Raw genomic sequence first — 51,030 nt, forward strand, 5'->3', positions numbered from 1 at the left:
GTATTTTGCAAATGTAATTAAGGTCTCCATCAGTTGACCTTAAAATAGGAAAATTATCCTTGGTGGGCCACGCCTAATCAAGTGAGCCCTTAAAAGAGATACATTTTCCCTCTGGCAAAACAGATTCAAAGTATGAGAGATTCAACACAAGGGAGAGTGTCTTTTGGCTTTGAAGTTGAAGGCAGCACATGGAAGAAATACAGGTGACATCTAGGGACTAAGGGTGGCCCCCCTGGCTGATAGCCTGCAAGGAAACAGAGAACTCAGTCCTACAACCACAAGGAACTGCATTCTACTAATAGCCTGAGTGAGCTCAGAAGTGACTCTTCCCCAGAGACCCCAAAGAACTCAGTCTTGATCTTACCTTTGTAATACAGTATTCTGAGCATAAAAGCTAATTACATTTTTACCTATGAATTTGTGAACCAATAAATGGGTATTGTTTAGGCTGCCAAGTTTGTGGTCATTTGCTATGCAGCTATAGAAAACAAATATACTTCCTGATGGACCCTAAGATTCCTAAAATAGGGGCTTCTCTTTGATTGCCTTAACCCTCTGATCCCCAATAGGAACTGGGACACAAGACTGTCCTTAGTGCTGAGTCGAGTCCCACTATCCAGAAGACAGGGAGAATGCAGCTTTTCATCATTCTACCCCCAGGCCCCCCATCCTTCCCTTGGGGCTCCAAGGAAGCCGTTCTGCTTGGCTTTCCACAAACACCCTGTGCCCCAGTGGGGCAACTTGACCAACTTTCAATTCCCAAGCCTCAGGGACCTTTGACCAGCCCAATTGATCTGGAGTCCTGGGCAGGCAGCTGGACCAACAGACAGACGCCATGAGGGCTCTACTGCTCCTGGGGTCCCTGCTGGTGAGCCTGGAGTCGGCGCTTTTGGTGAGGGCTGTGGGAACTAGGATTGGGCCAGGATGGCCTTGGGGGTTCCATTGGCCTCTGCCTATAATCTGTTCACTCAGGTGACTGGGAGGCCTGTGTGGGAAGGTGTATCCTGGCCAGAAGGCCCAGACAGAGGAAACACACAAACCAGAGCTGGCAGATATGAGAACTTAACCTGTCTTTTTGGGGGAGAGAGGGCCCTAAGGAGACAATGGGAGGGGTAAGGAGAGGTTCAGATCTTGTGAGGAAGCCTCTGCATTTCTGAGCTGTGATAGGAAGGCAGGGACTGGTGCAGGATTAGGGGCAGGTTATGACTTTCTAGGCAAATCACCTGCCTTCTTACCTCTGTAGGCTCCACCACCTTGGAAAGCCCCCAGGGAGCATAAGCACAGCGGAGAGGAGCTCACAGTGGGTAAGTGGTCTGACTCCTCTCCTAAGACACCCTTGGGGGGATGAGTATAGTGGAAAATGTGCAGTCTCAGGGTGGCCTCAGGCCCTTGGAATGAGGGGACAAAGTGATTCTGAGGACAGAGTGATTTCGCTGACATTCAGACTTGAGTTCCTACAATGCTAGGTATTGGGCCATGGGTGCTGGGGGCTCAGAGTGATACTGAGCTGCATGCTCCTTGAGGCCAGGGCTTGGGGTATATCTGAGTGCCCCATCTAGAGCCTACCTCAAGCAGGTGCTTGGAGTAGCTGCTGTTGATGCCATCATGCCTGGGTTCTTCCTCTGTATCCCACCCTTCTTTTCCTTTTCACAACGTATCTCAGGGGCATTAGTCATAGCATATAGGGCCCTGAATGGGCAAAGGGTGATCCAGACAGGGCTCCAAATCTCAAATACCTCTGCACCTGCTTCATCACTGATGAGCTGGGTGATTCTGAGTGAGTGACTTGACTTCTGTGTGCTTTAGTTTCCCCATTTGTAAAACCAGTCTGGTAATAGTAAACCTCTCATGGTTGTTTAGAAAGAAAAATGAGTTGTTGAGCCCTGTAAGGCACTGAGTCCAAAGCTTGGTGTTTGACAAATACTTTAAAAATCTTAGATTTTGAAAAAAAAAAAAATCCTAGATTTTGGATCTGGGCATGGTGGCATATGCATGTCCCAGCATTTGGGAGGCTGAGGCAGGAGGATCGCCATGAGTTCGAGGCCATCCAGGACTACATAGTGAATTCAAGGGCAGCCTGATTTACATAGTGAGACCTTGTTTCAACCAACCAACCAACAAACTAACAACCCTCCCAAAAAAACCGTTTGATGGGCGGGGATTTAGCTCAGTGGTTTCCTGCCTGCTGTTCAAGCACAAGGACCCGAGTTTGATCCCCAGTACCAAAACAAAAAAAACCCCAAAATACCTATTTAATTTTGGGCTGGTCATACAGCTCAGTGGGAGAACACTTGCCTTGCATGAGCAAAGCTGCTGGTCTGATTCATAGCACTGCAAAACAAGCAGACAAATAGCTCGTATTATAAAGCTCCCAAGGGCCGGGGGTTTGGCTCAGTGGTTCTGCTGCCTGCCTTGCAAGTGCAGGGTCCTGAGTTCGATCCCTGGTACCAAAACAAAAAAAAACCCATAAAGCTCCTGCTTACACGAGGGGCACCTGTCACTTCTCCTTTCCTCAAACCTTACCATAGCCCCACATCGCCTTCATTCTATCAGGCATTACAGACATACCCAGAGTGGCCAACGTTCTGGGGCTTATGAACTAGATGGACCCCGCTCTGATGACACTGGCCTAGTGGGGTCAACCCTCAGTCCACAGCATGTTGAGGCCCAGACCAATGTGAACCTGGACTTCTGCAGCGTCTTTTCCTCACCCCTCACCAAGGCAAACTACTCTCCTTCTTGCCTGACCCAACAGTAGTGCCGTCATTCATTATTTTCCTTTTGGTTTGCACCCAGCTATTGCCCTGTCTTTTCCTAATTGCCTACCAGTATCCACTTCCTCTCTGTCCATCCCATTTACATAACAGAGGTCTGGCTCAGATTCCTCTGTCCCTCTGTATTGTCCCGACCTCATTTTGGCCCTCAGCAGGTGCTACTTACTATGCCTTTAAAAACAGAATAGCAACAGATGTTTATTGAACACATACTACTGTGTCAGACACACAAGGTTTTATAGGTATTATCTCTCAGCTCCACAACATTCCTCTGAAGTAGACACAAGCAATTCTTACTATTCACAGTGGTTATGTTCTTTCTTTCTTTTTTTTTTTGTACTGGAAATCAAACTCAGGACCTTGGGCTTGCCAGGCAGGTGCAGTGCCACTGAGCAAAATCCCCGGCCCTCACAGTAGTTATGTTTAATAAAGTCACCATGAACATCAAATTCACAAATACTGTTAGGTTCCCATGAGCCTCTGATTATAACATTTTAGTCAACCATCAACATGTAACCTTGTTTTTTGTGTGATTCTGTTTAACATTGACCTCACAGCCAACAGCACTATAGCCCATGGCTGAACAAAGCTTCTCTAACACACATTTTCTCCTTAAGTCACATGGCAGCCTTCTTGCATCAGGAACACAGCACTTTGGGATAGGCACAGGGGCCATTTTGAATGGCAAAATTACCACAAAAAGCACAAAATGTGAAGAAAAACACTGCACTAAATAGATTATGACAAAGGACATTTGTTTACAGCATGAGAGCTGAAAGAGGAAAGCAGAATGTCACCTTGTTGGAACTTAGCTGGGAATGTACACATTTATCACCGCTTTGTGTGTGCCCACAAATCATCATGAAAGCATTGCAAGTACTTGGTTGGTTTTTTTTTTTCACCGCTGGGACCAAACCCAGAGCTTTGCATATGTTAAGCAAGCATTCTACCACTGAGCTACACCCTCAGCCCAAATTCCAAGTATTGACTTGGGGGTTATAATAAATTGTAGCAGATTTGTCAATACAGAATTGGTGAATAATAAGGATTGGCTGTATTATTATTGTCATTTTACAGATGAGGGAACCAAGGCTCAGAATGTTTATGTGACTTCAAAGTTCCACAAACATTTATTAAGTGTCAACTCTGTGGCAAGCATTCTTCTAGGCCTTAGGGCTTCAGACTTGCCCAAAGTCATGCAGCTAGCAAGTGGTAGAGTCAGTAGTCTACCCCAGCCATCTAACTCCAGAACCCAACTACTTTTTTTTTGAGGGGGGAGGTAGATAAGATTTGATATATAGCTCAGGCTGGTAGTGATCCTCCTGCCTCAGCTTCCCAAGTGCTGAGATTACAGGTATGCACCACCCTGCCCACCTTAGAACCCATCTTCTTCAGCAGGATGCTTCTTGAGTGCACAACCGTTTTTTTTTGGTACTGGGGATCGAACTTGGGACCCTGCGCTTTCAAAGCAGGCAGCAGCACCACTAAGCTAAATCCCTGGCCCTGCACAACCTTTTAGAGGGTCTATCCTTTTTCCAATCACTGTGAGGCACAGACTGGGCAATTGGGCTCAGGGAAAGTCCTCAAGGAGTGTGTTATTCCTCAGGTCTTACTGTCACTGGGGAGCCCTGCCATTTCCCCTTCCAGTACCACCGGCAGCTGTACCACAAATGTATCCACAAGGGCTGGCCAGGCCCCCGGCCCTGGTAAGAGAGGGTTGAAGCAGGCCCTGGGAGCAATGGATTGTGCACTCCTTCTGTCCAAGGCACCCTGCTAAGAGAAAGGGGGCTATGATAGGGGAGGGTGGGCTAGCCCCTGGGCAGAGCAGGGAAGCCTCCTCTGTTTCTACAGGTGTGCTACCACCCCCAACTTTGATCAGGACCAGGAATGGGGATACTGCCTGGAGCCCAAGAAAGTAAAAGGTATGTTCCACGGCATCTGGGTGGCCCAGGGCCCTCTCTTCCTCCCAGTTCTTTTCCTGGGTATCATTAGACCTCGCATACCTGGGATTCTGGGCTCAGGCCCTTCCCTCCCTTAACAATACCCTTTAGAAGCCCATAAGGAGAATTCTGAAGATAGCCTGGTTTTGCAGATGAGTAAACTAAGACATGGCAACTTGGACTCAAAGTCCCATGGCAAGGAGGTTCAGGTAGGGCTTGGCCCTAAGCTGTGTGATTCATGCTTCCTCTTGGCTTCCATCTCTAGACCACTGCAGCAAACACAACCCCTGCCAGAAGGGAGGGATCTGTGTGAATACACTGAGCAGCCCCCACTGCCTCTGTCCAGAACACCTCACTGGGAAGTACTGCCAGAGAGGTAAGGAGGGGACTTGCCAGGGGAGGGGACACTGGGGAACAGAGGCAGCCCTGAAGAGGTTCCTGTGGGTGGGACTCTGCATGGTCCCAGCCACTGTGAAGACCACATCCCCTTTATTCCCAGAGAAGTGCTTTGAGCCCCAGCTTCTCCGATTCTTCCATGAGAACGAAATATGGCTTAAAACTGGATCAGCAGGTGTGGCCAAATGCCACTGCAAGGGTCCTGATGCTCACTGCAGGCCAATGGCCAGCCAGGGTAAGGGGACCAATTGGGAACTGGCTGGGAGGAGAGCTGAAAGTCAAGAGAAGCCAGCAGGAAACTGGGTGGTATGCCAAGGGGTGGCTGCATTTGCCCCATCCCCAGCCTGCCGCACCAATCTGTGTCTCAATGGGGGCCGCTGCCTAGAGGTGGAGGGTCACCGACTGTGCCATTGCCCGATGGGCCACACTGGTCCCTTCTGTGACTTGGGTGAGTGATGGTCTCAGCAGGAGAGCCCAGCCCACGTGGGAAGGGCTTGCCCAGAAGGACAAGGGACAGTGGAGAAGTGGGTTTGAGGTGGGGACAGAGCCCCCTTTCTCCCTAGACACTGAGACGAGCTGCTATGATGGCCGCGGGCTCAGCTACCGCGGCATGGCCAGGACCACTGTCTCGGGCGCAGCGTGTCAGCGGTGGGCCTCGGAGGCCACCTACCGGAACATGACTGCAGAGCAAGCGCTGAGCCGGGGAGTAGGCCACCATGCCTTCTGCCGGTGCACAGGGTGGGGCGGAGCAGGGCATTTCCCTTCCCCAAGGACTTCGGGTTTTCCCCAAGCCCTAACAGCGCCCCCTCTTGAGGTTACAGGAATCCAGATAATGACACCCGCCCTTGGTGCTTCATCTGGAACGGCAACAGGCTCAGCTGGGAGTATTGCGACCTGCCACAGTGTCAGACCCCACCCCCGGCATTGTCTACACCCCAGGTTCACCTCGGGCGTCAAGACCTTCCCAGGCCCGGGCCTTCAGTATTGCAGAAACTTCCGCCCACGTCCCTGGCCCCAGGTATTTGGAGGGAAGGGGAAGTCCTAGCAGTGAGGGAGCAAGGCCAGCTAGACTGCGGGTATGGGTCTCCCTGACCTTCTCCCACAGCCTCGGGGGACGAACTATCCAGGACCAGCTCGGTTCTCTGCGGACAGCGGCTCCGGAAGCGGCTGTCTTCTCTGAGTCGTATCGTCGGCGGACTAGTGGCGCTGCCTGGGGCGCACCCCTACATCGCCGCGCTGTACTGGGGTCACAATTTCTGCTCCGGCAGCCTCATCGCCCCCTGCTGGGTGCTGACTGCGGCTCACTGCCTTCAGAACAGGCGCATACCCACCCACCCAGCTCCCCTCCGGAAACCTAACCAGCCCATTTATCCCTGAGCCTAGCTTCTGCCCCGCATCTAAGCCTGAGCCTGCACCCTCGCCCTCCCCCTCTCCCGCCCCTCCGGAGCCTCCAGGAGCTCCCCCAAACGCCAGGGGCTGGATCTGAGCGCTGCCTCTCCTATCCGGCCCGCAGGCCAGCGCCCGAGGAGCTGACGGTGGTGCTCGGCCAGGACCGCCATAACCAGAGCTGTGAGCACTGCCAAACGCTGGCCGTGCGCTCCTACCGCCTCCATGAGGCCTTCTCATCCATCAGCTACCAACACGACCTGGGTGAGGGCAAGCGCCTCTGCGGGGAGGGGAGAAAAGGGGGGCGGGGCCCCAGCGTCCCCGCCTAACACTCCTCCCCGCCTGGGTTAGCTCTGCTGCGCCTGCAGGAGAGCGCGGATGGCAGCTGCGCGCGACTGTCGCCTTACGTGCAACCCGTGTGCCTGCCCAGCGGAGCCAGCCCACCCTCCGAATCCGAGGCTGCGCTCTGCGAGGTGGCCGGCTGGGGCCATCAGTTCGAGGGTAGGCAACAGCTGGTGGAGGTGTGGGGACGGGAGACGTCAGGACACAAAAGTAGTCCAGAGAAGCCCGCAATTTTGGTATCGGCCAGGGTGCCTACAGGAGCGGTGGCAAGAAAGGCCCTTGTTCTGTAGTCCGCCCTTCCCAGTCTTCGATACACTGTTGAGGTGCCCAGATCTCCTGGGGTTACAAGGAGAACCGCACTTTCTCCTGGTTCCCTCTGGGGGGCTGGGCTGCAGGGACGACTAGGACGCTGTCCCCACGCTCAAGCAGCGAGTATGGTGAGGTACTTTGTGAGCCAGGTTCTGCGATGCTGCTTGGGAGGTGCGGATGGGCTTCCTGCTTCGGCCCCGCCCATTCAAATCCAGACTCCGCTGTGGGCCTATTTTCTTGCCTATGAAATGGAGTTAACCGGAGTCTCCCTCCCTCTCCTGCCCGCTGTGATGGAGAAACGCCATGGCTGAGAGTAGGAGCTTCCGTGCTGTCTGGACTGGTGTGAAGAAAGTGCTCTGGGTTCGCAGGGGCGGAGGAATATTCCACCTTCCTACAGGAGGCACAGGTGCCCTTCATCTCCTTGGAGCGCTGCTCCACCACGGAAGTGCACGGAGACGCCATCCTTCCTGGTATGCTCTGCGCTGGCTTCCTTGAGGGCGGCACGGACGCGTGCCAGGTGAGCCCTGGGGCCTGGTTAGTGCCTCCCCCAAGCTCGCCAGGAGCAGGGCGAGGGCGCTGAGGTGCGTGTTCCTGACCCAGGGTGACTCCGGGGGCCCTCTGGTGTGCGAGGATGAGACGGCAGAGCACCGGCTCACCCTTCGAGGCATCATCAGCTGGGGCTCTGGCTGTGGCGACCGAAACAAGCCGGGCGTCTACACTGATGTGGCCAGCTACCTGACTTGGATCCAGAAGCACACAGCTTCCTGATTGCCCAGGGACTCATCTTTCCCTCCTGGGCGATTCCAGAGTGGGAAGATGTGGGGCATTATCATGGATAGTAAAGATGGTGTCACTTTCCTTTCACCAGCCAGGCTATGGGGTGTAGGAACTCAATAAAGGGCTTTCCAAATGCTTCTCAGGAAATGCCAAGAGAGAAAACTGGTTCGCAGCCAGCACACTACCCTCACAGAACAGGATGTGTGAGATCTTAACATGAGAGCTTTAGATTGCAGTATAGGTGATGTTTACTGGGCCTTACTGCACACCAAGCCTGTGCAAGGTGACTCTGAAAATTATTCCTCAAAGGGAACTAAACATTCTAAGTTCATCCTTTTTTTTTTTGAGGCAGGGTCTCACTATGTAGTCAGGCTGGCCTTGAACTTTTGGCAGTCCTCCTGCCTCAGCCTCCTGTGTGCTAAGAGATTATAATCCTGGGATTATAGGGGTGCACCACCATGCCCAGCCTCTAAATTTATTCTAAGAGCAGTGGCCCTCAGCCTTGACTACTTTGGAATCACCTGGGTAACACCGCCCCTCCCATCAAATCCTAGGCCTCCCGAGTGCTAGGGAAGCCCTCTGCCACTGAGTCACACCCCTCAGCTCTGCAGAGGCTCTGAGTCTATTGAGATGCACTTGAGAGCAATTAAATCAGTATCTCTAGGGATGAGGCATAATAGTGGTATGTTTTTAAAGCTTTCCAAGTGATTCCACAGGCAGCTGAGACTGAGCACCATAGTCAAAAATGCTTAACATTAAACAGCACCCTGAGTGCTGGCCACATTAAATACTCCCATCTCCACCCAAACCTGCACTGGTTCTCAAAGTCCCTTGACCAGCAACAGCAATGCCAAAAAACTTGTTAGACATGCAAATTCTTAGGCTCCATTGTAGACTACTGAAGCAGAAACTCTGGGTTGGATCTAGCAATCCATCTACGAGACTTCCAGGGCATTCTGATGCTTTCTAAGGCTTGAGAGCCACTACTGGGGGGTTGAATGGTTTCCTTTACAGGCTGAGAGGTCCAGCTGTCCAGACAAGGCATCATTTTTGTTGTGGTTCTTAAACTTTTCTTCAATACTGGAGATTGAACTCAGGGTCTTCGAACTGAGCTACATCCCCAGCCCTTTTTGTTTATTATTTTGAAACAGGAGCTCATTAAATTGCCCAAGCTGGGCTCCAACTTGTGATCCTCAGCCTCCTACAGCCCTGGGATTGCACGTATACATCGCTGCACCCGCCTTAACCCCTTCTGTGGTTTTGTCTTGTTTTGGAGATAGGATCTCACGATGTAGTTCAGACTGGCCTTGAACTCACTGTATAGCCCAGGCTAGCCTCAAACTCATGGAGATTCTCCTGCCTCAGCCTCCTGAATGCTGGGACTACAGGCGGGTGCCACCATGACCAGCAACCCAATTTTTTTCAATGAGTGATTTAAACTGGTTTTCTAGGGTTCTTTTGGTTTTTTTGGTACCGGGAATTAAACTCGGGTCCTTGTGCTTGCGCAGCAGGTGGCGAAACCACTGAGCTAAATCTCTGGCCCTAGGGTTCTTTTGAATAGTCCTTGATTTCTTCCTATACACTAACTTTAGAACTCCCCACGCATAGAACGCACCCCCACACACACATCCTCCAGCCTAGGTAACAGTTCTGTGACAACACCCTGGCCTAGTCACAACCCGGCTCCCCCTACGTCACAGGGTCCCAGCCGTTCCTAGTTGGCCCAGCGGCGGACTTCCCTCTAGCGGTAGGCGGAGGGGCGCACTCAGCGCGGGATGGGCGAGTGGAAGGGCTTCATCAGTGCGGTGCTGCGGGACCAGAGCATCGAGGACGTGGCTGTCGTGGGCCACTCGAACAATTGCTGCGTGTGGGCGTCGCGGCCGGGGGGCCTGCTGGCTGCCATCTCCCCGCAGGAGGTGGGCGTGCTCACGGGGGCCGACCGGCACACCTTCCTGCAGACTGGCCTGTGCTTGGCGGGCTGCCCCTGCTGTGTCATCCGTGACAACCTGCTGGCCGAGGGCGATGGCGTGTTGGACGCGCACACCAAGGGGCTGGACAGGCGCGCCTTCTGCGTGGGCCACACGCCGCGCTTGCTCCTCGTGTTCATGGGTCGGCAGGGCGTGCACGGGGGCATGCTCAACAAGAAGATGCACGAGCTGACCCGCAGGCTGTGCCTGCAGGGCTTGTAGCATGACAGCCAGGCTACCCATGGTAGCAGCCAGACCAGAATAAACTGTGAACTGGGAGTCGTCCTCTGGTTGCTGGTGTGGAGTTGGCAAAGCATTGGGGTGAGCTTGAAGGGCTGGGGGTCTGTTGTTGGAGTGACTGAGGGTGAATGGTGCTGCTGAACCCCATGCTTTGATTTTATCTTTCCTCCCATAGACGCAGAGCAAAAAGACTTCCAAATGCATGAGAATTTAAAATGCCTTTCTTTTTTTCATTGTGCAAGGTTGGGAAAGGGTTGTAGTGGTGGCACTGAGCCCTGAGTAAGGATGAGAATGGCATCATGGAAGAAGAAAGGTGGCAGGTAGGGGTATAACTCAGTCAGTGACTGGCACCCATATCTATGCACAGGCAGACAGCTACACAGTCACCTAGTCAGAGCCACTTTGTCCATCATAGTCTCATGTACACAAAGACATAAATGCAAGCCTTTGTACACATGTGCAAAGGACCTGAAATTGCACCCAAAACACCCTGCAACCTGTACACAGCCTCCCACAAATCTGTACACATGCATAGTCTGATACACATGTGTATATAGATACTGGGTGTGCGGCTACACTGGTAGACACATACACTCACCCCTAAACATGCACACATGCATACTGCCTCTGAGTCACATAAGCCCATACCTCTATGGATCTGCATAAGGATAGGCACCCACGGGTGACACAGATGCCTGGATATCCAGGTGGCATGCACTCACATGTACACACACACACACACACACACACACACCTCCCCCTGGGCTCTGTCCACAGCCCTTTCCATCTCCAGGCAGTTGTCTGGGCCCACAGCCTAGAGGCGGGTGGCATTGTGATGAGCAGGTAGTGCAAGGTGAGGGGAAGGTGTGGCAGGGGGCAGCTCCTCCAGGAAGACCCTTGCAGGCAACTGGGGTGAGCGGGGCTCAGGCCTGGCATAGCATAAGGTGGCACGGGTGATGAGGCGGTCCAGGGGCTTCAGAGAATGCATCCAGTGGGGCAGAAAGTCCCATGTCTGCAGCCACTCGGGCAGGCATCTAGGACTTCGACTCTGTAGGACATTGACTAGCAGCACAAAAGCCAGCAGGGCTCCAAAGGGTGCACCCACACCTACCATGACTTGCCAGCCTGCCATGGAGATGCCAAACACCAGCGAGGGTAGCAGCAGAAAGCACACAAGGAGGTAGAGGACAGCAAACCAGCGGTACTTGGACGTGCGTTTGCCCAGCGCCTTGGCCATGCGGATGGGCAGTCGCATGCAGGGCAGTGGGTACCACAGCAGGATGCCAGAGATGTTGAAGAAGAAGTGGCAGAGGGCAATCTGCAGGGGAGGGGGCGGAGGGGCTGAAGTGGGCAGAGGCTGCCATGTCAGGTCAGTGGGAAAAGTAATAGGTGCCTGACCTTGCCTAGGCAGCTGGGAAGTCACTACTTAGGGCTGATGAGTCCCCAGATCACCCCAGCATAGCTGTACTGGTTAAAATATTGAGATATCTCTGGGTCAGTTGGTAAATAACCACTGCCCTGAACTCTTCACATTTCTGTACTAACCCTTTGTCAGGAGTTCTCCAGCAGATACTGCCAAAATTCAGCAGCTAAGAGTAATGCTAGTTTCTTACCTGCTCTGGGACTCTTAACTGGTCAGTACTGTATCTTGTCAGTGGATGCTTTGTTTCTAGAACAATTCCCCCTTTGCCATCTGCCCCTCCTCCCCAACTCTACTCATTTTTGATCCTAAGATTGGTCCAGGCTCCCAGCCTCATCCAACTTGCTACTTATTCTTTACTGGCATGGATATTGAGCAGTGTATGCATAGGAGACACCAGGGTCTTGGTGTTGGAATCAAGTCAACTTTGCCCATAATAGTTTCTACTGAGCCCATAGTAGGTGGCCTTAGTAGGCAGTCAAAACTATTTGTTACATATTGTCACACACTTGGTCAGGCCCTGCACCCCAGCCCCAGTGCCCAGTCCTAGCCCCATCCTGCTGAGGCAGGACTCTTCCCTGACGCACCTGGAAGGAGCTGGACAGCTTCTCCTTGGGGCTGGCCAGTGCAGCCAGGATGGCCGTGGTGGTGGTGCCAATATTGGAGCCCAGTGTGAGGGGGTAGGCTCTCTCGATGCTGATCATACCTAGGCCTGCAGGGGAGAGGACACGGTCCTCTCCAGGTTCCTCCTTCAGTGCTTGAGCTCTTCCCCTGCCCCCCAACCCCACCTCTGTTCGGCACTCACCAATCAGTGGGGTGATGGCCGATGTGAACACAGAACTGCTCTGGACAATGAAGGTCATTCCGGCACCCACTACCATGGCAAAGTAGCCTGTGACCCAGGTGAAGGGAGCAGGGAGGTCTGCAAAGAAACCCAAGTCCCAGCAGGCTGGGTCAGTGGGAGGGCATTGGGAGAACAGGCACCTTCTTGGGAGGAGGTCTTTTTTTTTTTTTTAAATAAAGAATAGATATTTATTTAGGTCACAGTTCTGTAGGCTGAGAAGCCCAGGAGCATGGCACAGGTGTCTGGTAAGTCCTTCTTAGTGTATCATTGGGGAGGAGGTCTTTGGATACCAGGGTCCTGCTAGGACCTAGCCAGTCCCTTGCTCAACTGTGGTGGCTTCCATTTGTCCTTCTTTGATCTTGGATTAAAGATCTTTCTTCCTTGGTGTCATCATGCTACCTACTATGACTTTGCCTTGCCTGTACCCTTTACCCAGAATATCCTACTCAGCATCTAAGACAGTTTTCCCTCAGCATCCTCAGGAGATGCCTGAGTACACCAAAGTCTGTGGATATAGTATTTGGATTCAACATGAGCACATCCACCTGTATTCTTTAACTCATCTCTAGATTTCTTCTAATGCCCAAAACAATACAAAATCCATGTAAATAGTTGTTATACTGCATTGTTTAGGGAATAATGACAAGAAAAATGTTTGCATAGATTCAGGAAAGATGTAATTTTTTTCCAAGTATTTTTGAGCCCTGTGATCTGACTCTATCCCTGTCACCTCCCTGACCTTACTCTGCCTCCTTTAGCTGTCTGTGCTCCCACCACACTGTGGTCACCCTTCTGTGCCACAAACCTGCCAAACTGTTTCTTGCATGCTAGTCTTTTTTTTTGGTACCAGGGATCGAATTTGGGTCCTTCTGCTTGCGAAGCAGGCGACGGCACCACTGAGCTAAACCCCCAGCCCTTGCATGCTAGTCTTTGCACTTGCTGTTCCCTCAGTGCCAAATACTCTTTACCTACAGCTTTTCTTTGTTTGCAGTGCTGGGAATGGAACTCAGAGTTTTGTGTGTACTAGGCAAACACTCTGCCAATGTGTTATACTCCAGTCTTCATCCACATCTTGACTCCTCATCCCCGCTATACCGTACTCGGAATCAAACTCAGGACCTTGCGCTTGCCAGGGAGGCACCACACCACTGAGCTATGTCTCTGGCCCTTGACTCCTTATTTAGATCTCTGCTCAAATGCTTCCTCCTCAGAGAGGCCTGATTGCCTGCTGAAGATGCCCTATTGCAGTGATGACCTTTTAGAGTTTTAAATGATACAAATATCCCGCTGAAGCACACGTGCCATAGTTTCACCACCACTGGCCCATTTCATACGCTATTGCATTGCCAGTTTTGCTCTGCTCTTGGCAGTTATTTTGCTCTTTCTCCAAATTTATCTTCATTCATTGGTTTTTCATTGTCTCCCCCTGCTGGGTTGTGAACCTCCTTAGACTAGGATCATCTCTATTTGCCTCATTCCATATCTCTTGGCACACAGTAGGCTCTTAATCTCTACTTGTTGATTTAACCAATGGTCTCTGAGACTCTCCACCTTCTAGAATGGAACCATAGCCAGAGACAGCCCCAATTCCCTAGTTGTCAGCACCCAAGGAGCCTGTGAATTGCCTAGTCCAATCCCTTTTGTGTTCAGTGGGGAAACAGATTCATAGATGGTAGAGGTTTACCCAGATCTTGTCAGTAGCAGGACCTAGCAGGACCAAAAGGGCCTTTCTTGGGGCCTATCTAACTCAGTAGCTTTCCCACCTACTCCTCAGGGCTTACCAGTGTTGATGACCTTCTGGATGACCTTGGCCACCTGGCCCTTGAGCAGTGAGTTAAGCATCTTGACGAGGAGGATGAGGCAGGTGCACAGGAGCATCAGGGAGCCAGCTAGCAGGATGAGTCCCACAGCGAGGTCAGGCAGCACCGTGTCCACGAAGATGTGGTTGCCTATGGGCAGCATATTAAGCTGTTGAGAGCTGACCCCCATGCCCGGCTCCCCCTTGGCCACCTCTGGGACTGTGAGCCTAAGGCCCACCTGGCTCCTTCAGCTTCCACACCAGTGGGGATCACCTCTCATGTTGCAGTTACTTACATTTCTCCATGGTGACATTTCCATGGGTCTGGCTGGCATTGGCCTCTGCTCTGGACATGGTAGAAGCCTAGATTAAGAGCAAGGTGACTTAGGGCCAGGGATTTAGCTCAGTGGTTTCGCGGCCTGCTGCGCAAGCACAAGGACCCAAGTTCGATCCCCGGTACCAAAAAAAAAAAAAAGAACAAGGTGACTTAGATAATATAGGAAAATTCAGCCTGGGATTGGGGCTAGGATGGGTATTAGGAGAGATGAGGCAGACAGAGATGGGTCTCTTGACTCTGTGACCATGGATAGGTCACTTACCCTTTCTGGTCCTATTTCCTCTGGTGGAAAACATAAAGAAATATTTGCCACACAAGAATCAGGCTGTGAGAGGCCCTCTGCATTTCCACCCCATCACTCCATGGAGTGGGTTCCACTGGAACCAGCAGGACACCCCTGATTCCCAAAACTAGTTGCTTCTTTGTTTTCTTTCACCTCTCAGTGACAGGGAATGCCACCGACTATAATCCTACTTTTCTGAAAACTCCCCCTTCCCTTCCTGGTCTTTTACTACTGATCCCTTTATTGGTGCTCCTCCTTCTTCCCCCACATTCTGGCCCCCTCCATTCCCCTAAGGCTTTGGGAGCCTAAACTTCTTTCTCTAGTGCTCAGTTTCTTACCCTGAGGGGATACGGTGGGAGGGGACAGCTGGAGGAGCAAAGTGTCCAGCCCCCGCCATCTCTTCCCTCCCCACCAACTGTCCTTGAAATGAGGGCTTTCTCAGATCCCCAGATTCTAAACTAGGTTCCCAGGCTGCATGTGGATGGGCTGGAGAGAGTGTGTACTGGGTCTGTAGGGGCAGGAACAACTTAGGTCTAAGCCACTGTCACTATTCAGGGACATTCCAGCATGGCCCAATTGCCCAATTTTATAAAAGAAACCATTCTGAAGTTGTAGATAAAATCTTACAATCTCCTTAAATGTTGGCAGCCACTCTGAGACATACATTATAATTCTAGGTGGCAGAATTCTAGGGCCAGTAGAAGCAGCCTTGTCTGGCTTGTGATCACTAATGTGTAGCCTTGTTGGGTTAAGCAGTTATTATTTAAAATGCAACGAAGAGCTCCTTACCTTTCCCCTCTGAGAGTCCAGCAACCACCCAAGAGTGACAGGAGAAAATAGGGTAGGTTTAGGTGGGGAGAAGCCATCTTACAAAGGAGGCTCAGAAACAAGCAGTAACTTCCAGAGCCACATATCAGCAAGAGCTACCGGACTTCTGGGCAGAATGCAAGAGCTACCACTTTCCCCGTTGGCCTCATCTGCCTCTTCTGGAACTTATATAGGCCCATTGCCCCAGGGACTCTGCATCCAGAGCCCCATCCTCCTGGATCCTCTGGTATCCCTCCACCCTCACCCCTGTGCTGAGGGTAGGAAAGGGGATATTTATAGCCTCTTAAGATTTTCTTCCAAACTGTGCCATTTAAAAAAATATATATACATGATGGGACTGGAGGTGTAGCTCAGTGGTAGAGCACTGGCCTAGTCTGCACAAGGCCCTGGTTCCATCCCAGCACAGGGCAGGGGGAGAAAGTGTGAGGGAGGAGGCAGGGAGGAGTATGATGGAGATAAGAATTGCTTACGGCAAAGTTAGAGTTTATTTTAGTGGGATGCGCCCCGTGGGGTAGGGAAATGTGCTTATTTATGTTCCCAGTTCCTCCTGTCTGTCAAGCCTGGGGCCTGAACTGCAGGCTGAGACACGGGGAGAAAACTATCTCTGATGGAATAGATTGGAAGACCAGGCTGGGAAAGTGATGGTAACTACCTACTGTGCAGGTAAGGGAGAGAGCCAGGTGTTTGCTGTCAGGCAGATCTGAGTTCAAATCCTATTTTTTATACCAACTACCCTGAGTTAGTCATGCTACCTTTCTGAGTCAGATTTCTTTAAAGCAGGATAACAGAAAAGCTGTTATAAAAGTTACAAGAGAAAATGTACGTAAAGACCTCCCTGCAGGCCTTGATTCATGACAAGCCTTAGTCAACTGTGTCTCCAAATAAGGAAGTTTCCTTCCCTGGGCCCATCAGAATCATGTGGTGTGTGACTGACTTCTTCAGTCAGAACCCCAATGGCTCTTGCAGACATGCCTGAGGATCCTGGCCTTCCTGGGGAGGAGCATGGTGGACTTTCTTGGGGTGGGGATGTCCCCAGCCTGGAGCCCTAGGAAGCAGATGATCTCCTGTGGGTGCCTAATCAAGCTGTGCCCCACTGATCATTCTGGGCTGGGCCCAGAGGTCTCTTGGGGGAGGGGCTTGTGATCCTGAAGACTGGAGGAGGATAAGGAGCTTTGCTGGGCTCCTGCCCTAGGGCTGGAAGTATCAGAGGCAGGGCCAAGCCAAGGGCTAAAACCTCTGGTGTGTGTGTGTGTGTCTGTGTGTGTGTGTGTCTCTGTGTGTGTGTGTGTGGTGATGATACAAGCCAAGCCCTCATGCATGCTAAACCCACTCTGTACCACTGAGCTATATCCCCACCCCCACCTTCCAGGTTCTGGAACCTTGACCTTTCTCCCTGTGACCCTGGCTGAGTCCACAGAGGGTGTCAGAGACTTTAAAGTACAAGGGCAGCAGTCGGGGCAAAGGGAGGTGACCAACAGATTGCAAAACCAGGCTGGAGGAGAAACTAAGGCAGGGCAGCTTATCTTGGGACTTTCTTGCAGGGGAAGGCACAAGGCAGAAACTGCAACCTAGATAACACAGCCTGGAGGCCCAGCATCTGGGGCCTTCTCCCAGGATGTGCCTATCCTGCCTGTGCCTAGGGTCTGAGTAGAGGAGCTGGAAGGTACTGAGGAGGGGAGTTTGAAGGAAAAACAGAATGAATGGGCCTCCTATGACCCTGGGCTCCCACCCCAGCTGAGCCATTCCCAGCTGTGTGACACTTAACCATAAGCTTATCCTGAGCCTCACTTGCCTTCTCCGTGGCATGGAGTCTGTGAGGTTGTGTGCCATTCCCCAGGCCCTAGTTGGCAGAGTCTTGAAAGAGGGAGTTGGGATTTAAGTGCCTGTAGAGACAACCCAAATTAAGGAGATACTTCTGGGAACTGAGGGAAGTGATTAAGCTCACAGAGGACTATCAGGCTCTAAGAATCCTTTCCCAGGGGAGAAACACATAGGATGTGGGCCTGCGCAATAGTTTCCCCTCCAGAGGAAGGGAGCTCAGGGCCTTTGTTCTTTCATAAGCAGCAGGATAGCTCTGTGCTACCAGCCCCATCTGGTGGCTAAGAGGAGAATTTATCATCATAAAGGGCATGGTGCCAGATGCCTGTAATCTCAGCACTAGGGAGGCTGAGGCAAGAGGGTTGCCATGAGTTTGGGCCAACTCAGCCTAGATAGTAAGTTCAAGGCCAGCCAGACCTACATAGAGAAATCCTGTCTCAAAGAAAAAGAGATTTTTCCTCAGAGTAACCCTCCCATCACTTCTGGAGTGGCATTCAGGCCAGATGAGCAGAATGGGAAGTGGACATAAATGGTGGGATGTCAAGATATCTTGGAGAGACAGAAAGATGAGAAGTCGGTATTCCACCAGGATTTGAGCCCTACCTCAATTATGGACTAAGATAAACCACTGTACCTCCTCAAGGCTGTTTCCTTATCTGCAAAGTAGGAAGTTGATAAACCCTGCTTCCCAGGTTGCAAGTCCTCAAAAGATACTTATTTACCAAGCAAGTATGGTTGACAATCTACAATGTGACCCCCACAAAAAGATAATTCTTGGACAGTCCCAGGCCTGCAGAACATCCAGAAGTGTTTAAGACACCAAAAGTATGTCTCTTTTTTCTTTTCCCACCTGGAAAGCCTATGACTCATTCTTTCCTTGGTGACGCAGGGTCCCTGGAGACATCTGGGCAAAGTTGGATCCAGAGTGGTAAAAGCTGGAGGCAATAAGAAGATGGAAGGAAGTACAGCATAGGGAGACTTTGCCATCAAAGGAAAAACTGCAGTGCAGTCTTTGGTGCAGGAGGAGCCACGAATGCACATCATAAGAGCATGCTGCATGAATCACATTCCTATGGGCAAAAGTCCCCGAAGGAGGGTGAGTGCAGGGAACTCATCCCATTCCCAGCTAGTTTCCAAGCTGCTGTTAAGGAAGAGTTCCTAATAGAGTGGGCCCTTGAAATCAGAGCTCTGGCAAGTGGCAACTGGGGCAGTAGAAAAGAGCCTGAAGGCAGCCCCAGCCAGGTGAAGGCGGGCAGTTACTTCACATAGCTGAATTTCAGTTTCTGCTTTTGTAAAAAGGGATCCTTGTGTCCACCTCACCAACACTGCATGAGCCTTGCATTAGATGGCATGGCACATGGTGCAAGTGGAAACCTGTTTACTGGTGCAGCAGCAGCAGCAGATGGACAACGGGCAACTCAGAGAAAGCGAGGAACTGAAGAAGCTTTCCTTTTGTGTGTGAAAATCGGAGTGTGTGACCTCTCTCTTCCAGATTTTGCTCTACAGATGAGATCAGATGCATTCAGGGTGGTATGGCTATAGACTAGACTTTGCTCTACAGTGGAGAAGCTGTGGTAATTCAGAGCTCTCAGAGTGCCTTCGTGAGAAGACAAGCTGATGTGTTAGAGAGGTCATGAAGCCAGCATAAAAGCTATCCACATGGGGTTTTTTTTATGTCAAGCTGCCTTGAACTCTCAGAAAGGCTGAGCTTAGCTGTGTGCCACTTTGGATGCAAGGAACATGGTAGGGTGAGTTGACTGAGTGTTTTCTGTTCGTGCTGGGATAAAGGTCCAGTAATATTAAGCAGCAAGTGGAGAGAATGAGGGGGAAGGGCTTAAGCTGGGACTGTGCTTTAATTTTCTCAGAGCTTGTTCTAAATGGAATTAGTTCTTATATTAATAAAGGAGAAGAAAATGTGGTGGATTATGGTCTTGAAGCATTTTCCTTTTTATGGATGAGTAAGAAAGTATGCTAATTGCTTGTTTCCTTGTTACACTGGCATAATAGCTGGTCTATGAGTGTCCAACCAATCTTAATAGTTCTTCTGGGTAGTAGAAGCAGAGAAACAGCAAGAAAGACAAGGGACTCACACTTGTATAGTCTAGGAGCAGGCATCCCAATAACAGCGTAAGTGGCTGCTATTGTCTCAAGGAAGTCTCCAAGCAGCAGCTCATATGTCTTGCCCTGAGCTAGGTTCCTATTCATCCTAGTTTCCCCAAGAGTCTAAAGAACTTTCTTCTCACCCTCTCTCTCACATTACCTAGGTCCCCAAACATCTGAGTCACTAACCCCACTGATATCCTCAGGCTCTGAAGCAGTAGACAAGGTCTGGCAAGTTTCCTAGCCTTTCTGAGCCTCTACTTGTGAAATCAGAGGACTGACTACATTGATGTATCTCAAACTTGAGCACGAGCAAACCCAGAGGGTTTACTGATGCATAATTCAGTAGTTCTAGGGAAGGAAGTATATTTAATTTGTATTTCCAATACCTTCCCAGGTGGGTGATGTCAGTGCTCCACGGGCCATACTTTGAGAACTACTGGGCTAGATCAATTACACATTAATTCTAATTGATTGGTGATGTCTGCCTAAAGCAATGTGTGAGGTTGAGAGAGATTAGCAATGTCTGCCATGGGCTTGTTATCACAAAAATGTAACATATATTTGCTCTCTTCTGGCTAAAGATCTCCAAGAACTATCTGGAGGATTATGAACCATGAAATTAATAGGCCAGGATTGGGATCACCTCCATAGGGTCTGGGTTGCACCAGATCCGGATGAGACTGTGGTTCCTCAGGGACTCATCCCCTATGGCAATGCTGGTGATCACAGACTTGTCCAGCTGTGGGCAAGATGAGAGCAGGAAAGTGAGGGTGATGCTCCTTACTACTTCCAGCCTCCACCCCTCGCCAGGCCCTGTCCCCACCTGAATGATGAGCTTCGTGAAGGGCTCTGTGATGATTTTGAGAAGGTCAGGGGCATCACGGCCACCTCGGATATTGAAGGAGGCAACCACAAGTCCAGTGATGTGATGCAGGTAACCAGTGGCAGCCTCCAGGGGCAGTAGGACCAGAACGGATAGCCAGTTAAAGCAGTCGTGCACTGTGGCCCCCGCGAAGGCCCTGGGCAGGGAGGCCACGTTGCAGGGCAGGCTGGAGCCAGGGTGCACTCATCCTGGAAGCTCCTAGCATGTGGGTCCACCCTCCCGCAATGAGCAAAAGCCCCACCCTCCTACCCTCTCCTCACCGCCGGAAGTCAGTTCTGTCCCCTGACTGCATCAGGGCCACGATGGTATTGGTGACAGAGGTGCCGATGTTAGAGCCCATAATGATGGGGATGGCAGAGGTTACCTCCAGCACTGGTAGAAGAGGTGACTTCTTTAGCTTCTTTTTTAAAAGATAGGGTCTTGCTATGCGGTTCAGGCTGGCCTTGAACTCACTATGGAGCCCAGGCTGGTCTCAAACTCACAGCAATCCTCCTGCTGGGATTACAGCCATGAACCACCACACCTGGCAAGGTGACTTCTTAACTAACTAGGTAAGGGCCACCCAGCTCCAGCCCCACAATACCTGTTAGTCCTACAACCCATGTGACTAGATGTACATGCACTGCACAGGGTGAGTCCATGCATGTGTGTGAGTGCACTGTGAGGTGTGTCTCATATACAAATACATATTTGTGCTTGTGTGTGCATACAGGCATACAAGTGTACTGGTTGGTTTATGTGTCAACTTCCCTAGCCTTTAGTGCCCAGTTATTTAATCAAGCACAAATCCGGGTGTTTCTGGATTTGCTTTCTATGAAGGTATTTCATAGATGGGATTTTCACCTACCATTAGTTGACTTTAAGTAAGGGAGATTATGCTTGATAATCTAGGTGGCACTCATTCAATGGGATGAAAGAGTTTAAAAGCAAAACCAAGGCTTCCTTGAGGAGGAAGAACTTTCACCTGTATACCTCAGCATCGGTTCTGCCCAGGAATTCCAGCCTGTCTTCCAGATGGCCTGCTCTATGAATTTCAGACTTGAGTAGCCATGCCACAATTATGCAAAGCAATTCTTTGCAATAAATCATAATATAGACTTTTGGCTATGCTTTAGCGGGCAGATGTTAAAGCCCTGCTCTTTGCCCTCAGCCCTCTCCCCCATCCCCAGTACTGCCCCCATTCCATACCCTTGACATGCCACCCAAGCCCTCTGTCCAGTACCACCCAGCGTCCCCAGGCTTTTGCCCTGGCCTACTCACAGCCAGAGGAGACCATGCTGACGATGATGGACGTCGAGGTGCTGGAGCTCTGCACCAGCACAGTTACCAGGATCCCCACCACCAGCCCCGCCACTGGGTTGGACAGGATGGCATTGTCCTTGAAAATGTCTCCAGCCACCTTCCCTGAGGAGCACAGGCCAGTGTCATCTGAGGTCCTCCCAAAACCCTTCCCTGGCCTCCTCTGACTAACCCCTACCTCCAGCCAGCTGAAAGGCTGAGCTGAGTACATCCAGGGAGCAGACAAAGAGATAGAGGAAAGCCAGCATCAGTGGTACCTTGAGAAGCGTGGTGCCAACCTGGCGTACCTTCTGGGACAGCCCCGGCTCTGGAGGCAAGCCAGGTATGAGCATAGCAGGCAGGGGACCAGGGCCATGATTGCCCTTGCCCCTGCTGTCCTCTAGCCCAGCTCACCTGGCTTCTGCTCCTCCTCCAGAGCCACCTTGACAGGTAGTGGGTCATGGAGCTCCAAGACTTCTCCATAGGGGCAGCCATGCTCTGTGAGAGCCACTGGGCTTAGGTTGGGGAAGGCATAGGCCGTTGTCCCTGGGATCCTGTGCAGGACTGAGGAAGGAGGCTGTTTAGGAGTTTCCAGAGGAGGGAGAGAGGCAAGTGGAAGGGCAGGGTCCTCCCCCGGGATGTGGACAACAATGGACAGGCAGGGTCCAGAGTGTGGGAACAGCACTCACCCTGTGGGCTGGGCACATAGGCAAGGGCTGCCCCATGTATCACATGTCTGCCACAGACTGGAAGTGGGGAGACAGCTGGGCTCCCCAGCCTCTCTCCATAGGACATCATACTGGACACTGGCAGCGGGGCCTGCATGTTAAGGATTGCAGCAATGCTGGATAACAATTGCTGTGTCCTACCCACACACATGCAGATGTTATACCCACAAATCCCCACCCCTCTCCTCACCCCACACCCAGAGATGCACACTTAGGTGCTCAGGCCCAATTTGCACATTCCTTCACCCATTCATTTATTAAGTGTGTGCATCCATGCACACATGTGTATGTGTGTGTGTGTGGTACTGGGGTTCGAACCCAGGGCTTTGCATATGTTGGGCAAGTGCTCTACTACTGAGCTACATCCCCACCCCTGCAAGTATTTCTTGATCATCTACTTTATCGCAGGCTCTGAGCTAGATCCTGGGCTATAGTGGTGATTAAAGACAGACATAGCCCTTGCCCTCAGGAAATTCAAAGTCTAGTGGGGAGACAGATATAAGTGAAATAATCTCTCAATCAGTGGGAAATGGCAGTAGAGGTATTATGATAGATACAGCTACCATTAGAGCATCCCATGACAAGGCATGGGCTTGTGGAGAAGGAAAAGTCCATGAAGCTGAGATGAACATGATAACTGGGTGGTAAGTGGGTGGAGAGGGAGAAAGGCATGTTTGCAACAGCCCTGTGATGAGAGAGAGCCCAGATGCTTAGAAACTGAGAATTGCTATGCATGCAGTGGAGGGGAACCAGGGAACAAGTGACATTATAACACAGAGGCTGCAGATGTAGGCCAGGTGAGCCATGCAGGAGATTTTTCCATCCTGAGGGCAGGGAGGTGCCATGGACACCTGCTGGCTTATAGAATCAGCTGAGTATACATTTTGGGGAGGGTCCCCTGGCCTGGATCCAAAGGTCCTGGACGCCTCTCACAGTGGGTTTCTCTCCCCCATCTACCTCCTCAAAGGGCAATAAACAAATACTGGTAGTCTTTTCCATGAATGAGCCTCAGACCAGGACTGGCCTTCCTTAGATGCTGCCTGCACTGCCCTATGAGCTCTTGGCTCTTGGCTCTTGGCTCTTGAGGTAAGGTGTCCCTGACTTCCTCCATGTCCCAGAGGTCCATGGCTACTGGGGTAGAGGAATATGCAGAGCTGAATTCCAAACCCCACAAAAGCAGTCTTTTTTGCTCTAGAAGAGTGAGCCAGGCTGGGCTGTGACCAAGATGCTATAGGGAGCAGGAAGGGGAAGCACAGACAGAAACAGGGATGTGGTGACGTGCTAGGGATGAGCTTGGGATGGAGGGGCCCTGGTCTCACCTTGATGTTCTGTGTTTCAGCTCCTGTTTAGCACTGCAGAGAAGCCTCCACAGGCCTAAGGAATAGCTGAGATCTCCTCTTTATACCTTCAGATCAAAGGCAAAGTTCCTGTAACCCTAGCTGCCCTCCCTTTGTTCCCAATTAACTTCATCCTGAGATTCTGCCCAGTTAATTGCTAATCTTTAGCTCTGCAGGGGGAGTCTGTGGTCAGGCTCTACCCTCCCCAACACAGACAGTCAACCTGAACCATGATCCTGCCAGGGCACAAGCACATCCCCTGCCTCCAGGCACAGAATCTTGTTTTCCTTTCCTGGGACTATGGAGCCTGAGTTAGGGTCCGGATTCACAGAGTAATGAGATTGTAGTCGGGATTAAAGATGTGATCAGATTAAACAATGATGGGTTCCATTCAAGATCTAGTTTAGAACTAGGCATGATGGCACCCAGATTCTCCTTTCATTTGAGCAAAGGTCCAAGTAATCTCAGCACTCTTGGAGGCTTGGGCAGGAAGTTCAAGTTCAAACCCAGGCTGAGTAATATAGCTACTTAGTGAGACTCTGCCTCAAAAATTTTAAAAAATTTTGTCTTAAAGGGCTGGGGTATAATTCAGTGTGAAGGCATTAGGTTCTGGGTTTAATCCTCAGCACTCCCCAAAATTCTAGTTTAAGTAACTGTCTGAGTAACTTACCATCATTATCAACCTATCCTCCTTCTGGTCCATCCATCCATCCATCCATCCGGCCAGCTAGCCAGTCATGTGTCTGCCCATCCATTCCTAGGTACATAAGTTAAGTTCCCATTCCATGCTGGATGAAGACTGTCAAGGCCAGATTCTCCTCTCATTTGAGCAAAGGTCCAAGCAACCCTCGAATCAACCTGGGATTCTGAGGCAAATCACTTCACGTCTCTGGGCCCTACTTCCTTTACTTATGTGATAGCAATTAATTAGTAATGTTTCAGCAGCAAGTTGTAGATTTCAGCAAGATTAATGACCTGTCTCAGAACAGTCCCTTAGGATGTTGTTCCCTTCCTGCTTCATGCCCTTTTCGCTGAGCCTCCAGGATGCTGAAGTGCCTCAGCCATGGGGATGGCCCCACCTCCACTAGATGCACAGTATTTCAAGTCAACAACTCTTTATGGCTTGCCAGGTGATTGCTCAGAGTGCTGTCAACATCTTTAGAGTGACATAGACTCAGGCTTTTTGCACCAAGAAAGATAGGCATTTCTGCAGTTTCCTCTTTAAGCTGATAAAGCTAATCCATACTTAATTTATAACCTGAACCCAGCAGTAGTCTATAGACCACAACTAGCCCCAGTCCGCCTGAACCTGTTTGTCCTTGCTCTGCTTAGGTCAGATTTCAGGTAGGAGCAGCCATTGACGAACTGAGGGTGCTTCCCCTTTTTAACAAGGATATGATTTTGTATTTGCCTTTTGAGACAAGGTCTAACTATGTACAGATTGGCTTAAACTCAATAGGTAACCCAGGCTGGCCTCAAACTCAGAGATCCTCCTGCCTCAGCCTCTCAAATTCTGGCATTATAGGCATGTGCTACCATTCCAGAGTTTTGTCATTTCTGAAATTTACCTTCCTTTTGTCATAGAGTTCAAGGTTTTTTTTGGAAAACAGTTAATTATTGATTAAATGCATCCTAAGAGATTAAATTCCAAAATTCTATGGACTTATAAAGCCACCATTTCCAAAAGCAATTTCCCCTGCCCCCCCCCCAGATGTGGGACCGCTTCAGCCCTAGTGACAGGAATGAAACTTTATTTATTTATTTTGGTACTGGGGATAGAACTCAGGACCTTGCACTTGCAAGGCAGGCGGCAGCACCACTGAGCTAAATCCTCAGCCTATGGAATGAAACTTTAGAGTTAACCAGATCTTCTGTTAGAGCTCGTGGGACCAGCAGAGAAAGTGGCTCCATTTTAGCCCTGGAGATTCAGGTCTCAGCCCCTCTGCTCATTTTATGACCTCGCATCCCCAGGTGCCTGTCTCCTCTTTGGTTGGTGACAGCATTCATGTGTTCCCTTGGATAGTGACTCAAACTTTCTGTGTACCTGAGCTCTGGCCATGGCTTCTCTGGACTTTCTCTCGGCTCAGAACCTTGTTGCTTGGGGTTGTCTCACTTGGAGAAAAAGCACAGAAGAGGAGAAGCCATTTGGGAGGCAGATGCGTTTGCACAGGCTATGTCAAAGGGGACTCTGGTGGGAGCAGTTGGCTCTTAGGTCTGAGCACACTGTGCTCCTCACCCTACCCTGAGTGAGCCTCCCTCATGTTCCCAGTCTTTGGAAGCAGTGTATCACCCATCAGTTGGAGCCAGGCATGAGGTAGGCATCCTGGAAGTTTATTCTCCTCCACTGCCTTGCCTCCAACTCTTTCTCCAATTTCCCTAATTTTATCTCTCCAGGAGCAACCTGATACTTTCACTGCCCAGCAGCTCTGTGGCTATCTTCCTGGACTGAGCCACTCTGGGCTGAGTCATCTCCTCTGGGGAATTGCAGTGACCTCCCAAGTGCCCTGCCTGCATCTGCTGGGGCTGCCCCCCAATCCATTCTCCAAAGAAAGCAGCCAGTGACCTCTTCAAAATCCAAAGTTAATCATGTCACACACACTCCTCCTCTTTAAAGACCTGATAACTGGTTGAATAAAGACCAGCATGGTGTCACAGCCTGGGAGGACCAATGCAACTTGGCTTCCTGACTTCCTTGCTGACCTTCGCCTGTGCCTGGAAAGTCAAACCCCAGGGAGATTATGTATAATGAAGAAAGAACGGGCCCATGGCTGAGCCCAGAAGTGCACCTACATTTAAGGGAGCGTTAGGCATCAGAGAAGACCAAGAAGAGGACCCAGGGATCAGGAGAAAGACCAGAAAGAAATGCAGATGCCCTAATGCCCAGGTTGACCAAGTTTTGAGAAAGACACGCTGGTCAGCTGGGTCAAATGCTGCTGAGATGTCAAGTAATCTGAGGGGGGAGGAGACAGCTGCCATGGGTTAGGAAAGAACAGGTGGTGGCAATATACAGTGGTAACAGCGTGGCCAGCATGAAAGTGAGAGGCTGACATATATTGAATTTCATAATGTCAGTGAAAATAATTTCCCTAGGAGCAGCAAAGCAGCAGAACGGAGAGAGAGAGATTGTTCCCAAGAACATGCATGTGGATCCAGGAACAGAGCAGGTTGTTGGCACAGCCAGTTGATTTTGCAATTCTTGGTTAACATCCATTTGCTCCTTAAATAGTTTCCTGCAAGTGAATTTTCTGCAGGACCTAAAGATTGAGTACAATCAGGGGAAGAAAAACCAACATTCAAGACCATTCTGTCTATGAACTGGATTGTTTGGGGTGGAGGGAGAACTGAATTCCACAACAGAGTTCCTCATCAGTGTAGTTCGAGGACTCATGGGTCTTCTCACAAGCACAGTGTTAATTCAATGAACATACAAAGCCCGCTATGGGTCAGCCCAGTGCTGTACCTTGGGAAGACGGCAGTGGTCATCATCCCAGCATTCAGACCACCATGTCTACACACGTACACATGTACTCCAGATGCATTTATTGTGGTCAGGGCAAGGGTTCTTATCACTGGGCTGGCAGATATAGCAGAAGGGCCACTGGCCACCTCTCCCTGGGGAACAGAGCACACTCTCTCTCTCTCTCTCTCTCTCTCTCTCTCTCTCTCTCTCTCTCTCTCTCTCTCTCTCTCTCTCCCCCCCTGGTTCATCTGACTTTGCCCACCCTTGGAGAGCCTGGGTTTCCGTCTGAGCTGGCCAGGGCAGCCCAGTGCAGACAGAGCCCTGGGACATTGTCTCATTCAAGTCCCATTTTGCAGATGGGGAACCCAAGGCACCTCCTGAGCTAAGGGCAGGGGTGGCTGACCTGAAGATGCCCCATTCCTGTTTGGGGGATAATCACCCTGTATAATTATTAATCCTTGTGGCCCAGGTGCTGGTCACTGATTTATGGACAAGGCCAAAGTCTGTGACCAGAAGAGCTGAGGCTGCTTTGAGCTTTTAAGAAATTGCCTCTTCCCTGCAGCTCCCTCCCTCATGTGGCTCCAGCCCTGTGTCCTTCATACTGGCCTACTGGCCTCAGGGTCCAGCACAGAGAGTAAGGCTGTGGACAGCATGGTCAGCATGGACAGCATGGTACCAAAGCAGCAGTTCCAGGTCCTGGTATCTAGGTTCTAGACCTGAAGTTCTAAGGTCTGGCTTTGGACTTCAGTTCTTGGGTTCTATGTTCTGGGTCTTGAAAGTAGCTCCAGGTTCTGGGATCCATATTCTAATTCCACTTCCAACTGGGAGTTCTAGGCCATGAATTCTAAATTCTCTGGGTTCTGGACTCTGGGCTCTGAGTTCCAGTCTCCTGGATCTAGTTTCTGGCATTGATGTCAAGGTTGGAGTTCTGGTTCTAGGCACTGGACTCTGAGTTCATCTCCAATTCCAGATTCCTGGCTCCAGGTTCTGGACTTCAGGCTTTTGGCTTCAGTCTCCATTTTGGGCTTCAAGTTCCAGTTCCAGACTTTGGCCTCCAGAACCCAAGCTCCACTTCTATTTTTCCATGCTCCAGATTTTGATCTGGGTTCTGGGTTCCTTCAGCCCCTCAGCAATGGGGTAGGAACTTGGTGGCTCTTTGGCTAGTGAGGTCATTCTCACCCACCCATCTTTGCCAGTCAGAATTTCATCCAGATATCCAGCACCCTAGGCCACTCTGAAGGTGGGATGCTGGCTCTATGGTAGTTTTCCTTGTTTTCTGTCTCTGCTCCACCCTCAAGCCAGTTCTCCGCAGACAAGTGCTATGATGATCACAGAGCCCCCCTCCTTGTCCAAATCCTACACTTTTCCTAGAACACAGCTACACATTTATGTTTCCAGCTGTTCCTGGGCCTGTCAGGATGGTCAAGGATGGGAATGGCACCCCTCGGAGTTGTTCATTTCACAGGCTTCATGTGATGCAGTGTAGCCAACCATTTGTATTCTGCCCCCTCTGGGTGTTTGTTTCCCTGTGAAAGTGACCTCTAGCTTCCTTAACCCTCAGAAGCCAGAGTCACCTGACTAGCAGGCCAGGCCCCCTGCAGAGTGCACCTTGGCTGCCCCGGCAAGCACTGACCTGCTGCTATGTCAGCATACTTTCAGTGGGGGCTCCAGGTGAGCAGCCAGTGCCCCAACTGCCTCCACCCTGGCCCAGAACCAAGGTCACTGTGTACCCTGTGCCCATCGCATACCATTCCCTTCTTCAGCCCTTGTAGAAGAAGATAAGAGATGGGGGGCAAGATTGTCTCTCAGAGGCTAGGAGCCACATGGGTTTGGATCTCATGGATGTCCTGCTCTCTTAGCCTGTGTCCTCTATAAAATGAAGTATTAGGGTGTTGGTTTGTTTGTTTTTGAGACAGGGTCTCACTATGTAGCTCAGGCTGGCTCAAACTCACGGTGATTCTCCTGCCTCAGCCTCCCGAGTGCTGGGATTATAGGCATGTGCCACCATGCCCAGTTTAAAATGGGGTATTGGGAAGATGAAAATTAGTTAACAAATAAGCATGTGTTCTCTCCCTTCCTTCATGCTTTCTACTAGATAGACAAGGCCAGCACCCCTCCTGGTTTCCAATCTAGGGTGTGAGGGGCAGCTCTATACCATCTTTCCTGTCTACCCAGAAGCCAGCTCAAGTAATAGCTGTGAAATGGGGCCTCACGGGTTAACCAGCTAATGCCTCTCACCCCTGACCCAATTTGGAGGAGGAAGCTGTGAGTCTGGGTCTGCTAGATGGGGCCTGGCTGGGCTCGGCCGATGGGAGCCCAGGCCTTGAGGGGCTCTGGGACACGGCAACTGTGAGGAGGGAACAGGGTCTCCCTTACCTAGGGCTACTACAAAGGGTTTGTTAGAGTGGGGAAGACAGAGGGCATTGTGGCAGAAGAGCACACCCAGCCAACCAAATGACCCAAGGTGGGGGTGGACTCAAGTTCCCAAAGAAAGAATTGGTCTCTACCAAGTTGGATCCTTGGGTAGTTCTTTGTGTTATTAAAATTATTTTAGCCGGGGATTTAGCTCAGTGGTTCTGTCGCCTGCCTTGCAAGCGCAAGGTCCTGAATTACATCCCCAGTACAAAAAAAAAATTATTATTATTATTATTTTTTGGTACCGGGGATCAAACTTGGGATCTTTCGGTTGTGAGGCAGGCGCCAGAACCACTGAGCTAAATCCCTGGCCCTGAGCTAAATCCCTAGCTCTGAGCTAAATCCCCGGCCAAAAAAAATTTTTTTGTTGTTGTTTTTTTTGTTTTGTTTTGGGGGGGGAGTTTTTGTACCAGGGATTGAACTCGGGTCCTTGTGCTTGCACAGCAGGCGGTGAAACCACTGAGCTAAATCCCCAGCCAAAAAAAATTATTTTAAATTGCATTCCTTAGAAGAAGAAAAAAACTAAGGCTAAGGCAAAAGTTTCCTTTGACCACTATACCCAATCCTTGTCCCCTCCCCATCTCCTGGTCAGTTTGGTATACTGTATATACTTGTAGAACTTTCTTTCTCCTTTCTGTACATTTGTAAGTGCCCATGCATTTGTGATTTATGAAGTTATTTATTTATTTCCGGTACTGGGAATTGAGCTCAGGACCTTGCGCTTGCCAGGCAGGCACAGTGCCAGAGCCACATCCCTGGCCCCATGAAATTATAACTATGGTTTGAATGTGTCTCCTGAAAGGTCACTGTTGGGAACTTGGTCCTCAGTATAGCAATGTTGAGAGATGAGACCTTTGGGATCTGCCCTTGTGAATCAGTCCATTCATGGATTTATGGATCGATGCGTTATTTGGGGAATGGCTTTATTATAAAATAAGCTCTCTGGCTAGCTCCTTATCTCTGCCATGTTATAAAGGCCTTTACCAGGGGCTGGCAACATGCTCTTAGACTTCTCAGCCTCCAGAACTGTGAGCAAAATAAACCTGCATTTTTATTTCATTTATTTAGTTTTTGGTGCTGGAGACTGAACTTAGGGCCATGAATATGCTGAGCTATACCCACAGCCCAATAAATCTTTATTCTTTATAAATTACCCAGTCTGTGGTATTCAGTTATAGCAACAGAAAACAGATCACAACAGGTATCACGCCATAGACACACCTCTGCTTTGTTTCACTGAGCACTAACACGTCTTGGAGAATTTTCCACATAAGGACCTGCTGTACCCAATTCTTTTTCTGCTGTGTGGTATTGCAGAGCATGGACATGTCTCAGTGTGTATTATCCCGAAATCCTGTCCACATGTGGTTGTTTGCCAGTTTTCAGGTAACACATAACCTTTGGGGCCAGGCCTCCACATCCCTGGAGTGAGTGATTCTCTAGTGGGATTCCCTAGGGTCACATGCTGATTTAAATTTTTAGCAAAAACTCCTGAACTGCCCCACTCCACACAAAAAGTAGTCATTTTGGGATGGGGATTTAGCTCCGTGGTTCCACCGCCTGCCTCGAAAGGGCAAGGTCCCAAGTTCAATCAATCCTTGGTACCAAAAAAAGAAAAAAAAGTAGCCATATCAATGTCCCCCCCCCCAAGAGGACGCTGGGTCCTCACCCAGGTTTCTATTCACACAGGCCCTCCCTGGAGTATGTCCCTGCATCAGGCAGCTGAGTACTGGCAAAGCTCCACAGAAACATCCGTGCATTACCCTGAGCCAGCCACTTCCCCTCCTGCAAACCTGCTTTCATCCCACTGGCTTGTTTGTTGCGAAGATGAAGATGAGATAAAGGATGGGTCACATCTATCTTGGAGAACTCAGTAAATGTGAGTTCCTCCCCTGCAGGAGCTGACTTCCATGAGGCTCTTCACCTGGCCTTGACCCCCTTTTCCCATGAAACAACCCCTTTGGTCCGTCAGGGTAACAGGCATCATTGTTGGGCCTACAGAGGTACAGGGATGGGTGAGGGCTGGGTTTGGCCTGCAGGATCTGCCTGCCAATGTCAGGAAGATGGCCCGTCTCTCACTTGCTGCCCCCACTCATCTATTCTGAGGCAGGTAGAAGGGTGTGTCCTTCCACAGGGGAGAAGTCCCAGGTCCCAGGAAGTCTGAAGGAAGTTCTGTAGCTGGTCAGAGAAAGGACATGACTGTTTCCCTCCTCTCACTCCAGGCCTCACACAGCAATCCTAGTGCTATGCAATTCCCTGTTAGGATGCCTGATGACCTGTTGTCCCTGCATGCTTCGCTGAGACCATTTGAGACTGCTGAGGTGGTCAGTGAAGCAGGGCTCTTGTGGTTTCAGGTCTTAGAAACAAATACACGTGCCCAGAAAGTGTATTTGTTTGGCTAAGGAGACAGTCTACAAGTGGTTGATTTTAGGCATGAGTGAACATTGTCAGGAATCTCCTTCCACCTCTCAGTCCTGCTATCCTGGGCAGGCTTCATTCTCATGCAGGTTCTCTTCCTGAAGGTCCTTTGTACAAATCCCAAAGAGATAGCAAAAAAAGACCAGGACTGGAATTCTGATTGGAACAACTGGAATCTGAGGAACATCTGGAATCAAACTCTGATTGGCTAGGAAAATGGAGTATCTGACTGGCCAGGCTTGGATCATAGGCCCACCTAGAAGTTTATGCCCCCAGCCAAATAAAATGGGCTAAGGGGGCAGAAGGCAGAAGCTGGAAGAGGATGGCAAGGTGGACCAAACCTCACCGATCTATCCCACCAATTCTGAAGAGGAAGAGGAAGCAGTAGGGTGGGAAGATAGAGGGTAGAGGAGTACCTGGTAGAGGGATCAGCAGGTGTAGCCTGCACTGTTTGAGGCAGGAAGGGTTCTCCCTCACCTCTCAGGTAAGGTTCTCTGGAGGTCACTGTGGCAGCACTTACCTCAGGGTTGGGACAAGTTTGGCTTCTCTCCTCATTGGCTGGGGGCCCTCTTTCTGGAAGGTCCTCCCTGCTTCCCCTCCCTGTGTAGGGTTCTGGCTCCCCTGTCTTCCTGGAGACAGGAAAAACCACCCAGCCAAAGCAGGTACATGTGAGAATTTGCTCCCCCAAAACAACCAGTGTCTCCTGTATAGGCCTTTGTTTTGTTTTTGTTTTTTGAGACAGGGTCTTGCTATGTAGTTCAGGCTGGGGCTGGGGATTTAACTCAGTGGTTCCGCTACCTGCCTCAAAAGCACAAGGTCCTGAGTTCGATCCCCAGTACCAAAAAAGAAAAAAAAAAAAAAGTGTAGCTCAGGCTGGCCTTGAACTCACCATGTATCCCAGGCTGGCCTCAAGCTCACAATGATCCTTTTGCTTCAGCCTCCCACATGCTGAGATTACAGGCATGCGAAACCATGCCTGGCCCACACATAGGCCTTTAATGCACTCAAAGGAGCCCCCAGTTAGGTGTGTAAAGACGCACTAGGGCCCAGATCAAAGCAGAGAACAGCAGCCAGAATGATGTATTCAGATCCAGAGCCTCAACAGCTGGATGATGGCCAGGGCACAGCTGCAGTGGAGGGAGGCATCTGTCTCTCTTATGCACTCCTCTGCCCCCATATTCTATGCAGTCAGAAAAAGAGATTCTGAAAACAGGAAGTCAGGAGGTACATCCTGAAGTCCCCAAGAACTTCCTGGCACTGATCTTGGTGACAGAGGCAGTATGGTTTGTAGTGGGGGATGGGAAGCAGAGCAGACTGACACACAAGGAGCACACCTCATGGCAGAATAATAATAATTATTATAATAACAATATCATACATCCAGGACAAGCCCAGCTGCCCCAAGCCAACTGCAAAATCCATATGTACAGTAGAGTCTCTGGGTATAGGGAGGGGCTGCCCACCTGCACCCCCAGGCCTTACTCATTCACTCCCTAAGAAGGGGCCAGCCCCTCCTCTTGCTCCCTGCTGAGATTTGGCATAGGCTGAGGAGGCTGGCACTGCCAACGCCACCCCTCCATGTTAGGCACAGCTGCACCAAGGATCTAGGCCCACTCCCTCCCATTGGGAGAGAGCAGGTGGTGGCAGCTGTGGGACATGGAGCCTCTGAGTTCCCTGTCCATCCCCTCCTGGCTCTTCCTGTGGGCCTGCCCATGGCAGGAAAGGGCCAAGGACACCCATGGCACAGACAGGGCATGCACAGCGGACCCACATCATGCTCGGCCCGACAGGTGTCATATAGCCAGCCTGGACTGTGACTAAGGTGTCAGAGGGCTGATTGGGTAGTGGAGTCTGAGGATCCCCCACTGGGCTGGGCAGCTGATTCGGTCTGTGGTGGAGCCTCCAAGGAGTTGGACTGTTGGGCAGGCAGCTGCAGAAATTCTGGAAGTACCAGGTCTTCTTTTCGAAGAAGGCCCCTCTGGTCATGGGCCCCACAGCTCTGCACTCGGTTCAGCAGCTCTACCAGGCCTGAGTCCAGCCACAGAGTCACAAGACATACTCTCTTATCGCTGCCTGTGCTAGCCCTCCTCAGTTCTGCTGCCTCCCTGACCAGCACCAATGGCCACTGGGGCCCTTATCGCAGTCCTTCTTGCCCTCCAATTCTAATGGCCCCAGCTCTCTTGTTCCAGCCCCAAAGGCACTCAGGCCACTGCTTTAAAGTCTCTCTGAGGCCTCCCCATTTCCCTAGCCTCTCCAGTCCCCGGTCCCCACTATCCCCACAATATACCTTCAATGTCACAAGTCTGCCGTTTCCCAGTGGCAGTACTGGGCACCTCCAACAGAGAACTGGAGGGCTGTGTAGAGATATGAGTGGCTTTGTCCTGGATCCTAGGAGGCCATCCCTACAAGAACGTGGGTCAGTCACAACCAGGAGGAGGAAGAAAACTAGCAGGTGGAAGAAGGCATCCTAGGGCTCTTGCTTACCTGGCTGGAGCAGGGGGACATGTTGCTGGCTTCACAGATCTTTGCACCTGTGACAGAGAGTGCCATTGTTGTTGTCTGCCTCTTGCCTGGACCCCCATCCTCTTGGGCCAGAGCCATACCACCTAGAGGTCAAGTTCCAGGGCCAGTGACCTCTACCTGGAGGAGTGTCCAAAACCAGTCTCTGGGTGGCCACCGAGCTCACTAGCTTCTCTAGATCCAGCAGCTGCTTCTCACCTGGCTTCGGGGAGAGGTCAGCAGCCTGTGGGACAGGTAATCCGCTCCCCACCACCCAGCACCCACCCTGGTCAGCTGTCCCTTGGCTTACCCGGTGTAGAGCCACCTGTTCCAAGCTCAGGCCGTGCTTTGCCAGAATGGGCTGCAGCGCTTCCTGCAGCCGCTTGGTGGGCTTTGCAGAGATCCGTACCACGCGTTCCAGCACCGCCAACTCAAGCCTGCACAGGACCCCTGGGCTGCAGAGGGGCGGAGAGCCAGCCCCCGTCTCCTGCAGCCCTCCCAGGACAGGCCCAGAGTGGGCAGAGATGGAACCAGGAGGGTGAAACTGTCTTGGGGTGGGGTTTGAACCCAGGGGGTGGGGCCTGAGGAAAGCTGGGGAGACCAGTAGCAGAACCAAGTTGAAGCAGTGTAGGACTCCAGACACAGCCTGGGGGTGCACACTCACTCGAAGGTGATCCTGTTCTCCAGCCGAACTTCCTGGTCCGCCAGCACAGTACAATCCTGATCCAGGACCAGGGGCTTCTGCAGATGCCAGGCAGGGTCTAAGAATCCCTCCTCCCACCCTGAGCCACCCCTGGGGGCCTTTGGGCACCACCTTCACTTTCTCCTGCGCTCTCCAATGGGTTCCCTAAAAATCAGAGGGAAGTGGGTAGGACAGTTGTACAGGGGCAGATGGAGTAGGGAACCAGGCTGGTGTTGGAGATTAATAAGACCAAGCTAATAAGAAAAGTGGCAAGAATGCTGGAGGAAGCTTGGAAAGGACTAGAGTTATGGGAAACAGAAGGGTGTGGTGGGCATGAAATGGAATGGTGGGGTGCTTTGGTAAGAGGCAGGATTAGGTCCTGGATTACTGGTCAGATCTGCCTCCTGGACAGCTGCCCCTGACTCTCAGTCATGAGAAATCCAACCAGCTAGTTACATTTCTTTCCTCACCACCCTCCTGTGGTCAGTTACCCAGGCCTTGTCCCTTTTTTAACATTTGTCCACCTCTCCATCCCCTCCTTACCAAGGCTACCCCTTGTCTTCTCACTGCAGAAAAGGCATCCATCACCTAAGACTGCTGTGAGGCCAGAAAGATGTGGAGCACTGGCACAGTGCCTCACACACAACTATGTACGTAAATAGTAACGGTAGCAATGCTCACCCCCTAGAGGCCTCACTGTCTGTGACAGCCCTGGGAGGGGGTGGTGGGAGGGAGGGGGAAGCCTCTCCCAGACAGTAAGCCTGTGTTGTGCAGCAGAGACAGGTGGAGTGTGGGTGGTGAAGTTATATTTAGCAGGTACGCATGCCCATCTGGGCTGCTGGCGGCTGCTCTGGTGGCCTGAGACAGTGGGCACAGTGCCTCCCCTGCTACTCTCACATTCCCACGCTCCTGGTTCCTGAACAGGTCCTACAAGTACCCACCTCCAGTCCTTTGCTTAAGCTGTTCCCTCTGCCTGGAATATCTTCTGCCACAGCTCTGCCAGGCACATTCCTCCCTATCCTCATCAATTCTTGCTTCTTTCATGAAGCCTTCCAGACACCAGCCAAAGCCTTCCCCGAAAGAGGTTTTGATTCCTCCTCCCTAATCACCTTTTGCCTGATTCACCTCCAGACTGTGGGCCTGGATAGCAGAGCCTGGGTCTGAGTCCTTCTGCTCATCCACCTTGGCAGGGCCTTAGGACTTGACTACTAGGTGAATGAAATCCTGATGGTCTCCATGGAATGCAGTACTGTTCCTTTAGATCCCCTTACTGGATGGTTCAATTTAAAGAGATTTCCCTTAAACACCTCTTTAGAGCTTAATGCTAATTTGTATCCAGAGGAAAGTTGTTCAGGGGTTAGGCATAGCTGGATGACTCTGGTGGCAGAGGAGGTGAGGGCTCCCTGCACATGGAAATTTCAAAGAGACGACAGTCTGAACTGTGGGAGTAATGAGGAAAATCCCAGATTCATTAGTGACTTTTGCCAGGCTTTACCTCCCTCAAGATCATCAAGTACCATTTTTTGGTACCGGGGATTGAATTCAGGCCCTTGCGCTTGCAAGGCAGGTGGCGAAACCACTGAGCTAAATTCCCGGCCCTAAAGGAAAGGATTTTTGTGGGATATGGGTGATGTCCAAGTTTGAGTGCGGAGTTGGTGCTGGAGTTGATTTAGAGTTGGCCATAGGGCTGGGGTGGGGTTGTGGGTTTGTGGTGCAGGCTGGAGTTAGGAAAGGGGTGATGACAGGGAAAAGGGTTTGATTTAGGATTGGTACAGGATGGAGTGGGGTCAGGATCAGGAGGGTCAGAGTTAGGGCCAGGTCAGGTTCATACCTGCTCACTGCCCACCAGGTAGACTTTGATGTCAGGTAGAGAGAGGCCTCGTTTCTCACAGATGCTTGCCAGCATCTCACGGATGGTGAGACCAGGTCGAGCCAGAGCCAAGGAAGCTGTACCATCGGGCAGGTACACGCAGCAGTACTTCCCTGGCCTGGTTTCACTCTCACCTTCAGTGCTCCCGAGGCTCTTTCGGTGGCTCTGATACTGGCAGGAGTGGAGGGAGTGTTTGGGTATATATGCAAAGGCACACAGACAGGTACAAAGACAGGTAAGCTCACTGGGGCACACACGTCCAAGGACATACTTGGAAGCAGGCAAAGATGTGTCCTACTGGAACATAGGTTTGCACAAGCAAGTGGGTGGACAGGTTCTTGCACTGACGCCCACACACATGTTGTATATACCTGAGACCTGCACATGCACACATTTCTGCTAGATGAGGATGTGTGCCTACCACATGCAAGAGGACAGGAGGAAAACAAGGGTGAGAAATTAGCTACGTAGAGCAAGCTGGAAATGGAAGTGAGGACACTGGCTGAGAATGACAGGCACCACACAAACGGCGAGCAGTGGCCCTAATCCAGAATGTACCTTGTTGTTTCCCCAGGCAGTCGGCTCACCTCAGATTTGTTGCTGACGAAAGCAAGGAAACCAAGGTCCAGACTGGCCGAAGAATTGAGGGAGCCCTGTGATTCTCGGCGTAAGGCCATGTTTGTGGCCCTGCCATCCAGCTCTAGAGGAGAGGAGCAGTGAACAGGCACAGGCCCTCCACTCCTCACCCACCCCTCTGCAGGGGCCCCTCCCGCTTCCGGTGGCCCTTGCTCCTAGCCTTCCTGCAGGGGCAATGTGGTGTGGTCCCCGGAAATGTAGCTACCACGGGAGACCCCCAAACTTCTAGGGTCTAGCCTGGGAACAAACCACCCAGGAGAATGAGGTGCCCTCAGGGATGTGTGTTTCTTTCTTTTCTTTTCTTTTCTTTTCTTTTCTTTTTTTAAAGGCTTAAGACTGGGAGGGTCAAGTGGGAGGAAGGGGCATCCTCCACCCATCTCTGTGGCCTACTCCTACCCTCACCTCTGCGGAAGGATTTGCGGAGTGAGCGGCCTCCGAGACCTTCAGACAGGGGCAGCTGCCCCAATTCCTCCACGCCCAGGGGCAGCGACTTCCCAGGCTTCAGCTTCGGCTTCTGCGGGTACAGAGAAGGCGCCGGTGCCGGGCTGGGGTCTCGCCCTCGGGCAATGTCTGTCCTAGGCTGACACCCGCAGGTCGGCGCCCAGGGGGTGGGGAGGATAGGAGGTGCTCTCCTGCAGACCGTCATTGGACCCCCGCCTCCCACCTCTCCTTGTCCGCACCTTCCTCGTGGCGTCAGGGCTGCCCACGCTCGAGGAGCCAGGTTCCCTCAAGGGGCGCCCCTCGGCCTCGGCCAGGAGGCACTCTCGGTACAGCGGGGATTTGACGAAGCGCGCGTAGCTGTCGAACTTCATCAAGTTGAAGATCTGTTGAGCAAGTGCAGAGCTGCCGAGCCTGGGTCCGGGTAGGTGGGCGCTCTGAGCGCCGTTTGCGCCCCAAGTGCCGCCCTTGTGGCTGTTCCCTCAACCTAGGGATGGAGCCCCTGCTCCCCGCACCTCAGTTCCAACAGTTAGCTCCGGGGGTCGAGCCCCGCCCCTGCCCTTGGCCCCGCCCCGAGCTCAGCTAGGCCCCGCCCCACCCATCCTTCCGCGCCCCCTCTGGAGCGGCCCTCTGACTCCGACCCTGCTGCTGTGTCCGGCTCTAGCCGCGCCCCCGAAATTGCCCCTTCCCTCTGGCCGCTCAGGCTCCGCCCCGGGATCTGACTCCACCTCTGCTCCCTTTCTGCCTCTTTCAAAGTCACCCTCTCAGCAAAGGCCGCTTGGCACTGCTCACCTGAAGCTGCTGTGCCCGAAACATATCGGGCCGGGGCTGGGTCAGCACCTCCTCTCCCAGCCAGGCCTGTCGGTCGATATTCACCGGGCTCAGCGCCTGGCTGGACAGGAACTCCTGGTAGATGTTGCGGGCCTCCTGAGCTAGCTGAGGGAGGAGCGACAGGAAGAGGTCGAGCATTGTCCGGGCCCTGGTCCCCATTCCTCTGCCCCACTCCCCTTTTCCCCACCTGTTCTGTGTCGCTGGCTGGGATTTGCTGGAAGCGCTCACAGGCCTTCCAGAAAGTCACATTCTCCGCGCTGAACTCCTTCTTCAGGAACTCCTGGAGGGGGCGGGAGGGGGGGATCAACCACAGACTGAATCAGGAGATGTGTTCGACGAAGTTGGGACCGACACACAGCCAAAGACCAGCCAGACAGATAGGGCCAGACAGACAGATGGCCCCGAACCCGGGAGAGAAAATGAGGACAGAGACACCAAGAAGAGCTCCCAGCTGGGAGAACAGGGAGGGTGCCAAAGAAAGTCTAGATGAGCCCACAGAGAGGGAACCCCCCTTCTGGCCAGCCTGAAGCTCCATCCGTGCCCTTTCCCAACCGCCCTGCTCCCCCCACTCCTCCCCAGGCAGTGGCATCTGCCACCTACAGGCCCTCCCCACCCTCCCCATCCCAGGGCTTACAGTGAAGTAAGCTAGGCCCAGGGGGTCTTGCAGCAGCCGCTCAAAGGACAGGGCCCAGCTGGCTACAGGCTGCTCCTCAGAGGGGAAGGGGCCGCTGGGGCCACTGGGGAGACTGTGGATGCTGAGGGAGCTGCCTCGGCCCTCGCCCTGGCCCTGGGACCCTGCCGTGCTGCTCAGCTCTGCAAGGGAATGGATAAGTGGGGGTGAACCTCCTTTCGAAATTTCCCCAGCCTCTTGCTCCAAGCCTGCCTCCAGTGGGCATCCACACTGCAGGTACAGTCTCCAAGCACTCCCACCTCCCTCTTCCCTCTCCCCCAGCCAGGGCTTCTCCACACATTCTGTCACTCACCTCCATCTGAAACAGCCAGAACCTACAAGAGACCCGAAGTAGAAAGTCAGAGCGGAATCCCAGGAGTAATTTCAGGGGACAGTTCTGGGCCCGGCTTCCCCAGAGCTGGAACTGTGTACTCCTCCCCCGAAGAGGCGTGCTGGGTGTCCCCCAGTAGTCACTGCTTGGTCAGGGTTTTGCTTGCCCTTTTCTACCAAGTGTCAGTGTCTGTACCATCTGGTGGCCCCTGGTTCCTGCCACCCCTAGCCTCTGCTAGGAGAGCCCCAGTATACACGGCAGACTTTAATCCTGTTTCTGTCCCTTACTAGCTTCGTGACTTTGGGTAAATTAATTCACTTATTGGTTTCCATCTGTAAATAGGGGATGATGATAAGATTAGTAACTTCCTCCCTAGGGCTGTTGTGAGGACCCAGTCAGTTTGATGTATTTATAGCTCACAGAACAGCAGCCACCATGTGGCAAAGGCTCTATCAATGCTTGCTGTCGACTTTGAGGAAGAAAAGGTGTTTCTGTAGCCAATGATCTCCTTGTTGCACGTGTTTCCTCTAGGGATGCAGGATCTCCCACAGGTCCCACCCCACAGAATACTCTGCCTCCATCCCAGCCCAGGGGTGAACCCAGGGCCTTTGCACTCAGCTATATCCCTGGACTTTTTTTTTTTTTATGAGATAAGGCCTTGATAAGTCACTAGGTTGCCCAGGTTGGGCTTGAACTTATGGCCTGCTGTTTTTGTTTTGTTTTGTTTTTTGATACCAGGGATCAAACTCATGTCCTTGCGCTTACACAGCAGGCGGCGAAACCACTGAGCTAAATCCCCAGCCCAAATGAAGGCCAAGATTTGTTTTATTTTTTTATTTTTTGGTACCGGGGATTGAACTAGGGTCCTTGAGCTTGCGCAGCAGGTGGTGAAACCACTGATCTAAATCCCCGGCCCTGGGTTTAAACATGATTCTCCTGCCTCAGCCATCATGCTCAACTAGGATATTATTTTTATAGTATAGAGCAGTGGCTCTCAAGTTTTACCATAGAATGACCAGAAAGAGCCCACTTCCAGAAGTTCAGGTTCAGCAGATCCAGGATGAAGCCTAAGGATCTTTACTCTAAAGAGCTCCAGATGATACTGATGCTGCTGGCCCAGGAAACACACTGTGAGTAGCATTGCTGCACCAGCCAACTGCATCCTCCCGTACCACACACACTAACTCAGACTTCTCTGGGAATCCCAGCCATTAATGAAACAGAAAAACCCTCCTCTTGAAATGAGTTTTGCAGTGGTTTCTCTGGGTGCCCTTCCTACCTTCCTAGCAGCTCCCCCATCTCCCTCATGATCTCCTACCCATGCAGGGCAGCCTCTTCTCCATGGCTCCATCCCGGCCCCTTGTCATACCTTCCCCCCAGATTTCCAGCTCCAACCACAGGTAGCCCACTTCCTGCTAACATCTCCCTCAAATGCTCCACAAGCCATTCAAACTCTAGCAATCTAAAATGGAAGTTCCTTCTGCCCCTGTCCCCCAAAGACCCAGAGAGCTGAGCTAGCTTCCCTGCACCCTGTCTTGCATCCCATCACCTAGGCTCCTAGCACCAGGGCCTGAGTCATCCCCCATTTTCTCCTCCCTCTCACCTCCTACATTTTTCACTGTCACAGGAACTTTCATCACCTGTCCCTTCTTTCCATCCCCACTGGAAATGCCTGGGAACATTTTCCCCCAAAGCCTCCTCTGCCCTGCTTCTCTGCTCCCCACTCCCAACTTAGGAACACACAGGTCACCGAGCAGCCATCTGTAAGCGAGACTGAGCCTGCAGATATATGGGATGTTATTATTATCTTGGTGCCCAGAGGTTTTTTGTTTTTTTTTTTTTTAAGGTAAAAGGGGCTTCTCTCATTTAAAAATCAAGAGATTTTACATAATACCAGTTTTCCATGTCTTCCTGAAGGCTGTGATGTTCCAGGTACCCCAGGCTTCTTCCTGGCATGCAACCTTGGCTGGTACCGATCAGCCACTACCTTCCTTAGAAGGGGCTCACACTCCCCTCAGAGGGCTCTGGGGCCTGTTTGATGCCTCTGTGTTACTTTTGGAGTCAGTATGAGGCAGGAGCTACCCCAGCCTACTTGAGTTCAAATTTGTGCTGTGCAACCTTGGAAAAAAATACTTAACCTCTTTGTGTCTCGGTTTCTTCCTCTCTAAATATTTGGCAAATAGTGGTTCTGACTTAAAAGGATTACTTCAATTAAATAAGTTAAATAGACAGAAAGAACTCTGAACATTATTTGGAATGTAGGCAACATTACAATTGCTATTGTACTGGTATTGATGGTTGACCCTGCCAGCCATTTAAGTTTGCCGTTTCTTCCATAGAAAAAAGAACACAGGTGCTAGGGGTTTCAAGACCCAGATTCAAATCCTAGCCCTGCCTTTTTCTAGTTTTATAACCCTGGGCTCCTCCCTGAGCCTCATCTCCCATCTGGAGCATGAGGTAAGCAGTTGCTGAGCAGGAGAGAAAGTTTGCAGAGTGCTGAACGTGGGATGACTCCCTCCCTGGTGCACCACACCCTGCCCGTCCTCTCCCAGCCCCATCCTCTCATCCTACCTTTACACCCCCCCAGGTGACCCTTGTCAGTAGAGTCACCTCCCACAACAAACGTCAGTGCTCCTGGAGACAAAAGTCAGGGGAGGCAGCTTCCAGACAGGGGGATGGAAGGAAGCCCTTCACCTCCGGGCTGCAGATCCTTTTTAGCCTGCTCTCTTCCTTGGAAGCCCGTCCTGCACCTGCCTGCACCTCGCCAGTGTTCTTCCTCCCCCGGGCTGCTCTGAAGCTGTTCCCAGCTTCAGAGACTCTGTCACCCCGCACCGTTTCACTGGGAACCATGGCGTCCCCCCACCCCCACCCCGCTGTGTCTGCCTGGCCTTGCCTCTCTCAGGCACGCTGCACACCCTGGAGCCTCTGTCTACCCTTCCACCTCTAACTCAACCTCTCCTTTGTCACCTGAGCAGAGCATGGTGAAAGGTGCTAGGGCAGAAGCCAGCCCACATTCCAATTTTGTTTGGCTCTCAGAGGTTTTATTTCTATATTGTGTTGGATTGAATGTCTGTGTCCTCAGGTGGAGATGGCTCCCAGATCCTCCCAAGGACCTACCTCTCCTCATTGTCCTAACTGTCCTATTCCTGGGCCACTCCCAGCCCCCAGTGGAGTCACCTGGCTATTCCCCCTCCAGCTTCACTCTTTCCCCTCTCTCTCACCACCAACCTTTACTTTAACTTTTCTCTTTCTCCACATCCCACCACATTCCTGCTTCATGCTTTGTTGTTTTCTCTGGTTGAGAATCTACCTTGGCATCCTTCAAAGTGCTCCAAGATCCTGCTCATGGGCATCAGTCATTCTCTCATTCTTCCCTCCAGCCATACCTATCCCCACCAGGTCTGGGTGTCCCCTGCTAGTCTAGGAGCTCCTGGAGGACAGGCCTGGTGGGGGCAGAGAGTGCATATGAACTCTGCTCAGAGTCACCCATTTCCTTTCATAACCAGTGCTCCTAAGAGCCCTCGGGGTCCTGGCCCAGCACCTCCTTCACCACAAAGGCTCAAGTTCTTCTTTCTTCATACCACACAAAGTTCCTAGCTCCAGTTGCCCCACTAGTTGTTGATAGCATAGTTGAGACTGAGCTATCTGTAGGGACAGAAATCTAGAGTTGGGAGGAATAGTTGGGAGGAGAATTGGGAGGAAGGTAGTCCAGTTCCTGTTCTGGCATTGAGGGGCAAATACTTTCTCTTTGCTGAGCCTCAGTTTCCTCGTGGGTAGCATGGGACTCCGAATTCCCAATTTTCTGGGGCTGCTGTGAGGCACAGTTGAATGAGGACCCACCCCACCCTGCATGAGCCATGTGAAAGCACCAGGCATTGGCCCTATCTGCCTCCCACCTCTACGCTCCCCCAGGTGGAGAGCAGATCATATAGATGAGTCCAGATGTTTGCTGGCCAGGGCTCTGGCCTGCACAGGCCCAGGGAAGTTGTGTTGAGCAGGACTGGCTTTGCCCCCCTCCTCTGCCTGCCTGAGGAGAAGTGGTGAGTGAATGAAAGAAAAGGGGAAGAAAGGGCGAGGAAGGATGTGGTGGCCAGTGACACTTCTGATCCTCAGTCAGGCTTCAGTTTGCCATGGTTTGTTTTTAGGAAGTGAGCCCTGAGGGAGTCACTGGCACCTGAAGATACAATGGAGATGATGAGGCTCCAATTTTCCTGAGCTCCAACTGTGTGATAGATACTCCCTGGTGGCCTACATCCACATTCTCTCTCCATCCTTACATGTTTATCTTCTGCAGCAGGTATTATTACCCCCATTTCACAGATGAAGAAACTGAGGCCCAAAGACCTCACACAGTTGGGAAGTGGCAGAGCTGAGATTAGAACCCAAGTTTGCCTGTCTCTGGATCCTGAGGCCTTGTCCCCACCTCTCCACCCTGCTTCCCTTTGTGGACAGGGGAGCTTGGATCACTAGGGCCTTAGCCTTTGGGGCATAGGTGGCCAAGGCCAATTGGTGATGAAGAGCCCAGGGGCTCCTCCTCATGAGTTGTGCCCATAGAGAGGTACAACCTCCACGGGAGGGTGATTTATTGAACATCTTCTGTCCTGGGCACCTGTACCATTGTCTTATTCCATCCTCAATGAAACAGAGGACCCCAGATGCTCTCTGAGGATGTTCACATGAAGCCCTGGGTGCCTGTTCACTTTAGCCTGAGCCAGCCCTGTGAAGCTGACCCCTAGCCCCTCCTTTCTCCCTCTCTCCTTCCTTCCCTCCTTCCCTCTGGAGATTGAACCTAGGCCTTTCACCTGAACTACATCCTCAGTCATGTTTTATTTTTCATTTTGAGACTGGGTCTTGCCAAGTTGCCCAAGCTGGGTTCAAACTTGGCTATCCTCCTGCCTCAGCCTCCTAGAGTACTGGAATTATATGTGTGTGCCACCATGTCCTGTACCTTAGCTCCTCTCTAAAGACACCTTGCAATGGAGTGCATGGCCCTGAGCCAGAAACCAAGAACACAAGGAGATAGGGCACTTGGGTTCCAAGTTTTCCTTGCCAGGAGGGAAGTACTGTCAAGGGCCCAACGACAGACACAGGATGTAATAACTACCCTCTGGAAGCCTCCCCTTGGGGCATGTCCCCCTACACCCACTCTGCATTTTTCCACACACAGGTTTCTTCCCAGGCCATTCCACTCTCTGACCCGTGTACTCTTTAAGAATCGTCTCTGGCAGATGTACTTAGTAAAGTTAGTTCTCTTTGCCACGTCCCCCCCAGGCTTTCTCTATTCCTGACCTGCAGCTCTTACCCAAACCCGAATTTTATTTTAGTATTTTTGCCCATGTGTTTTGTTTTTGCCAACAGCCTTGGAGCTGGTGGGGTGGGGAGGGGCCAGGCTGACCAGCCTGGGTCTTTGGCATCTAGGATAGATATAGCATAGACCAGAAGGAGGAGTTGTTCAATGAATGAGTGAACGCACAAATGAGGTGACAGTTGGAGCCATATGAAGACATCTCTGGGAGGGGCTGGGAGCTGTCTCTAAGTGACAGGTTTCATTGCGACTGCTTGACAAGCTGAGTGGCAGAAAGACAAGGCAAATAATTGAAGCTGCCTCACAGGGAATGGAGGATGAGAGATGAGGACAGTGGGAGGAGGGGAGGACCAGAGCCAGGCAGTTAATTCCTGGAAGAAAGCAGACACTTGGCCTGCAGGTGCCTCTCCATCCACATCCCTGTCAAAGTCATCAATGCCTGTTCGCCCTTCCCTGCCCAAGCCAAGCATGAACTTAGGAAGCTGCTCAGTGCCCTGCAAGAAGTGGCACAGAGAGTTTGGAACAAGTCAAGGAAGGGCAAAGATAAACTTGGGTGACAGTTGCAGAGAGGAGCTGGGGTGTCTCAGGGGGCTAAACAGGACTGGGCAGAGCAGAGGTGTCTTCCTACTTGGAATGACTTTTGGACAGGGATGCCACAGGCTGATGCAGGAGGGACAGAGGCTAGTCTCTCTCCCAGCCCCGTCAGCTGCCCTGCAGCTCTAGGCACTGATTCAGAAGCATCAGTCTAGCTGCTCTCCTGTGGGCCTGGGCTGCTCCTCCCTGGCTTTGTGGCCTGGATACTTGGGGAAGGGCAAGTCAAACATCACCCCTCTGGGGCAGAAAGCAAAGCACAGGAGTTCTTCTTAACTTTCAAAGTTAGGTTGGTGGTACAGACAGTGAGATGGGGGGCTTTGATGAGGTGGCTTTGGAGGACTTGCTAGCCTGGAGCTGGGCAATAAAAGGGTCCTGGAAGGAGAGATGGAGATAGGTCTTGGGAATTGGAGGTAGGAGTGGGGACAGGGGTGGCTCAGCTTCTTGGTGAGGCAGGAGGTCTTTGAAGATGGGCTGAAAGTGCAGGGAGTATTGGGCTGGTATTTGTGCAGCCCTCACAAGGGGTCAAGGACCTCTTATTCATCATCCCATTTAGTCATCTCAATAAGACTGTGATCCATTCCAATCTCCTCATTTTACAGAGGAGGATGCCTAATAGTAAGGGATAACCCAGTTGGGACTGGGACCAGGTTTCTCTGAATCTACTGGCTTGTCTCATGGTGCTAGACTGGGACCTAGTGGGGGGAGCAGAACATTATCTGTCCTTCCTGAGCTTGTTCAGAGGGCCGCTGCCAAGTGATCCAGGACCCTGCCCCATCTGCTAAATGAATGAGATGAGCCAGACCCTCCGATGGCAGCTTGGCTCAGGAGTTGAGCAGCCAGGGAGAGGCTGTAGAGGGTGAAGTGACAGCACCCTAGTATTTAGCTACCTCTGCTCTTCCTGGAGGCTGAGAAATAAACAGGAGCTGTTCAACCTGGCCTGATTTTGCTGACCCATCCCACGCTGTCCAAAGAACACTAGTTCTAGCAGGAATCCCCCCAGAGCAGGTCTAGCTAGAGTAAGCAGCCCCTGACCTGACCTTGTGCACCCAGGGTACAGGATGAGGAGGGGAGGGAAGAGGCCAAATAAGATGGGGCTTGGGACATAGTGGAGATGGACCGGGGCCAGGAGCATAGCAGGTCTCCCTGCTACTCTGAGATGCAGGCAGCTCAAGATGAGGCCAGTAGTAGGTTGTCCAACTTACATCCTGGACCAGAAGCCTGTGTCCTCTTTGCTCTGGTCTCATTCCCCTGGGTTGCATCAGGGTCCTAGCAAGGATATCTGGAAGAGTCTTGGAATGAGGGGACCGGAGTCCACTGCCTGCAGCTGTCTTTGCCCAACTTCTCCCACCCACCAGTAGCTGTGGCCTCTTGCTTGGTCCTGCCGGGTGTGTCTCCTGGGCGTGCCCACCCTTCCTCATGGCCCTGGCCCAGAGCCCACACTCACCATGCGCCCGTTGGGGACACCCAGGTGCTTGGGTTTCCCTGGCATGCCGCTGCTGATCACGGGTCCCCGCCGTGGGGGCAGCCCACCATGGGGACTGTGGGTAGAGCCGGCCAGAGAGTGCACGATGGTGGGCAGGCAGCAGAGTGAGCCCGTCTTCTCCTGCGGGCCCTCACATCCTGAAACACCAGCTCACTACCTCTTTTCTCTGCCACAGGAAGTGTCTCTATAGAAACCAAACCACAGAAAGAAGCAAAGTCTAAGAGAGCGAACGCCTCTTCCTACACACACGCACACACACACACACGCACGCACACATGCACATACCACCAACGCACTGTTGGCAGCACCCCAAGGAGGCACCAACAGACAGCAGAGTCTTCCCTGTGCCCAGTGAAGAGCCCATCCTGGTCTGCCTTTGCTAGGGAGCTCCAACTTCATGTGTGAGCACACAGAAGTGCATTGTCACACAACTAGGCACCTTTGTATCTGGCACTCTGGCAGAGGTTCCTATGGACATGCACACATGTGCACTGGTCCTGAACATCTGCACATGTACTTTACTCAGCACATACTTATCTTATCCCTACTGTGTGCCAGGTATGTGCATGCTCAGCACCACTGCCCTAGGCAGTTGGGCATGTGCACAGTTACTACCCCTAATTCCAGATGGCTAGAGGCTTTCATCTGTGCATGTGCCCAGGTATGCAGACAGGTGGACTCAGGTGTGCATGTCATAAACACAAATGCTCTTCCCTATAAGGGGCAGCTGGGCACTCAGTCCTGTGCATACACAGTCTCTGTGACAGGCACATGTGACAGGCATACCTGCACACAGGTGTGTGTACTCAGACGCCCCACTGACATGTGTAATCAGGTATGCACTCATTCTACCTGAATAGGGGAGTGATCAGATACAGCTATGCCAATGACATGTATATATTCGTACTCACTCACATAGAAACACCATCTTGTTGTAGCAGCTCAGGCTGCTAGAAGAAAAACACCATAGACTAAGCGGCTTAACAATATGTATTTCTTGTGCTCACTTCGGCAGCACGTATATAATATGTATTTCTTACAGTTCTGAAGGCTAGGATGTCCAAGATCAAGGTGTAGGCAGATCCTGTGTCTAGTAAAGTCTCTCTTCCTGGTTTGCAGATGGCTTTCTTTTTGCTATGTCCTCATGTTGCAGAGAGGAGAGAGAGAGAGAGAGAGAGAGAGAGAGAGAGAGAGAGAGAGAGGAAACAGGCACCATGCTATCTTATTTTAGGGGCATGAATCCTATCATAAGTTACCTCTACTCATGACCTAATTACCTCCCATAGACTTAATCTAATAAATATCTCCAAATACCATCATATTGTTGTTAATGTGTCAAAATATATGAATTTTAGGGAGACACATTGTAGCATAGTAAGTTCTGCTAGCTGAAGGTTGGCTCCCTAGCCTCACACCTAATCCAGCCTCAGGTAATCTCAGATCATTTAACCAGAGTCCTCAAGTTGTTTTCTTCTTACACTTGCACATTCCCATTACAAGGATTTATATTTTACTCTAAGCATAGGGTTACCTAGAGACATCAAGTTACCCACCACTCTGGTTTGGGTTACTTCTTTTATACAATCAAGGCAACACCTACTTCATAATCTATTTGTGGCCCTACTGCCCTCTTCTAAGGCTGTGACCAGAACTTTTTCTTGTGTGTGTGTGTGTGGTTTTTTTTTGTACCGGGGGGAATTGAACTCTGGATCTTTCACTTACGAGGCAAGTGGTGGAACCACTGAGCTAAATCCCCGGCCCCTTGGAACCTGAACTTTTTAATGGTAGGTCTTCACTACCAATTCATGTCCTCCTCCTCCTAGGCACATGGCTAAGATTAATTTCCCAGGCTCCCTTGCACTCAAGTGCGGCCCTGTGACTGGTTCTCATCAATTGAATGTGAAGGGAGAAGCTGTGTCATTTCTGAGCCAAGGCTATGAAAAACCAGGTGTTTGCTATGAGCTCTCTTTCTGCCTCAGCTGGCTGGATACAGAACATGATGAGGCCCAGTGGAACTGTGGAGTCATAAATGGAAGAATTTAATTCTGTGCAATAGTGTAAGGAGGCATGCCATCGCCAGCCTGGAGCACAAGGTTTGTACAGTTAGGACAGCTCTCTGGAAATAAATTCTTTGAGCTGTTGTACACATTAGGACTTACTTGTTTTGTATTTAATTAATTAATTAATTAATTACTTTGGTTTTTTGAGACAGGGTCTCACTGCATAGTTCAGACTGGCCTTGAACTCACTATGTAGCCCAAGCTGGCCTCAAACTCACAGCAATCTTCCTGTCTCAGCCTCCCAGTGCTGGGATTACAGGCATACACCACCATGCCTGGCCAGGATTTACTTGTTATAGCAGCTTTTATGGCCTTAATTAATATACCTCTTTTCCTACTCCTCTTTTCACCTCTTTCTAGACACTTGGTGCAGGCCGCACAGACTGAAGGATTCAGTCAGACTTGGTGCTTGTTACGGGTTGGGGATGGTATTACTTTTGGCCTTGGAACATTGCCAATAGTAGTCTTATTAAAGTGCCTATGTGTGTGTGGGGTAGCTCAGTGGTTCCGTGGCCAGCCTCAAAACACAAGGTCCTGAGTTCAATCCCCAGTACCAAAAAAAAAAAAATTACATCTGGAAAGAAATTTTACTTATCAAAATTATCAGGAACCACCTCTGCCTCAAATAGCACTTTTTGGGCTGGGGATTTAGCTCAGTGGTTCCTCCACCTGCCTCCCAAGCACAAGGACCCAAGTTCGATCCCCAGTACCAAAAAAAAATGCCTATGAGAGGGTTGTAGAGTATGTGACGTGAGTGGAGACTGCCAGTCTGCTGTGCCATGGATTCAGGCCTAGGACTTAAAGAGTGTTTTCAGTTCCCAGGGTCTTCTCCTGACAAGACTATTTGATCCTCAAAATCATTTGTGAGTGGTGCTCATCATTTATGTTTTACAGAGGCTCAGAGAGAAGTGAGTTGTCTGAGGCTATACATCATCATCATGTTAGAGATCTGCTAAGATGTGTGTTCTAGGTGCTGGGACCTGAGCCTGAGCCCCCACTAGGCCAGGGGTCAACAGCTCATCTTCCTCCCCTCAAAGCCTAGTCACAGGGATCCCCTCCTCAATCTGTCCTCTCCTGCTACTGCAGAGACACCTCTGTCAATTCTCCACCAGGGATGCCAATTTCAGCTCTAACCACATTGCTGCCGCAGAGACTCCAGCTAACCCTGGGACTCCTCATTGAGTTTTCTCCACCAGAGTACTGGAATATTTCTACCCCATAGAACAGTGTTCTCAACTTCTGTCTCACTGGCTTCCCACAGAATAGTTACTGATGTCTAATCTGACTGAGACTTTTGATCCTCTTCCCTGGTGGAGACCTCCTTGGCTTAGGCTTTGCCCTCTCTTATCTGGTCATAATGAATTCAGTCTTCCTACCAGACTCCCCTCCAGGCTCTTCTCATTGTAGCCAGGATACTGAAATTCTTAATGTCACCCCACTGAATTCTGTAAAAAGACCATGTTGCTTAACTGGAAATTGAAGTCTCTTTCAGTTTTGGCCTCAGCCAGTCTCCCTCTCACACCATACTTCTCATGTGTTGCAAACTGTTG

General features: G+C 51.3%; 4 protein-coding genes and 1 long non-coding RNA gene across 19 annotated transcripts; 3 read left to right on the forward strand and 2 right to left on the reverse strand.

Moving 5' to 3' along the window:
• The first annotated feature begins 758 nt into the window (after positions 1-758).
• Positions 759-8,071, forward strand: F12 (coagulation factor XII). Of its 2 annotated transcripts, none has more exons than XM_087194767.1 (14): positions 759-868; positions 1,244-1,304; positions 4,381-4,480; positions 4,626-4,696; positions 4,980-5,090; positions 5,214-5,345; positions 5,454-5,558; positions 5,674-5,839; positions 5,932-6,128; positions 6,216-6,429; positions 6,624-6,760; positions 6,848-6,997; positions 7,516-7,664; positions 7,748-8,071. In XM_087194767.1, exons 1-14 carry the CDS (start codon positions 836-838, stop codon positions 7,913-7,915), a joined length of 1,794 nt encoding a protein of 597 aa, XP_087050893.1. In that variant the 5' UTR covers positions 759-835; the 3' UTR covers positions 7,916-8,071. The 2 variants fall into 2 exon arrangements, with proteins under 2 accessions (XP_087050893.1, XP_004836313.1); XM_004836256.4 differs by having other exon boundaries at positions 775-892.
• A 1,449-nt stretch (positions 8,072-9,520) lies between these two features.
• On the forward strand, positions 9,521-10,170 carry Pfn3 (profilin 3). Its single transcript, XM_004836262.4, has one exon. It carries the CDS (start codon positions 9,700-9,702, stop codon positions 10,111-10,113), a length of 414 nt encoding a protein of 137 aa, XP_004836319.1. The 5' UTR covers positions 9,521-9,699; the 3' UTR covers positions 10,114-10,170.
• A 164-nt stretch (positions 10,171-10,334) lies between these two features.
• On the reverse strand, positions 10,335-24,676 carry Slc34a1 (solute carrier family 34 member 1). Of its 4 annotated transcripts, XM_087194756.1 has the most exons (14): positions 24,459-24,671; positions 23,771-23,856; positions 22,413-22,542; positions 22,138-22,287; positions 21,923-22,051; positions 21,706-21,849; positions 20,706-20,817; positions 20,386-20,581; positions 20,206-20,301; positions 14,490-14,556; positions 14,177-14,344; positions 12,357-12,473; positions 12,139-12,263; positions 10,335-11,449 (listed from the first exon to the last, which is right to left on the reverse strand). In XM_087194756.1, exons 3-14 carry the CDS (start codon positions 22,519-22,521, stop codon positions 10,946-10,948), a joined length of 1,917 nt encoding a protein of 638 aa, XP_087050882.1. In that variant the 5' UTR covers positions 22,522-22,542; positions 23,771-23,856; positions 24,459-24,671; the 3' UTR covers positions 10,335-10,945. The 4 variants fall into 4 exon arrangements, with proteins under 4 accessions (XP_087050882.1, XP_004836317.2, XP_087050883.1 ...); XM_004836260.4 differs by lacking the exon at positions 23,771-23,856 and having other exon boundaries at positions 24,459-24,676; XM_087194757.1 differs by lacking the exon at positions 23,771-23,856 and having other exon boundaries at positions 10,335-11,472; positions 24,459-24,676.
• A 6,911-nt stretch (positions 24,677-31,587) lies between these two features.
• Positions 31,588-47,605, reverse strand: Rgs14 (regulator of G protein signaling 14). 11 transcript variants are annotated; one of them, XM_087194761.1, is made up of 16 exons: positions 47,382-47,605; positions 40,021-40,042; positions 39,672-39,850; positions 39,225-39,317; positions 38,999-39,142; positions 38,449-38,592; positions 38,171-38,282; positions 37,720-37,832; positions 37,094-37,303; positions 35,245-35,321; positions 34,891-35,035; positions 34,722-34,803; positions 34,566-34,612; positions 34,369-34,483; positions 32,602-32,710; positions 31,588-31,841 (listed from the first exon to the last, which is right to left on the reverse strand). In XM_087194761.1, the coding sequence occupies exons 1-16, from the start codon at positions 47,424-47,426 to the stop codon at positions 31,760-31,762; spliced, it is 1,719 nt and encodes a 572-aa protein (XP_087050887.1). In that variant the 5' UTR covers positions 47,427-47,605; the 3' UTR covers positions 31,588-31,759. The 11 variants fall into 11 exon arrangements, with proteins under 11 accessions (XP_087050887.1, XP_087050892.1, XP_087050888.1 ...); XM_087194766.1 differs by having other exon boundaries at positions 31,718-31,841; positions 32,602-32,706; XM_087194760.1 differs by lacking the exon at positions 31,588-31,841 and adding an exon at positions 31,900-32,188.
• On the forward strand, positions 34,756-37,864 carry LOC147822933 (uncharacterized). Its single transcript, XR_015444754.1, has 3 exons — positions 34,756-34,835; positions 35,835-35,912; positions 37,707-37,864. It is a non-coding gene; the product is annotated as an uncharacterized LOC147822933 (long non-coding RNA).
• Positions 47,606-51,030: the final 3,425 nt, after the last annotated feature.

Source organism: Heterocephalus glaber, unplaced genomic scaffold (genome assembly GCF_053883595.1).
Source record: "Heterocephalus glaber isolate CG9 unplaced genomic scaffold, H.glaber_assembly_v1.0 deba00001606, whole genome shotgun sequence".
Taxonomy (NCBI): Eukaryota; Metazoa; Chordata; class Mammalia; order Rodentia; family Bathyergidae; genus Heterocephalus; species Heterocephalus glaber.

Coding starts and splice junctions, on each gene's coding strand:
- F12 (XM_004836256.4), top strand. CDS start 836: ATGAGGGCTCTACTGCTCCTGGGGTCCCTGCTGGTGAGCCTGGAGTCG. Junction 6,129..6,215: donor GCCCACGTCCCTGGCCCCAG/GTATTTGGAGGG, acceptor CTTCTCCCACAG/CCTCGGGGGACGAACTATCC. Junction 6,998..7,515: donor CTGGGGCCATCAGTTCGAGG/GTAGGCAACAGC, acceptor CTGGGTTCGCAG/GGGCGGAGGAATATTCCACC.
- Pfn3 (XM_004836262.4), top strand. CDS start 9,700: ATGGGCGAGTGGAAGGGCTTCATCAGTGCGGTGCTGCGGGACCAGAGC.
- Slc34a1 (XM_004836260.4), bottom strand. CDS start 24,503: ATGGATGGATGGATGGACCAGAAGGAGGATAGGTTGATAATGATG. Junction 22,052..22,137: donor GGAGGAGGAGCAGAAGCCAG/GTGAGCTGGGCT, acceptor GCTTGCCTCCAG/AGCCGGGGCTGTCCCAGAAG. Junction 20,302..20,385: donor TCACGAAGCTCATCATTCAG/GTGGGGACAGGG, acceptor TCTTGCCCACAG/CTGGACAAGTCTGTGATCAC.
- Rgs14 (XM_087194758.1), bottom strand. CDS start 47,426: ATGCCAGGGAAACCCAAGCACCTGGGTGTCCCCAACGGGCGCATG. Junction 35,036..35,244: donor GAGAACAGGATCACCTTCGA/GTGAGTGTGCAC, acceptor GCCCCTCTGCAG/CCCAGGGGTCCTGTGCAGGC. Junction 32,258..32,601: donor AAACTTGTCCCAACCCTGAG/GTAAGTGCTGCC, acceptor GATGTTCCTCAG/ATTCCAGTTGTTCCAATCAG.